We start from the raw sequence: 70,234 nt of genomic DNA on the forward strand, positions 1-70,234 counted from the left end.
CAGACAAGAAACCACACCAAACATTTCACATCAGGAAAGAAGCGAAAATGAAAATGAATCCAAACCACATAGGTTTACTAAACATCCTGTGTGGTAATTCATACTAAATCATAATTTTAACATTTTTCTTTACATCGCCACCTACGTATCTTTTCAAGGAATATAAATATTCCTTATATAAAGATGCTCACTGACACACCAGTTGTGGCATGAACTGTAACGTTAATTGTTTATGTATTTCTAAAACTGCTAGAATAGTTTAACCAGTATAAAACCACGATGCCCAGATCGTTCAGTTCTTACATTTATCGTTAACTAGGACACCAGCATGCTTCGGTCACGAATGCGTCTTTAAACGCTTTACTTAAAAAAAAAAGTTTAAACTTTAAACACGTTACTTCCTTAAAAAGGAAGCTGCCGCACATATTCTCAACACTATCACCATCGGTCTGTGATGCTGACGTACAAAAACATGCATGGCTATAACTGGACGCCGTAAAAGGCTTGTTATTCCAACGTCCGCCAAGTCAGACAGTCGGCCTCGCAGCCGTGATAACTGAGAAATAAGGAAGTGTTGAGTCTTTAACGGGAAATAGAGCAGCGTGCAATCTGTTTCCCTCTCTCTAAACGCGTGCGTGACGTTTATAGGGCTTTTCTGTCGCTGCTGACCATTCTTGAGTCTTAACCAGAAACTGATATTGAAACGGGGAAAGTTACTTGGAAAAAAGCGACAAAAAACAGCAATGAAAAAAAAAACTGTGGGAGTTTTTGTTTTTTTTAAAAAGCAGTTCGTTGGAAGGAGAGACCAAAGTGTGACAGGGTTGTCTGTATAAATACTGTGTGAATATCATTTACTAATATGTTGTTTGACTGTATGTTTCATATTTTGAAATGAATTAACAGTGAGAAAAAATTACAATATCATTTCTCAGTTATTTACATTACTGTGGCCAAATCCACATACAGTGAAATGTTTTAGATAAGTGATATTTGCAAATGATCCTGTCTTTTCGTGCAGGTGCACAGAGTCATAAAACACCCTGTCATCCCTGTTTTGTGGTAAAGTATGAAACCTGAGTGGCTTTAAAACAGCCCTGCAGGTATCGCTTCATCATTGGGCTGATGGGAATTTACATACAGCTTTCACAAAAGCCTGGCACGAAGCTGGCTGAGCAACACTCACTCCGTTTCTTTCTGTTTCTCTCTCTCTCTCTCTCTCTCTTTCTTTCTTTCTCTCTCTCTCTCTCTCTCTCCGTCAACAGGGGCCTGTGTAAGCAAACCACTGAGTCTTAAAGGGGAGCATGTGCACATGTGAACATTACGATGAGGAAGTGCAGCAACGACCTGACATACACTCTACCGCTTGCCAGAATGTGACCTCTCTCACGACAGGATAGTCTTATCATCCACTTTGTGAGTAGCGTTTTAGAGAATGGAAACTACACGCCCCGTTCTTTTGAAGAAATAGTAGTCCTTCCTTGAAATGCATTGTTTGTCACTTACTCAGTCAGTCACGTTTTTTTTGTTTTGTTTTGTTTTGTTTTTCATCAGCATAACTTTTACATTCTTGTGGAGCAGCATTGCATCTCCCAGACTGGGCAGCGTCAAACAGAGCATATCAACCCAGGCCAGACTGGAGCAAGGTAGGGAAAGAAGAAGAGAAGAGAAGAGAAGAGAAGAGAAGAGAAGAGAAGAGAAGAGAATTCCACCTTGATGTAAAATACACTAGAAATCATATAAACCATTCAGGTCATAGACCCTGGTTTACTTGTGATAGCATCAAATCAAACAGTTCCAATATCTTAGCTATTAATCTCATTTAAAAGGTTTTAATTGGAAGCATCACCTTCTCGGCAATCGTTATTACCCGATCAAACCTGTCCATACCATTACTTCAACTTATCAGCAAGCTACAGAGATCAGGACACGAGATCCAATGGCGAGAGGACAATCAGGATAGAGCTGAATTGATCCACTCTCACAGTGAGCTTTAAAGTCCTTGGTCAGTCTGTATGACAAAGACGGGATGGACATTGATGAATGACTAAAAGGATCAGAGTTACAGGGGCCAAAGAATCATGGAGAGTGGGGGGGGGTGGGGGATGGGGGGGGGTGGGGGGGGGGGCGTTCAAAGAGGCAGGCAACGTTTCAGCCGGGCGGACATATTAATCCTCTTGTCACTCATCATTAACCTCTACAGCTTTACATTCATGACCCCCCCCACCCCCCCCCCCCCCCCCCCCCACCACCACCCGCCTGCCCCTCCTCATACCACTCACTTTCTGAATGTCTGAGAACTGGTGTGTTATGTTACTGTCAGGTAAGGGTTAAAGGAATAAGAATCTGAAAACAGATCTGGGGTCAGTGCCTCTGTGGCCGTATTCAGTGTTTGATCAATGATAACATTGTGTTTACATAAGCAACACTAACCCGGAATAAATCACATCTAAGGCCCCATTCTTCTGATTCAATCCGGAAAATATCATCCATTTATCACCAAAGTTTTTTTTTTTTTCCTTCAATTGCAAAGTTATCTTCTTAAGCTGTAATTTGACCAGACAGTAGAATTATGTCAGACAAGTTTTATAACAAACAAGGCGCAAACTGGGAAAAAAAACAAAAAGTCTCTTGGAGAAAGATACAGTAGATTCTTCAATCCAATACTCAAACGGTATTGCCATGTTGCCAAGCAAACATAACAAGTGAAGTCTTTTCTTTTTCTTTCTTCTCCCAACCACTGCTGAAGACAGACAGTGTGCATAGAAAAACACACACACACACACACAGACATAGGCACCGCGGGCCGGCTACACATAATGAGTATTTGTTGGGAGCAGAAAAGCTGGAAATGACGAGTGTTTGGTCACAGCACAATTGAAAACCACAACATTTTCGACTCAAGAACTGTTATCACCAATGAAACAGTCTTGTGCTGGGGTCACAACTTAGTTTACGACAATTAAACTCTTTTCTTTATAAACAATAAAAATACAGTAAATACATGACCAAATGAATCAAGTAACCAGATGGATCACCTTTACGAAATGTGTTATGACTGTTATGAATGCTGAAGATTCTCCGAACGATTAGTATGTTGTGAGTTCAATTTGAAAATGAATTCACCAAGCCGTGGAGCTGCAAAGTTCAAATGATGAAAACAAACAGGTCTTTGTCTTTGAGCCCCCCTAACAGAGTTCTGGGAACAGAGGGGGAAAAAAAGCTTCACGTTTCTCTAGCTCTTCTTCAAAGGGAAAAAAAAAAAAAAGGAGAAGTAGCCTTTCCTTTAAAGGGCAACTGATGATGTCATATCACTGGATAGATTCTTCTGTCTCCAAGTGAAGCAGTTGCTCTGCGCTCTGATTGGTTGGCAGGTGGCAATAGGGGGAGTGTACTTTTCTCCCTTTGCCTTTAAATTAACCCTAATGCACTTGTGAGCCTGAGTCTGTATAAGCTAAATTTACTCCTCCCCTGTAAATAGCCCAGTTTAAAAAGAGAAAAGGGTGCCGTTGAAAACAGACATAACCTGTGGTTTATTTCATCATGTTTTGGTTTGGTTTTTTTGCATGTTTTTGTTTGTTTGATTGTTTGTTTGTTTGTTTTTGTTTTTGTTTTTCTGAATAACAGTGTTGTCTGAAGGTCTTGCCAACAGTTTTGAAAGATTCTATTCGCCCACGTGGTTGAGTTTTGTTTACCTGTCATCACACGTGAGAAGATTCATTTTAGGCAATAACACATTCAAGGTAAATGGGCACACACCCTTGTAAAATCTCATTCAACTTTTCATTGTAAATGATCAAATTACCCTGTTTATTTCCTTGTCAGGTCTCCTCTCTGTAATAACATTTTATGTTCCTATCAGTGTTTACTGTTTGTGCTGATTAGCAGTGTTTAGTTTTGAGGCTGGCAGTGTGTGTCTATGTGTGTGTGTGTGACCTCCCACTGAATGGCTCTCCAGTGTGTGTGTTATCAGACTGGGCTCTGCTACAGGTGACCAGCTGTCTGGCTTTGTTTCTCTCTCCTCAGAGACAGCTGGAGCCATCAATCTGTTCCCAGAATGCTGCACTTCACCCTGACTCCTGTGCCCATTCCTCCTTCTCTACTTTCACACACGCACACACAGACACAGACACACACACACGCGCGCGTGCACGCACACACACACACACAGACACACACACGCACACGCGCACACACGCACAGACACAGACACACGCACACACGCACAGACACAGACAAACACACACACACGCGCACACACATACACACACACACAGGCACATGCACACACACAAAAAGCACAAGAACTTCTGTTTGGACTCTGTTTGCATGCAAGAGTTCTATGGTATGATCTTGACAAAGCCTCTTTTTTTTTTTTTTAAATTTTAATTTCACAGTCTGATTCTCAGTGACAGACTTCAAGTCATCCTGCAGAGTCCAAAACATTAAATCTTCGCTCTTAAACATTAATTATTCACAGAGCACACTCAACTACCTTTAACCTTCCTTTAAACTTTAAATTGTAATCCTGTTCGTTGGCAGCAGCTGAGAGTGCACTGTTAAGACTTGTTAAGTCCTTCTCCTGTGCCATGGTCCTGCTTGTGAGAATAACGAGATATTTGAATAAACATATTTTTGGGTGGTCGACGCTGGGTCACTAAACGTGCACGATATTCACAAAGTTACAAAAATTTAAAAAGTCTACGTTCTTTAGCCTGAGCCTCGAGAAATGAAAAAAAAACAAAAACAAAACAAAAGGTGAGTGTTATTGTAAATATGTGAAGCACCAGTCATTTTGTTATTAAAAAAGTGGATAAACTGGTGTATTGAGGAGGTGTTGTTGTCAGCACGTGCAGTGGTGGCTGCCCTCCCTCTGCAGATGGAAAGTATTGAGGTTTATTATTGTGTTCATGGTGGGGCGTCCTCCACAGCAGTACCTCTGGCACACTTTTAAAGAGAGAGACAGAGAGAGAGGGGCTAATATATGCAAGGGGCTGTTGCAGTGGATTTGGCAATGGGGGTAGCCTAACCCCAACCCCTTCCCACACTGGTGAGGGAGAGGAGAGGGGGCAGGGACGGACGGGCGGGCGGGGGGGGGGGGGGGGGTGGTGTTGTCTTTTCAGGGAAGAGAGAGGACAAACATTTGTGAGTATGAATGTTTTCTTGGAACTTTTCCTGCTTTATTAAAAGAACAACTTTTGGTCTCAGAGATTTCAAAGACTCTGAATTGATTCGACGCACCACCCCCCCCCCCCCCCCCCCCCCCCCGTTCTTTTAACACCACATTTGACAACCACAACAAAAAAACATTCGTTTACGTAACAGCAAGAACTATCTTAGAACTTCTGCTTATGACAACTGGAACGACACAATACATGTATCAGACAACCGCACACTGAATCCAGCACAAGCACTCTGGGAAGACAGCAGAGATCTCTCTCCCTCCATCTGTGGTGACCAGTTTAGTGAATAAGAGTGCATTCCCCTGTCTTAGTGGGGGCCGCGTGACACGGAGCTGTGACAGGACTAGACCAGACGAGACATTATTCATGTGTGGATGCACCCAGGCGACAACACGGTTAATCACAGACAGTCCGTCTGCACTGTCAGACGTCCCGTCTCACGTTCTGTCTGTTTATCTACCACCCAAACACCACTGCACGAGTTCAGGAGTTCCACACCAAACATGTAAACATCATTAGCAAAACCCTGCAATTAAGTTTGACACGTCATCAAGACAAGATTTGTCTGTTTGTTAACTAATAGTCTTATTTGACAGTAACAACTGAGCTATCAACACTCTGTCTAAGAAATCTGTGACTCACTGGTTGTCGAAGTTGGGTGTGTTTGGGCCACTCCCTCAGGGCTACTGAATTCTCAATAGGACACTGTGGACCCAAAACCTCTGAGTCTGCTGGCTTCCACTGGCTATGCTCAATTACCATACTGTGTACACATAGTTTTCTGCAGTCCCCTCCCCCCGAAAAACATTCCTGCTGAATTCTACACCTGTGTTGACACTGGCAGGACACCCTACCAGTTTTAAATTCAGCTGAAAAAAAAAACAAAAAACAAGGTACTGACTCTCCAGAGCCAAGACGTCGGGGGGTTGTCTCACAGCGAACCGGCACATATCCTGAACGCTTAGGAATTTTAAGTTTCGTGCAGGTGTTTTTTTTTTTTTTTTTATGTGACAGCACTGGTTACCGAGCAACCGTAACAACAGCAGTTGATTGGTGGAAGCGAACTGCGTGTCGTTCGTGTTCCGCTGTGTTTCTTGTAAATCACATTGAAACTCTGGTGTACTGGTGGTTCTCCTTGTTTCAAGTTTGTTGATCGCTTTGGAAGTATTAGTGTATGAATGCTTAGAATTCCGTTTCTATAGTTTGACACGTGTTTTTCAGATTTAAGTTTCCCTCTCTCTCTCTGTATTGTGTCTTTTTATATCATTCTTGATTTATTGTAAGAGTGATGTAAGACTCTTACAATAAATTTGACTCATGGGTAGCTATTGCCGAAGCTGAGTCAGAACATTGAGAATCTTAACCCACGTAGTGGAGGCAGCCAACACCTCTCTCCGGATAAAAAAAATCATAAAAGTTGCTTAGTCAGAACTATTCCTTTGAAAGTAACGCCCGTTCCCCAATAAACTATTGACAATTTGAATCTGATTCTTAGGGACTTATTATTATAAAGCGTACAGTAAACATGAAATCTTTTATTGTTGTTATTAATATTATGTCTTCATCCGACGTCATCCTAAAATACTGATAGTTTTTCTATTAAGCCTGTTCCTGGCTGAGAGAACATACGCGCGGCTGGGTAAAATAAACAGGTATTAAAAGTGATATAACGTCAGGATGCGAGTGCGCCAGGAGTGTCGTTCACTCGGAAAGGAGGAAGCGGGGGCAGTCTCTTCCCTCCGTGTCACCGCCTGCGTCAGACGCCAGGAGGGAGTTTTCCACTGACGAAAAAGGCTGCGCTAGCGAGCAGTCTAGTTCAGACAAGGGAAACGCTTCAACTGGTACAGTGCACGTACAATAGCGAGACAAAAAAGCAAAAGCTCTGTGTACGGATATCGCACAACCGAATCGTCTGGATTATACGTTTTTCCAGTTGTTTATTGTGTTATCACCAATGGTGATCGGATACCTTAATTCTTGGTAAGTAACCGAGGTTCCTTGTTTGCCAGCCTTGGCTATTTAACGCCGCACTTGTAATTTATGTTCAATACCTTGGGGGTGGAGGCTAGCCAAATAGTTTGAATGTTCTTTTCCCTGTGTCACTGCCACAGAAAAAGAACAGTTGTGACCATTATTTTTGCCAAGCGAAGTTAAGACATTTTAAATTTACAGACTTTGGGACGTTTTGTTTAGGCTGCATTTTTAGCATTTAAGTTTTTATTAGTCATTTATAAACGTCATGGGAAACGTTGTACTTCTGCCCATTACGAGAGGAGAGTTTCTTTTTTTTCCATGAACCGTTAACATTTCCAGCTATTTTTAGTCGCTACTCTTTATTTTAATAGTAGCAAATGAACGTGTGTCACTCTTGTTGGTTTGTTGTCTGTAGTTGTCCACTGCTATGAGATATTTTCAGTCATTGTGGTTAGTTTGTATTTGATTCCAAAAATACAAGCTATTGCTTTCAAAGATAAGCGATAAGTCCAGTGAACGAGCTGATTAGTAGCCGATGTATTTTGGCAACATTCCATTGCGTCCCTACATGTAACTGATAAGAGATCATAGCTGCTTTTGTCAGCATGAGAGCAGTAAAATACATCGCTTGTTCACCTCAGTGATAGTGCGTCTCTCGTAGCTAGAGCGACTCCTGAAGGTACTACACCACACATCTTTTCAACCGGACTGTGTTTTAATTGTAATTAGTATGACACACGAGGGATGATCGGGTCAACATGAGAGGGGGCTGGCGCTGATTAAGCACCGACACGTTGTTCGCGGCGTGATTGAATAATTGGCAGGGAAATAGCGGCACTCAGTCGCTAACCGACCACTGCTTTGTCACTTATTTCAGTTTAGAATGTTGATTGGGTTATCGGTGTTGACTGAGCGCCGATTCTTAGGTTATTATAATCACTATTTTTCATAGTCGTAAGTGCATTGAAGGGCACGGTGTTTAGTTGTTTATTTCGGCTACCTGATTGGGAAAAGGAGAGAATCCTGGTAAAGCGAATGTTCACTGATTCAAACTTTATAGAGTAGTTAAATTCTGACGATCTCCAGTCAAATACTGTGTACAAAAAAGTTACACCGACAGCGGTATTTCTGTTTTCTTAAATTTCTCCCTTAAAAAGGGATTGTGTGGCTATGTTACGTTTCGAAGTCCATTATACTGGCGCAAATTCCAGCTGAACTGTTTAATGGTATGTTGGTGCCTCTCGCGCGACCTCACTCGGATTGTTTGTGGGAATCATGTTCTCAGAAATGATGTTCGGCTCACTGAGTCTTTGTTTAGGTAGACTGCACCAAGAGCTCGTGCATGCCTCCGTTTGCCGATCAGGCTGAGGGATTTTTTAACGTTGTATTTTCTCTCTCTCTCTCTCTCTCTCTCTGTCTCTCTGACACTTTTTTTTCTTTTGGTGAGATTGTTGAATATATTTCTCTGTCTTGGACTCTAACATTTTAATTGTTTGTAAGTTCTGTTTTGAATGCATGTGCTTTTATCTCTCCCATAGATACTAAGGCAAATAGATGAAAAACAATACATACTTTCTTTACTCATTGATAAGAGGTACTATTCACTGAGAGAAAGGCACTTACTGTGTGTACACAATGAAGTATTGCAATTAACTTCGCATAATTTGGCTGTCAGGTGTATTTATGTATTTAAAAACAAGCTTGTAGTATGTGTGAGGATGTGCTCACGTGCTTATGTTCATGTTCTGAAATACACAGACGTGTCAGATGTGGCAGACATCCTTAGTGGACACTTCCTGTACTTCACAGCTTGCATTTCACAAGAGCAGGAAACTGTTGTTTTACTTACGATCAAACATATCTGTCTCTCTCTCACTGCTCTGGTCAGATGGGCCATAGTTCACACAACTGAAGAGGAGGGGTTGAGTTTAGGGTATGGATGGGGGTGGGCAATGTTTAAGGAGGAGTAGAGGAGGGCTTCCATCTGTTTTATCATTCTGCTGCATTCCTCCCAGCTTATGAGGCACAGAGAGTGCCCCAGACAAGGCCTGACCCCAGAGAGAGAGAGAGAGAGGAGGACTCAAACCTGACCATCTCCCAGGGGAGTGTCTGTGCACTGATGAACAGAGAGAGGCATTGTCTGTTTTTCCATTAGTAAGCTAGTTAAGGTACAGCAGTGTGACATCCAGAGCTGATTGCAGAGCTGACATCTTAATGCTTTGTTTTAAAAAAAAAAAAAAAAGGGAGGGGGGGGGTGCTCAAGCTTTCTACATTGTTGCTTTTAATTTGATGTTCATTGTTCACTTTATCTGTTGCCAGTGGAGTTTTGAATTTTGGATATTGATGCAAATCCGCGCGCGCGTGTGTGTGTGTGTGATGGAAATATTGGCTTCAGGAAGGCCTGGACTGACACATCCGAACACTTGATATGATCTCTACGCCGCTTGCCACTGTAAACTGGTGTGGAGTGTGCTTTCTGAGCGCAGTCTGTCCTCTGAACTGTTGCTCCAGGCAGATGAATGAAAGGTGGTTTGGGTGGGTTTTTTTTTTTTTGGCTTGTGTTCTGTGAAGTGCTTATGTGAACTGAGGGGAGGATCCAGCTGTACATGGCTGCACTGAGTTTGTCTTGAGTTATTCTAGTGGTGATTACTCCACACGTCAGCACCAGGCTGTCATCATATCCTTATAAATGTCATCTAACTGGCCATAGGGGGTAAAATGAAGTTAGTAAACAGTTATATATTACTGGGTATGGTCAAGCTCTTTTTTTTAATTTATCTATCAAAGACACACACACACACACACACAGCAACAAATGTCCACTCAAGACCAGTGTAGTGTTGTCTCATCACCATAGTAAAGTTCACGAGGCTCATGTGATATGCACATCAGATGTTTTTTGTTTGTCTGCAAGTGTGTGTGGTGTGTGTGTGTGTCTTGTCTCACTGTTTTTCAGGGGACAGTGAGAGTACTGTTAGTGGGAAACACATCTGGGTTTGATAACAGATAACACAGCAGAGAGAGAGAGAATGCCAGAAAGAAATTCTTGAGGCTTGACGATAGTGTTATTTATTTGTTTAAAGTCCCCTCTACCCCTTCTTCATGCTTTCCTCTGCACACACACACACACACACAAACACACACTATCAGCTACTATTTGGGTTGGGGAAGAGTGTTATGTACTGTGTCCATGGGTTGAGGCACAAGAACAGAATGTCTCTGGCATAGTTGAGTGTCAGCTTGACTGAAAACACTTCCCGAAAGACTGCAGTTCCCGTTGAGGGGCCACTAGAGGGAGCTGTGTTGTGTTAACGCATACATTCCCTTTGTAGTTGTGGAATTTTAAAGCTGTCCATCCATGTTTTATCTGGAAAACCTCCCAGTAACAATCCCCTTGATTTTTCTTTTTTTTTTCTTAACACTTTCCCTTTCGCCAAGAAAGAGGAAAGGTAAAGGATATGGAACAGGACTACATGTCTCAATTTGTCCTTGAATGCAAGGCAGACACGCGTGCAGACACACACACACACACGTGCGCGCGCACACACAGAAGCAGATACAAGTTTATTGCTCACAAGCTCTTACTGAGTGCTTTTCTAATTGCTCCGTGCCAGTTCATGTCGGCTCAGTCAAACTGTGTACTATTCATTCTTATCAGCTGTGGACGTGCTGGGCTGCAAGCTGGAAGGGCAAAGTCAACTCTCCAGCACATTGTGTGCGTGCGTGCGTGTGTGTGTGTGCGCGCGCGCGTGCGCGTGTGTGTGTGTGTGTTTGTGACTCCTGAATGGTCTGAGCTGTTCCTTCTGTACAGTCCACAGAACTAGGACAGGAAAAGAAGTGGTGAGTCCCTTGAGCGTGTGTGTGTGTGTGTGTGTGTCTGTACATTTAATCTGCTGGTCAGCATTTAGTATATGGTCATAATCTTCATTTAGATCAGTTTTAGCCAGATGTCATTTCAGTAACACACATGTTGAGGGTCTCCCCCCTCTGGGATGTGTGGAAATTTTAATAATCAGTAGTCATTCAGTAAAGGTCATTTATGGTCAGGTATTTTTCTTTCTTTCTTTTTTTTTTTTTTTACCCCCTTTTCAAAGTTCGTTGCTCTTGCAAAATGTCTCGATGATTGAACGTCTTCATATTTTCCATCTGTTGGACCTCACACAGTAGAAACTCTGTACAAAGTTTCATCAGTGCCTCTTTTTTTCTTCTTTTTTTTTTTTTCTTTTTATTTTGCGCAAAGCACATTAGCCTGATCTTTATCTGCTCTCGCTGCTTGCTGACTGAGGCTTGTAGATACGTCTGCTTGTGGTGTGCTGAGCTGCTCCAGCAGCAGCCGCTTTGTCTTCCATCCTCGAGCCTCGAGAGATTTATATTTCTCCACCCCGACGACAGCGACATGAGGAATACCTCATCGCGCTCTCCTTTATCTGCCTGCCCCGTGCGGCTGATGGAATGACTGCGCTGCATAATTTATGGCGCGGAGAAAAGATTCGGCGGGCGCCCCTCATCTCGCTCCGGTTTGATCTCATCTCTCTCTCTCGCGCTCTGAGGAATCGCGGATGACAGCTCCGCCGTGCCTCCCGTTTCGGATGGGCCGCCTGTTGCGTTTGAGGGGCGGGAGAAAAAAAGAAACGGTCTGTTTTGGGGTTGGACTTTTTTTTTTTTTTTGCTCGTCTCGAGTGGCCTTTCCTGAGCCTTTTGCCCATCGTTCCATTGCTGTGGTGTCCTTGTGTGACTGAGTGCAGCAGGAAACGCTCCAGATTGACTCCAGCTTGTCCAAAGCACCTCCTCCTCTCCCTCCCTTTTTGCGAGAGTGGGGATTAGCTTGTCTCCATTGTTTCTGCCCGTTGAACAAGATTAACAAATCAATGTGTCAGGTGGGCGGCAGTCAAGAGACAATGACCCACTTCTGATACCCAGGTCCTGCTCTGATTCCCTCCCCCATTCCTTCCATCTCTCTCTTTTCCCTCTCTCTCTCTCTCTCTCTCTCTAGCCATAGCCTTTAATTAAAACTCCTCCACCCAGCAGGCTCTCTCTTTTTCTCTCCCCCCCCCCCCCCCCCCCCCCCCCCACCCCTCACCCTGGGGAATTCCTCACAGCTTTGTTTTCATTTTTGCATTTTTTTTTCCTCTACTTCTCCTTCTCTCTCTTGAGGCTAGTAAAAGACAAGGGGTGCCCAAAACAAACAGTGAGGTGAGGCTGTGCTCCCTAAGAGTAGAGTGAAACGCGAGTGATGGATGCTAGGGAGATGATGGAGCAAAGACATGCAACAGATGCCGCGACCAGGTGCGTTAACTGTGCCTCAGTGCAAAGGCTTCGCGTCTGGAAATGTCGGGCTGAGAAAACAATAAAGCGATATTCTAGTCAAATGAGGAGATGGACGGATGGATGAATCTGTGAGCAGCACGCGTCTTTCTTCTTCTCCTTCAGCGAGGCAAAATGGGGAAAACTTTGCGTTATGTAAGAGTCTAGCGCTGTCTTAAAGAGCCGTAAGGATTCCTGTGAACGCAGACATGTAGAGGCAGAGGAAACGATGCTTCCCCGTTTAGTTTAGTGCATGCTGAGGTTGCTTTAGGTCACTGCTGCAGTATCTCCCAGTTTGCATGCAAATGAACCGTCCTCCAGACGCAGAACATTCATCGCTAATATCCTTCGTAACTGTTTTGGTCTCCAAAAAATTAAATATCTGAAAGAAGAATGCCAACAAGAAATTTAACCGTGTGACACTTGTCAGGTCCTCTCTTGGTTCAGTGTGTCCTCGACTTCCAAGAGTTGTTGCGTAATAGCTGCGTTTTCATGTGAGAAGTGTGTGGATGACTGAATGTAATGAATAAGGCAGCGTTTTTAAATGTTTACAGTTCTGCTGCTTGCGTAATTGTGCCTGATAAGATGACGCAGGCGTGTGGTCTCCTTTGGAATGAAGTTCCTTGAAAGCCATTGGTGGTTTCAGAAGGTTGGCAGGGTACGCCTTGATCTTATTGGCACGAAGCGCTGGCCACGTTTGACATGCAGCCTGGCGATGTTGACACATTATAGCCTGTGTCTGCCACATTGATGATAGAAGGCTTGATAGATACCATACATGCGCACACACACACACACACTCTCTCTCTCTCTGCAAATCAGGGCAACCTCACAGTAAGGAGTCATACTTTGTTTTGTTCTCTTTGTTCATGTAAGGATAATTACGGTAATCAAGTTTTTACTGGCTGCTGCTGGGTTCTGTCAGGTGTTTTATGTTGTAGTTTTAAGTCTGCACTGGACTATCAAGGCATTTTGCTTACGCAAGCCTTGGAGTGCTGGAGGTTTTTTGTTTGTTTTTTTTGCGAGTTTGTAGCTCCTGATCATTTTTGCTGCTGCTGTGTTGACAGAGAATACTGCCCCAGAAAGACCTCGTGTTTTGAATATCCTGACTTGGATAAGGATTCTACAGAATGCTCGTGCTATAACCCTAATCCTGTGTAAGAAATGCATACGCATCAGAGAATATCCATCTCCCCAGAGGGTTTGGTGGGTACGGTTGACTGTGATGAGTCAGGTTCTCTTTCTGTCTCTTGTTTTTTTTTTTTTTCCCCTCATACTGCTCAGACAGCGTTGGTGACCCATATCATCTTTCAGTCTCAGCAGTCTGTCGCTCTCCAGAACCTGTGAAGACAGTGAGAACATGATGTGTTTACCTCTCGCCTCTCGCCTCTCTCTCTCTCTCTGCACCAAGTACTAGTGGCCTTCCAGGAACATCAAGCTCTTTTAAGAACTGCACATGTGCCTGATTCAGGAAAGGGCTTATGTTTTTGTTTAGTCTCATTTATTGCTTGTTGCTGGTTTAATTTATGCGATGATACTGAAGCAGCCTGCCCGTGGGAGATACTCACCACTCAAAAGAATTTCTGCCGTGTGTGTGTGTGTGTGTGTGTGTGTTTGCCTGTGGAAATTTAAACTAAGCTCTGCCGCATGTCGGTGCGTCATTTATCAGAGTTGGTTGGTTCACAAGACACGGGCCACGTTATTTTACCTGTGCAGTTAGCCACTGCTGACCTTTTAGAACCAGCATTTGTTTTGCCCTGCAAGCCTTACATAATGCCCCTCTCAGCTCTGACTCTCTGTATTTTATTTTGTGGTGTTTTTTGTTTTGTTTTGTTTTTTTTCCCCCTTATCATGGCATTGCCTATATTGTGAAAGCCAGCGTCAGCCATCACAGTGGTGACTCTGCTGTTTCTTCTGTGTGTGAATCCAGCCCTCTCCTCTCCTTTCCTCTCCTTTCTTCCCTTTCCGTCCTTCCTCCCTTCCTGTCCTTACTTGCTGCGTCAGCACGGATGTGCTCCTCCCCGGCAGAGAGAGAGAGAGAGAGGGGCATAGCTGGAGGTGAATTAGCTTACAGGGGTTGTCCTGGGGCAGATGAGGGGAGGGCGAGATTCCGGAACAGAAAAACAACAGCAGCTCTGACTCACTGGGAGGACAACAACATGACCGAATGCCTCTGTGGCTATGTATTAGGCAAGAGACTTTTAGCTGGAGGATAGGAGCCCCCTTCTTTCCTCTTAAAGGATTGTTTTTGTTTTTTGTTTTTTTTTTATTGCTAAATAAGCAGGGGGCACTCAGGGCTGCATAGTAAACATGTTTACTACATCATCAAACTCATTTGCTATGAAGGGTTGTAAAAATGTATTTAGTAGGCAAACAGAGGCTGAGTCTATGTTTATGTTGGAGAGCAAGAGAGCCTGTACTGCACGGACACACACACACACACACACGCGCGCACGCACACGCACGCACACATGCACGTGCAGTTCTAGGCAGATCAGCAGATTTGATCAGCTGGTTGTTTCTGTAAGTGGGCAATTGTTAACATGAAGGAGGAGATTGATTGACTGTTTCCTGTTGTTTGCAGATGGCAGCTGGTAGTGTGGAATCAGAGAAGGGGGGGGGGGTGGGGGAATCATTGTCCCTATTTGGAAAGTACAACTAGCCTTCCCATGTTGCTATTTCAAATTTTTAGAATTCCACCAATAGCATGAATGTGGACTTGTCCTGCCACAGCTAAAAGAGTGCATTGTATCATTCACTGGATTCTGTGTGTGTTGTCGTTTTCATGGATAAACATGCCAGACATAGCCAAAAGCAAAACTATTACACTGTGTTTTGGTGAATTCAAGCAGGGAGCAGCTCTTTACAATTAACCCAGAGGAAATGCAATTTTGTTCACGTTGATGATTAGCATATTTGTCATAGTAAGAAACATGCTAATTTGCGTACTCTGCTTGTTTTGTGTCTCTCTTCCACAGATCACAAACGCTAACGCCATGAGCGGGATTCTCAAGAGGAAGTTTGAGGAGGTCGATGAGGATCCATGCTACTCCTCATCCTCCCCGTCCTCCCTGTCCTCCTCTGCTTACTCCGGGTGGGACTCAGACGGAGAGAGCTGTTACTCTGACACTCTGGACTCCACCCCTAGCAACCCAAGCTCCCCGGCAACCCTTCCAAACAGTGAGTGAATTTACCTTTAAACCTCCATGCAGAAAATGTTTGTCCTCAGATGCCACGTAACGTCCCGTCCCGTCCCGCGTCACTTAAACGCTTACCAGAGCGTGGCTCGGGTCCACGGGCCTTATCTTTTGTATGGAGGCACGGAATGTCCCGGCTGATAAAAGTCCAAGTGTGATACGGGCTAAAGATCTGTGTGCTGTGGCAGGGTTCCGCAAGGAAAACACTGAACGATCAGGGTTTTAAGGAGATGTGCTTACGTATGCGCATATCCAACAGGCTGTGCACAGGTATTTTTTTTGGACGAAACACGGTGTTTCTGAATCTAACCATAACTTAGTCCTTATCTGATCCCTTGCTTTGAACTTAAGGCGAAAATGTATCCGTCCCTAAGGACTGATGGGCTCTCAAAAGCACCTCTTCTCTTCTGTAACATGTTTGAAGCAGTAGAGAGTTATGTGCAACTGTTGCATGCACTACTCTGAACTGTAGATTTACTCCTGAAACATGTAGAACATTGACCACTCCTGCTCGTCGAGCTTCTGTGTCATGCTTCCTTTGAAACTCTGATCCGGGTGTCATTGCCGCGTGAGGCCTAAACACATGATTCTGCGTCTCTTCCTGCTGCTATGACGACAGCAGGGTTGGCAGAGGCGCAAGGAGGGGTGCATTTGTGAGGTTCCCAGGATGGCATGGCAGGGTGCCAGCGAGCAATGGATGGCACCGCGCCAGCTACAGCAGGGCACACATTGAGCCTTGTCTCAACACTGGGCATGCACCCAGCACAGGTGTTGAGAGCGAGAGAGAGAACAAGAGAGGAAAGCATGCCAGGGGATAGAAGTGGTGAGAGAGACAGAGGGAAACTATACACTTGTCTGGCTGTGTTTATGAAACAGATATAATGAGAAAGCACAGATGATATTCAGTCAGTTCTAAAGCTTTTTAGAAGGTAAGGTTTATCACCTAAAAGATAAAATGCATGATTTTATGTGGACAGAGAGGCATTTGCTCAGACCTGTTTAGGAAGTATCAGGTTTACACTTGCTCAATCTAGCTCACAATTTATAATCAATACTGCCAGGTACAGATGTAAACTATGTATCTGTGTTCTCCTGAAGAGCTTGTATGTTCATTTTGAAGCAGTTCAGAGATGAAGGCATTTTGTTTTGTTTGGGGTTTTTTTGTCTACTTGCATGTGGGAATATTTTATTTAAAGTCTGCCAGAGAGAGAGAGAGGAGTAAAGCATATTTGCTCAAGAGAGTGATGGCGAGGGAATATCTCAACAGATCAGTTCCCACCAGATCGCCAACGTAATGTTAGCCATCTGTGGACTTTAGCCATCCCCTCTGCTCACAGGAGATAAGAATCAGTGAGCCGTAGGCTGAGAATTGGGGTGGGGTGGGGTGGGGTGGGGTGGGGTGGGGGTGGGGGGGGGGTCCTGTTTCTCAGACAGAGGTGAACAAGTCACCGCAAAATATTCCTGCTCCGGGTGCAGGGGAATGGCTGGTGTTAGGGAGACAAACTGTTCCGTTTGTGTGCCCACATGTGGCACCGCTTTGATCATCCATGACCGCTTTCTTGCACGAGTTCGTGCGTAAAGAAGCTACACCCACTGTCCAGACTCCTCTTGTTTAGTGTTGGTTACCACTCCTGCAAAAAAAAAAGTCAAACATCTATTTAACCAAATTATGTTTAACTCAAGTTATCTAGCGAACAAAAAAAATAATGCCTTGGAGAATACCCAATGGTCTGTCCGGAGAGCTGTTTGGTAGTGGATTTTTGCTTTTATCCTTGCTTCCCTCACAGCAGTGCCTCACCCCCTTATCCCAAATGCCTGAAATGTCCAAAACATTTGTTTGCTCACTCATGTCTCCATCAACTTTTCTTCCTATACTCCTCTTATGGCCACAGGGAAATTCCTAGGGCAGCTGTTTGTTAGGCAGGAGAGTGAATTGGAATATACCAAGATTTTTTTTGACTGCACACCACAGCTATGTGACTGAGATCTCGTGTCTGTCTAGATGGTTGTTAGGGTACTCTGCTTTGGGCTTCCTGCTCTGGTTGCCATTCCTATGAATACGAGCTTTAAATTTAGTACTCTTCAATAAGCTGTAGTTATCTTCATGAATCCCGCCCTCTAGTGGTATAATCGTGTACAACAGCTACTATGCCCATGTGACTCTATTGTTTACACATGAGACTCTAAATCTTCCCAGTAGGCTTGGCATGCTTCCCATTCAAATACTCTCCAGTGAGATACCAGGAAAAGAGCTCTGCTTCGCATACTCATTGCTGTACCATTCTTTTCCATTGGAAAAAAAAAAAAAAAGTTTCCACAGAGGCACACTCTGGCTTTGTCCTCATTTGACCTTCTGTCAGCCTCATCAGAAAAAACCATCTTTAATGTTCTCTTTGCCCACTCTTTTTTTTTTTTTTTTTTTTTTGTTGCAGCCACCTCCATACTCAGAAAAGCCAAGAGGCCGCGGAGAGGCAACGTGCAGTTTGACCAGGTTACGGTGTTCTTCTTCCCGCGATGCCAGGGTTTCACCAGCGTTCCCAGTCGGGGAGGTTGCACTCTGGGGATGGTGCAGCGGCATAGCGCCCAGAGACGCTACACGCTGGCTGAATTCGCTGTGGAGCAACGGATCCTCCGCCAAGAGAAACTGAAGAACAGGATAAGAGAGGAGAAACTGGAGGCCCTCAAACAGAAGGTGAGTGTAACCTTCAACAGTTTCTCACTTACCCTTGTTTAGATTGGTTACAAGGTGTCACAGCAGGGCAGAATAGCTAGCTTGCAGGATATGTTTAGTAAGTTCCAGTTGAACCAACCAACCAAACAAACATGTAATAGTACTTGGATCAAAACATCCCCAAATATCTACTTCTTATCTTTTAAAATGCATATCAGGGGCATCCAACTCAATCTGCTTCTTCGCCTTCTGTTCTCTCTTCAGCTGACAAAGAACGGTACCGTGGAGTCGGCAGAGGCAGACAGGCTAACCGTGGACGACATCCCAGAGGACGACATCGACATCAGCGGTGTTAACCTGGACGACGGCTCCTTCCTGCACCCATACCCCTCGAAGAAACGGCACGCCCTGCTGAAAGCGGCCGGCGTGAAGAAGATCGATAAGGAGGAGAAGCGGGAGTTGCATGCACTGCGTTTGTCCAGAGAGGACTGTGGTTGTACCTGCCAGGGCTTCTGTGATCCGGAGACTTGCAGCTGTAGCCTGGCTGGCATTAAGTGTCAGGTGAGGACTGCGGTCCAGAAAAAAAGATTACTGATTGTCTTAGGAGAAAACAGAAATTGGTAGAAGAGTAAATACGATTTCTAGACTTGTATTTTTAAGTATTGCTATGGTTGGTTGTTGTCAGAGAATTCCTTTGGGTTAGTGGAAATAGTTATGGTTCAACTGAACCTGTTTTGCTCCATGAGATTCAAAATAGCAGCATCTGGATCAAAGACCAGTCTAATGACTTAGTTAAAATGAAGGTAATACTTGCTCCAGCATAGATTTGCGTGTGATAAATGCTGTAATTTTGGCTTCTTTCTTTTTTAACATCGTTGTTGTTAACTTTTGTCACAGATGGACCACTCATCCTTCCCCTGTGGCTGCACTAAAGATGGCTGTGGGAACAGGGAGGGCCGCATCGAATTTAACTCTAGTCGCGTTCAGACACACTACATCCACACCATCATGAAGCTGGAGCTCGAGAAACGGTTGGAGGAGCACGCTACGGAACAGGAGTCAACACCAGACCAGCAGGCTGAGAACAGTCAGCCTGACCTCCACCCACCAGAGGGCAGCGTTATGTCAGGCAGTCACACTTTTCATTTTAACCCAGAGCTAGCAGCAGCAGGGGAAAATAGCTGTAGTAGTGATATGACGGACTCCTCTAGTTCCTCGGGTCAGAGTGAGGATTCTGAGGCGGGAGAAGACAACCAAGGGGAGCAATCTCCACTTGATGTGGACGAGAACGGACTGACGCGAATCCTAAGCTTTAGCGACACAGACAATGAGGACTGCTCCGTGAGCAAGAAAGGTGCTAATGTTGGCGATGACAACTGCAACCACAGCCAGAACAAGACCCAGCCATCGTCAACGGGCTTCGGCATCTTCAGTTCAGCAGAAACCTCGGACAATAATGATGTCAGTAAGACACAAACGCACGCTAACACAGACAACAGACCTACGTCAATTTCAGAACTCTTAGACGAGAACGCGAACCAAGGCAATGCGCTTTTCCACTGTGGAACCATTCCCAACACACCCTCTCCTTCTATCGATCATTCGTCCAGTTACATGGACCTAAGCCTCTCCTCAGAATCAGATCTTGAGTTCTTTGACGGCTTTCCTTGCCTTGGGCCCAGTTCCCTGTACAACTCCCTCAAGGAGTATGAACACGTGGACAACTTCTTTCAGTTCCAGTTGCCTAATTACCCCAGCCTGCCACAAGCCAATGATCCAGGTACCTGCCTCTTGGAATCTCTCATTGGCCTGTCGGAATCTGTCCCAGAACCCCCTGCCACTTTTACAGACAATCAACTGCTGGAAGAAGCCATTAAGTTGTCAGCGATGGAGTCTGTAAAAGTCTAATAGGCGAAACTCTTTAACAGACATTAATATATATATAAAAAAAAGAACATGGGGATTGTACATGCACATTGGGGTTTTGGTGTGAACAGTTTTGATGTTTAAAAAAAAAAAAAGAAAAAAGGGGGGGGGAGGTGTAATTTTTGTTTTTCCTCCACTCTAAGGCTATGGAGATTTCATACTTGCCTTGTTAGCAGAGCTGTAAATTCTTATTACTATTATTGCCATCAAAATGGCAGCTAACATTTTGCTTAAAAAAATCTGGAATTTTTTTTTTTTTGTTTTTGAATATTTATACCTACAGACAGATTTGGAGTTTGTCACCCATGTTGTCTATATAAATATTATTTGTAAGACCTTAAATGGGGAGGGGGGGCGAGGAAGGGGTGAAAGGGTGTGTTAAACAACAACAACAACAACAAAAAAAAAAAAAAAACGCTGGGTATTTTCCTCAGGGATATTTTTTTTCTAGTCTCTCCAAGCGATGTATCGCAGTCGTCTTTGTGATGGCAAACACGCGGCTTTTTCAAAAAAAAAAGGAAAAAAAAAAAGAAAAATTGAATAATTACCCTCCACCAAAAGCGTAGACAGCGTTTTTTGTTTTTTTTTGGAAAGGCCACCTTATAAGTAAGTCTCTCACTGAGCTGAGGCTGTGAGGTTCCACTCTATTTCCTCATTGCAAAGATTGGGGGAAAAGACAACCCCGTTTCCTCTTCCTCCTCCCCAAAATGGCTCCTTGGGATTGAACTATGGTACACAGACCACCCCCCCCCCCCCCCCCCCCAGAGGCTATTGGTCAAGCACTTTATCTGTGAAGAAAAAAACCCCCAGAAATAAGGCAAATTTAGGGCAGGTTACTCAATACTGTCTTGCCCCTTTCTCTCTGAAGTAAAAATGATTTCCTTCTCCTAAGTATCAGGTCAACAGAAAAAGAATTTGAAAGTACTGAGATTTTGTTTTATTTATTTCAACACACCAGTACTATTACAGCTGAAATAAAAAGAATAAACCTTAAGTTAAAGTGGTAAAGGAAAATGTAACTGTGATATGAAATACCATTATTATCAAGGATTATTATTTATTCCTTAAGTAACTATGATTTTTATTTATTTATCTATTTCCAAACGCAAAGTCAATATCTTGGCAGCACAGTGTTCTATCTTACAACCAGAAAATGCTGCTTCATTTTGTTTTTGTTTTTTTGTTTTTTTTGTCATCTTGGGTCTTGTTTTGTCCATGTTCCCATTTCAAATGCATTAACCTGTGAGAAATCAAGTCCCACTGTAGGTGAATGTGGAATATGGATTAACAAAGTATTTAATGATCTATACTTTTTTTTTTTTTGCGCTTCATATAAATAATATTTGGCTAAATTATTCTGCATTTATCATTTCAGTAATAATTTAATTTATTCATATTTTTTGAGGGGCAATAAAAAGAGGGGAGTGTTTTAAGATAAAAACAAAAACAACAAAAAAAAAAAGTTTACTGAACATGCCTGTTTCTCTAAGGAGCCATGTTTGCTAGTCTCATGTACAAAGTGGTTCTTTTTTTTTTTTTAACAGATGGACTGAGAATTTTACAACCTACCTATTTCCTAAATCACAATCTATGGGTCTGGTGCATTATTGCTAATGATGATGCCTACAATGTAGAGAATTACACTAAAATAAAAATGAGAAGAAAAGAAAAAAACATTTGTAACTAATTTATGTAGACTTGAGAGAATTCTAATCTGTAATTATTGACGAATTATTTTATTAAAAAAGAAACAAAAATCCACAATTTTCTCCAAATACTGAAACATTTGTAATATATTAATATAGTTTAATGTATACATAAATTTGAAGGTATGAGTGAAGAATAAGACAAATGTTTTTGGATCGATGCACCACTTGCATTAATTGTACGATTCCTTCCTTTTTGTAAGGCCTCTCTGACCTGAATGAGTCCGTAAGTGAAATTTGCTAAGCTAAATTTTGATTGTACTCAGAATGTTTTGAGGCTAACCACTTTAATTGTGGCTATAAAATTTCATTTAGTTAAGATTTGTGGATTAAAAGCCTGCATATATTATGCAATGTGTACCATATTATGCAAAAAAAAAAAAGAAAAGAAAAGAAAAACATTTCTGTTGCCCTTTCTTTACGCAAGAATCTTGCCTCTTTTTTTTTTTCTGTTTTTGTTTTTCTGAACTGAAGGGCAGATGTGGGGTGGGTGGGGGAGTGGGCGGGGTCAGTAAATTAAAAAAAAAAAAAATTAATGTACATATCCCATCCCAGTGTCAACTGTCTCCACAGCCTGTCTGATTCTTAACTAGGGTCATTGCATGCAAGACCCATTTGAAACAACATGTCTCTGTGTAATGTTATTATCTGGAAGCAAAATGCACAATCAGAACTGTGTTGTATTGTGTTTTCCCTGGCCTTTTGTACTCACTCTCTTTTAATTCCTCTGTTTGGTTTTTCCATGCTGAAGAGGGCACTGCTATTGTCCTTCAAATAAAGCTTATTTCCTTCAAAAGTTGTACGACTTCTTCGGAGGAAATGAAAGCAATGTTTATTTATTAGTCATAATTGTTGTATGTTTTGATCTACAAAGCTTGTTTTTTTGTTTTTGTTTTTTTGTTTTTTTTTGGAAAGGTTTCTTACTTTTTTGCTTCGTGTTGTACATATTTTCTGCTTAAATGGTACTACAAAACAAAGCTGCTTTTTTTACATTTCCTGCTTAACTGTTGAAAGGCTGTTCATTTCATTCAAGTTATTTGACAGTAGTTTGTCCCTTCCAATAAAAGTTGAGTTTTTTTCTTAAAAATCCATCTGCGTGGGGTTTTTTGTTTGTTTTTTGATTGTTCGATTCTTTTGATATGTTCGATTGTCACATTTGTCTTGAAGCATGATGTACGGTTCAAAATATCTTCAGAAGCGCAATACAAAATTTTGGCACGTCAGTTTAATAAAGCCTAATCTTTTTTTTCTATTTTACACATTAAATCAGACTTTTACGATCGAACAAGCAGTTTCTAATAAATTTAAACATTTTATCCGGAACCTGTTTTTGTTCACATGCAGAGAGGTAGTCAATGAAAAGTATGGGTGTGCACACACAAGTTGTCTTGATAAGAAGTCCTTTTATAATTTGCTTTGAACCAAGCCATCTGCTTCAGGAGTATTCTACTGACCACAAGACAGACACTGAGTTTACCCAAACAGTAACTGAGGTCATCGGGGGGCGTCACACGGTTCATCGTATGGTCATGGTTGTGCTTTAGGTTCACTAGAAATAAAATTACTTTTAATGTACTTACTTCGTCATGACAGACATTCAGTTAATTTGACGATCAAGCAGTAGAGGCCCATACTTGTACCTAAATGGATATGAATATAGATATAGAAACAGTACTGGAAATTCAGTCCTCCCAGCATCAGAAAAGAATACAGGACTGGTCTTGACACACAGATTCACAAATTCCTCCGTTAAGGTATTTCAATCCTATTTTAAGGTCACTAAAGTTAAAAGGTTAAAAAATAATGTAACAGGCCACTACAGGCATGAGAGATTCAAAATTCAGAGTCTTTTCTGGCATTTACAGCAAGTAGCTTGTGAAGCAAAGCAGAGAAAGAGTTGATTGGTCCAGCCCACATTAAGTGCATTAGGGTAATTCTTCAACTATGGTCCGTTTTTGTCAGGAAAATTAGCATTTAGCACCTAACATTTTTTTTTTAATAAGAATGCATTGCTATGGTTTATGTCTCCACTCTGTAGAAACACATCCTGATGATTTTGTGAAATAATACATATTTCACTCTAATATTAAGAGGAAATCATCATTCCTTGTTGTGGAAATGACATTCTGTCATATTTCTTTTAAAATCTCATGTTATGTTAGCCTCATAATGTCAGTTTTAGAGTTAGCATTAAATATACACAACATACACAACATTAAATGAGGTTGGTCCAGTTGTTTTTATATTCATATGAAATATGAGCTGTTTGGAAATGACACCCAGTGAACATACTCTAAATTTAACTCATATTTACCTTGATTTGTCCTCTTTTTATTACCCTTTATGGAGGTCACTCTTTTCTCCAGCCATGTGTTCCCCTGTTGAGTGGCTGTTGCTATGGTTACCAAGTATACAAACCCTAAAATATGATCCCAGAATTCTATTTTTTACAGTGTGGCAGAAATGACAGTGAACACGAGGGACGGGGGTTCTTTTTATGAAAAATACAAGAAAATGTGGAGAAATATTACAATACATAATATATGTCATTAAAATAGACATTAATGTCTGATTTCTATTTGAATTCAACATTATTTTAATATTAAATTAAAAAAAAAGCAGGTTCGAAGGTCCAATGTCCAGCTTAGGGGACAAAGGCAATATAGTAAAAGCCGTACATAAAAGGCCTCTTATTATATTGTACAATTAATTACTGAGCTATTATTTACTTTTTATCAGTTCCTCTTGGTGTGAAGTAAGTGTGACAGAAATAAAAATGTAGAAATGTTCTTTTGTTTTTCTTACTTCGTCCAGGGACACAAAAATGACCATAGTTGAAGAATCACCCACTCATTAAATAACCCATTTTTTAAACATTAAGGTGTGTCAGTTACGTGAAAGCGTGTTAGTGGCACACCTTTGCACTTGTTCACCTTTCAGTAATAGACATGATACACGTTCACATTCATTTGCATCCTAACCTCATGTAAGAACACACATCCCACTATCAACACTAGTTTTCTGTTGTGCTGCTGGACTTCACTCTGACAATTTAGCATAAAAAAAGGAACATTTATCGGCCACCAGAGGGTGTTCTCGCACGGTATATGCTCCTAATCCCATGGACGGTACACGCCAGGTGTCTATCAAAGCAAAATCTAACCGGTATTTAATTTGACCATGAAGTGGGTTTGTCAGAATGGGACTTCGACAACCAAGACCCCAAAAAGGGATATGAAATACAAAATGCCATACCTCTAATCTTCGAGAAATGGCAAAAACGACTCTAATAACAGTGAAATGAGGAGGCAGTGTTGGCATCCACAGCACTGTGTGCAAAGTGTACAAAATTCCCGGGAATAAAGTTAAGCGTCCTTATAAACAGTGATAAGATTGCAGTTGGCTTCTTATGATTTCGTTTATTGGCACACGGTGAACTTTTTCGTGGCGTGGAAGATTAACCAGGGGCCTGTACTACGAAGCGAGGTAAGTGGCTTTTCCGGTTAACTTCTGGTTAAATGAACTCAAACTAAGTAGTAAACCGCCTAATAGAAGAGCCCTATGCCTTTGTTTTGCTTAGAGAATGAGCCATAAGCGTCTTCTATTAGGAGGTTTACTACTTCCTCTGAGCTAACTAACTCCACGTTCTCGCTAAACCCGCTTTCTGGAATACCCCCCAGCCCCAGCTCTACTCTTGTTAAAAGTGCTTAATCCACATTTTGCCGAATAAAGTTTATTTCTGGTGACCACAGCAAAGTGCATTTTGGCACACCGTTATAAGCCAAACATCTCAACAAAGAGGCAGGCAAGCTAAAACAGCCGATTGGTTCAGAACAAAACGTTATTGACCAGGGGCGTATTCCAGAAAACGGGTTTAGCGAAAACTCTGTTAGTTAGCTGAGGGCAAGTAGTAAACCCTATGGCTTACAAGACAATAGAATTCCTAATAGAAGAGCCCTACGGATCTGTTTTGCTAGGAGAATGAAGAGCCACAGGGATCTTCTATTAGGAGGTTTACTACTTTGAGTTAACCAATTCCTGAGTTTCCACTAAACCTGCTCTCTGGAATATCCCCTGGCGCTGTTTCATTTTAGGGCTAATATGCCAAGGTCCCAGAGTCACTTCAATACACTCGTGCATTTGTCATCAACACTTCACTAATTCACTAACACTTTAAAAGAACTGATTAAGTTCCCTCGCCTGACTCTCTACTGCTCAGGTAAAAACCGAGTGAAGATTAACTCATCAAATTCTCCAGGAAATCAGAGTATTCATTGTTAGAGAGGTCTAATTTACATATCAGTGTAAAACTAATTTTTCATATATTATGTGTTTAAGAAATATCAAAAGTTGTACATTTCATTCAAATATTTCCAAACAGTTTGTAAAGTTCCCTTTAAAACATCCATACAGAGCATGCTGATTTAAGCTAGGCTTACTTATGATTTGCAGAAAACACACACACACACACACACAAACACCTATCATTTTTACACAATGTCTTTTATTTTTTATTTTTTTTTTCTAATTACAGACTCATGGGTTAAAAATAAAAATTAAAAAAAGCAAAAACATCTTCTCTCTTTTTTTTTCAAACCCCAATCCCCCTTCTCCAAAAGAAAGAAAGAAGGAAAGAAAAAAAAACGAAAAAAAAAAAAACTATACCACACAAACCCACCCGCCAACCTCCCCTGCCCCCCGAAATAAAACCTCCACAGTCCCCTCCGTTAAATAATCATTGCTTGTCGCCCACACGTTAGTCCTCGAATCGTGCCGTATCTGCACTGCGCACTGAGAAAAGACAGGTTCATGACCCCCTTTCAATACTCCTCTCTGGTCCTGCCTCTCTCACTCACAATGAAACCAGCCCCTGCTATCGTGGCTTAGCTCTCTCTATATAAATATGTTTGAATGTGTGGTGTGTTGCGGTGTGTCTGTGTAGGCCTGGTGTGTGTGTCTGTGTGTGTGTTTATGTGAGCGTTTTTTTTTTTTTTAAATGTGTGTGTGTGTGTGTGAGCGCAGGCGGGCGAGCTCAACGTTTGTTGTTGTAGTAAATGCCGCCGGCAGTGGGCCGGTGGTCACCCTGTCCCCCTCCCCCGCCCCCCCCACACAGACAGGATGGGGTGAGTGTGCATAGTGGGAGCAGAGAGAGAGAGAGACGCTGCCGAGACAGTGGGGGGCGCCGCAGCCACAGGAGGAGGAGTAGTCAGCCTCCACTGGTCCTGAAACCTGAAACGACAAGAAGTGGTCTAATACACAGAGAGAGAGAGATAGAGAGAGAGAGAGAGAGAGAGAGAGAGAGAGAGAGAGAGAAGGGTGAAACAGAAAGGGGGGAGGGGGGGAGAGAAAGAAAGCGAGAGAGGGGGGAGAAACAGATTTGGGGGAAAAAGCGAGGGAGGGGGGGAAGAAAGAGAGATCAAGAGAAAGAAACGGATGCATGGATGGATGAATGGATGGATGGATTGATGAAGCTGCACAGAAAGTTAGAGGGGCGCAAGAAATGAAAAAAAAAAAAAAAAAAAGGGTCCTCTAAAAAGGAACATTGAGGAGGGGGAAAAAAAATAAAATAAAATAATAACAATAAAACAAAATTAAGAGCACAGGCCATGCCTTCTCAGGATGAATACTGTAGGCAAAAGACAGGGAAGAGAACAGCTAAGAGGAACAAAAAAAAAAAAAAGAAAGAAAAAAGAAAGGGGGGGGGGGGGGGGGAGAAGCGTGACCCACTGAGCGCTGAACTAGAAGCAGCTATGAGAGTGAGGGAGAAGTGGAGGAGGCTGAAGGAGATGAGTGAGGGATGAGAGAGAGAGAGAGAGAAGTAACGAACGTGGTCAGAGCGAAAAGAGAGAGAGAGAGAGACGGGGCAGGGGGAATGAGCGGTAACTGTTTCAGAGAGCACAGAGCAAAAAAAAAAAAGAGAATATGATAATCCAATACCACAAACTGAGAAAAAAAAAAACAACACTTTTTTTTTTTTGCTATTGGAAGTTTCACATATTCACCGTACAATCAGGGCAAAAAGAAAAAAAAAATCTTGACTTTTGTTTCATTTTTTTTTTAAGTTGTTTTTGTTGTTTACATGAGGGGCTGTGTTTGGTGTGAGGGAGAGGGGAGAAAAAAAAGTCACAGCCAGACAAAAGAGAAACATCTGCAGCCTGATAACATCACCCTCTGAATAAAGGATCATGAAAATGCCACCAAAAACCTCCCCACAACGGCCATTTGATACCTTACCAGGATGACCGAACCACGTCCGCACACGCACGCGCACACACAATCGCACACTGCTGCCAGTCAGTCAGTCTGTCTGTCCAGGTGCTGCTGTTTTGTTTTTGTTTTTTTTTGTTTTTTTTTTTCCTTTTTTGTCTTTTTTTCTCTCTCCATGTTTGTCTTCCTTTATTGAGGGGAGGGGAGACGATATTTTTCTTTTCTTTTTCTTTTTTTTTTTTTTAAATCTGGGATATGGGGGGTTGAAAGTTAAAGGGGTTGGGGAGGGGGTTGGGGTGGGGAGGGGTTTGGGGGTATTAGTAAGGGGAATACCACGATGTTGATCGCCCTCGGCCCCTGGAAAAGAGAGAGAAAAAGAGGGTGAGTTTTTTTTTTTCTTTTTTTGGTTGATTTAAGAAGACGGACACCAATTTTTATTTCTTTTCTTTTTTTTATTAATTTTTTTGGCGTTATGTTGATAGTGTGTGCATGTGTGTATGCAAATGTAGACATGTATTTAATGGGTATCAATGTTTAATGGGAGGGGTGGCTTTTTTATACAAAAGAGAAAACTGCCAAGGGTTTAGGTATACACAAATTACAGATATTATAAAGGTATACCTTTCTTCAAGACAATATTTTTCCATTTTAATCAACATTTTTAATTATGTATCTCATTTAATTCTTTGAGTCAAAGCCTCCGCCACAAATAGAAGTGTGTGTGCTTTGAGCAACAGGTTTTTTTCAGTGACTATATTGTCGAGTAAGGGGGGGTTCGCGGGGAGGGGCGGGGAAAAGTGAAGAAATTCTCTCTCTCCCTCTTTCTCTCTCTCTCTGTGTGAGGGACAGTCCTGAGGTCACTGTGGGGGAGAGATCATGTGGACAGACATTTCTGCCCCTTTCATTCATTCATTCATTCATTCATGCATTCATTTATTCATTCACACACTCATTCACTCAGTCGCTCACTTAAAAACACACAGGTCATCACCACACAGCAAAAACACCCTCAGTTATCCTTAAAAGTGACTTGGTCCCTCCCACATTACATATTATACACACACACACACACACACACACGCAGACTGTCTGGACATCCATTCATTCAATGAAGCTTAAACACTTGCTCTGCACTCACACAGAAACCCCCTCTACCAGCATGTAGTGCTCTCATAGTAAAACAAGGCACAGTTCAGGTCAGATCTGAACACAGGCATTTACATACTGAGGTCACAATCAGGCTGCAGGAATGAACTCTCCATTCTGGAAGTGAAGGTTGACTCTGATTGGCTAGCTATGTGTCCATCATGCACAATTGTTGGTTTTTTTATTGGCCTGTTTGGTGACTGACAACAAGACAACATACATTCTGATATGGTTTTCACATTGTTAAGCGGAGCTGGAGATTTTCAACTGATGTCTAAATTAGCTTTTCTGTTTACGCAACAGCAACTCAGACAATATTTAATCTAATGCCAAGACGATATAGACTTTTCTGCAGACCAAACATCAAAGTGCCAGCTTGTGAACTCTTTGCAAGTCTTGACTCTTGAGCGACATTAGAATAAAGCAGCATATGCAAGTTGTTAATATATATACGCAACAAGCATTTTCTTCAGCAAGCTATCAGGCGCTTTAACGTAAACATGCATAGCAAACAGATAATGACTGTAGATCAGATGTGTCATAGGGGTCAAATTTGCTTCTGTGTTTTAGGGAGGGGCAGGAAAAGAAACAAGCTCAGAATTTGATTGATTTATCTGGTTAAAAAAAAAAAAACGGTTTAAAACAGTCCTTCCAAGGCTTGGCTCCGCTCTCCACAATGTGAAAACACAATGAATGTATTGCTGTAGGTGTACATGAGATGGGGCTGGAACGTCAAATCAAAATCAAAATGATGAGGTGCATTCTGATTCATAAAATCCTCCCGATTCTTACAATTCTGTGCAAGGAGAGTATGAACTCCTGTACGTTACTTACAACTAATACTGACCTAAGACACTGCAAATCAGTGTAGTTATGGTCATGGGAAGATTTATACCTCTGCCCTGATAAGTTCACAATTTTACAGAGGTAAATTCCTAATTCCTAATTTACCATCAGACACAGAATTTCAGAACGAAAAGGGCAATTTTATGCTCAGAATCAGATGGAAATGACAAGGGGTGGGGGGTACATATACGAGTGTGTGTGTGTGTGTGTGTGTGTGTGTGTGTGTGTGTATGTGTGTGTGTATGTATGTATGTGAGCTATCTGCAGCATTTCACATTCTCTTAAAAAAAAGAAAGAAAGAAAGAAAGAAAGAAAAAAAAGACAAAAGAACAAAACGCGAGGGGGAGAGGAGTGTCAGACCCACAGTGAACTCCACAAATTCCTGGGGTGTACAGTAGGAGGGGGGGGGGACTCTCTCTCTCACCTCACAGAGAGGGTGACAGCAGGACACACACTGCAGGGAGCCAACCCAGACTCCCAGTGTACAGCACCCTGATCCACCCCAGCCACTACATACATAGGGGGCAGGCTTTTGTACAGATTGAAACAAATACAGAGCTTGAGGGAGGAGGGGGAGGAGAGACACTTTAAAGGTAACAGGCAACCAGGAAATAGGACCGGAGAGAGACAGTTTCCAGGGGGAGGGGTACAAATTAAAAATAACAGCCAAACTAAAGTAAACTCTTTAGAGAGTCTTGGACAACGTAGCGCAGGGTTTGGAAAGAAAGAAAGAAGAAAAAAAAAGACACTAAAACACTTCACATGCCAACTAAGCTGGTAACACGGCAACCCAAGTTGGAAGTGCAGTGGGAAACACACAAATATTTAGCTTAATCTAACGCACTCCCGTTTATTTCAAGACCTTGCTTGGTCTGTTCCTTCTGCCCGCATTGTCTAAGCCGAGGTTTGCTATGCCTAAGCCGCCTGGCATAGAAACACCTCACACTGACAAGCAAGTGAGGGCTAGGATACAAACACCAGTGTATTAAGATCAAGGCCCTCTGTCACAACATGCCCGGTGACTGTAGCTTTCTCCTTCAGTTACTAATCACCAATCTTTTATTAAACAGGTCTGAGTCAAGAGTTCACAGACTAACACGCCGACCAATTTAAATGGTAGTCTGCAGTGTTTATTCTGGCTGTCTAAATCCGTCATGTCAGACAGCTTTAATTAGTCAACTCAAAACTTACAAGTGGCTTTTCATCAAGACTGGCAAAGCAGAGCAAAAACCACTCACTCCTAGCGGCTGCCTGTCATTAGACACCTACATACCTTTGAAAATAGATGCCAAAAAGAAAAAAAAAAGAGAGAGAGAGAGAGAGAGAGAGAGAGAGAGAAGAAAGGGGACTACTGTATTGCCAATCACCTTTAAAGTCAGTTTGACTCATTTAAGATCGAACATGTTAAAGTCAAGGCAAAGAGCGTGTGAACGTGTGTGTATGACTCCAACTCGTACAAAGAGCCCGTCACTCGTGCATGTATAACCTGGTCAGATCTCACCTTCTGTACACTGAGAGTCTGGCAGCGTCCCCTGACACCACCTTACAGTGAGCATGCTCAGAGGACTCACCCACAGTTAGCCTAGCCTAGCCTAGCCTGACTTAGCCTAGCCTAGCCTGACTTAGCCTAGCCTAACCTGGATACACATACACCAGCCTACGAACAAGAACATACAGAGTCCCCTTACACCACCTCACAGCCAGCACACTCAAAGCACTAACCCACAGTTAGCCTGGCCTAACTTAGCCCGATGAAACATACACTAGCCTATGAATAAGAACATACACGCTGGTCTCTCCCCGGTTCTCTCTCTAAAACCTCTCCCTCTCCGCAGCTCAAAATCCATTCTCAATCGCTTTATGTGGTTACTGATTAAAACCCCGCGATTAAAGTGTTTAGTCCGCTGCGTTAATGATATCCCAAGGGGAGGAAATGTCCTGTAAGAGGTGATGCCGAACATGCCTCCACTGTCCTGCCATTTCAGAAGGACAGAGGTCAGCGACCACTGTGCGTTTGACCGTCCATTCTCACTGAGAAAGACAAATTCTTCTGACCAGGCCATTTCATTCTCTCCCTCTGGTCAATATTCACCCGTAAATGAAGGCCTTCCCCTTGCTGATCCACCATGCTATGAAACTTGTCTTTTCCACCACCTAGGAGACCCTTAACCATCTTACGGGTCCTCTCTTTTACGCGATAAACTACCAGACCTACAGCAACAGGTTGTTCTGGTTACAACTCACCTACTCTCTTAACATCAGCTCAGAGCTGGCAGAAAGCTTCTGCAAAATGCAGTCCTACAGATTCCAGATCCTCTCAGTTCCCCATTAATTGAAATCCATCACTACCCTGTTTACATCAGTCAAGGTTCTGTGTGTGTGTACAGCTGGAGCACAAAAGCCTGTCTCTCTCACAGCTCTAAAGAAAGAAAGTTTGCAAACCCCTTGCACTAAAGAAACATTCATAATAAGGCACCTACTCACTCTGTTACCTTTCAATTCTCTGTACCATACTCACCCTACCACTGTGTCACTCTCTCTCTCCTCTCTGCACCACACATCTGTCATTCACTGAAAAGAGGAGTGTGTGTGTTGTGTTTTTTGTGTGTGTGTGGGGGGAGGGGGGGGTGTCGTGTGCGTGCGCTGCCGTGGCGCTCACCTGAAGGCCCGCCCTCTGCCTCGGGGAGGTGTGTATCCACTGTAGTACCGTGCCCGAGACGAGGCAAAGCTCCCTCCTCGTGAGCGGAACCGGGCCCTGGGGAACCCGCGGTCTGTGGTGCTGATACCAGGCCGATTTGTTCTCTTTGCTCCGACCTGGCAGGGAAAGAACCGTCGTTAAGTGACTTAAAAACAAAACTACCATCAGTTATCACCATTCAAAAAACCATTATCTATTAAGAATTAAAAAGTAGGTATAGTTCTAATGGGTATAGTTACAAAGTAATATATGAAGGAAGTCAAACAGATCCAATAGAAACACAACATGATGGGGGGTTTTTTTGCAGCTACAGAATGAATAACATTATTTCAACAAGTTAACTGCCCACGTAATTCCTTGATGTGCAATCTCTAACATTACTTTTTGCACAACGACTTGGCAATGACCTAGTTTTGCAACACTTGAGTGTTGTGTGCAGTGTCGTTTTATTCATTTAAAAGAGGAGGAACGTCGCAGTGAGCAGATCGTGTTCTTAAAAATCACCAGATCGCAGCTCTGCTAAAGGCTGTTCTCTCCCTCACCTTTATCTGCCTTCCTCTGAAAAGAGATTCGTCCAAAGCCATAGCCGTTCTCACAGACTCCTTATCTGCAAACTCAATATAAGCAAACCTGCAAACCACACAGAGAATACAAAGCGAGTGACAACCAGTTTGAAACAGTGGAGGTCAATGGATGAGGAGCAAGCTGCATAGCTAAGAGGATAGTGGAATAGAACAAGAGTCTTGCTTAATTATTTTAGACTAAATAACTATACACAAAACAAAACAAAACAAAGGGGAGTGTCTCTTGTTTAAATGTGACTAGAGATTGAAAAAGGTCAGATACAAGTAAGAAAATCTGAACATAAGAATGCAAACCGCTGTACAACCAACCAGTCGTTTATTAGTAAGTTCCAAGAAGAAAAAACACGCTCATGCGCACACAAAATAAGGAAAAGGGAAAGTAGTTTGAGATGCATTTCAGTTAAGACCAAGGACACCAAAATCCGTCTAGTCTTGTGTAAAAGTCTGTGTCTGTCTGAATCAGAGGTCTGCCAGCACTGGTCTGTTTTGTGCATAAACAGGAGAAAGAGAGAACGACAGAGCGACAGTGAGCAGGCAATCAAGAGAGAGAGAGTGTGCATGAATGACAGAGAGAGAGGGAGAGACACAGAGAGAGAAAGTGAGAGTGTATGTAGAGTAATTACCCCTTGGGGTGCCCTGTGAACTTGTCACATAAGATGGTAACTCTGTTGACTGAGCCACAGCCGTGGAAGTGAGCCTCCAGCTCCTCTGCAGTGGCACCGTAATCCACCTGCCAAAACAGACGAAAGGTGAGATCTTCTCTCTCTCTCTCACACACACACTTCCTCACTAGTTAACCGTGTAAAATAGTGGCAGAGCTAAAGAGCTAGGGCCGCTCAGCTCCCACATGAAAAAGACGCCGGTTTATCAGCAGGGTGAGCTCCCGCAAGCTCAAGGGAGAACTGTCTCGAGCGAAAGCATCTGTCTCATCTTTAGAGTTGGACAAAGCTGTTGCAGAACTTCAGTTTCACCTCTATACAAAAAAAGCTGTTCACAAAACCTGTGCTGGAGTAGAAAAACTAAATCAGAGGTAAGAATCTACATCTGAGACTGCCAAGAATTTAATGGTAAAACTCAAATGAAGGAACCCTGATTCACACATCAGTTACTTCAAAGATGCACCTGATTTCGGCCATCAGTATGATGCCTGTCTAAACAATAAGGCAAAAATCCTGAGTGCCGATGTTTTAATTAAAACAAACTAAAGAGAAGGGAGAGGCAGAAAGCTGGTCATACATTTCCGACGTAAATTGACCTCCCGTCAGCTTCCATCTTCTCTTCGATGGACATTATGACAGGACCAGCTGGAGAGAAAAAGGTGAACATGTTTTATTTTAAAAACCAGATGGCATGGGAAAAAACTAAATGGCTGTAGGTAAATGCAGTTCTCCTTTAATGAAAACGATAATGACTGCTTACACGTGCACGAAACAATATATGACTAATTCCTGATTGCACTCAAACCTCTCACTCTGTCAGCCCTGTGTGTTGTTTGTATCATATTTCTCATTGTAACAGTAGTAATGTAGGTTCAGTTTCCAGCTCTCATCATGCAAACAAACAGCATTACATGGGTCAGAAGAAGCTGATCTTGGATCAGCACACTTGTTCTGCTATGTCTGAAATCATGTGGGCCTCCCCCCCACCCTATAATGCAGTCTTATTCATCAGCAAATTCATCTCCGGTGCTCTGTTTTCCAAATATTTTGTGTATTCTTTACTGATCAGCTTCCTAACAGAACACAGCCCCTCATTGCAACCTCCTGTCAACCCTCAGTTCTTTGCATCTTTCCCTCCTCTGTGCACTGTCTGTCACTCTCCTGCTGTTTGTGTGTCGCTCTTCCGTTTCTCCCCCTGTCAATCGTCTGCCTCCCCCTCCCCTCAATTAACTCACCAGGTGGAGGGCTGAGATTCATCTGTTTCTCCACCTCGTTCTGTAGCTCCTTCAGTTTTTCTGCTTCCTCCTCCATCTCTCTCACTCTGGCTTTAATCGCCTCCAGCTCCTGAAAAAAAAAAGGAAAGAGAGAAAAACTGCATCAACACATTAGATTTCAAAAAGACAGACAACACTGCATTTTTAGGCACCTACTACTGAAGCCCGAACCAATTTTTAAACATTTGCTTCGGGATCGTTTGTACAACTGTGTACAGACATTTAAATGTATGCATATCTGGCTTAAAAGGCGCCCAATCACATTAGAGACAGCATGCCGATTGAGAACAAAATAAAGAAGACGCTACAAATACAGCAGGAATTAAAGGGGCTGCGGTCTATCGTCAAAATTTAATAACAAAAGCAATCATTAACTGCAGGCGGAGAGCAGAAGTCGAGCCTGACCCTGTTTGAGCAGAGCCGACTGAGCAGAATGAGGGGGCACGGGCACGTGACGGACGAGCTGAGGTCTTTAATTTACTGCCACCGGCTTCACAATGTCCACTCAGCAAAGACGCCCTTGCACCGCAGTCGAGGACGTTTAAGTTCGAATAAAGGTACCAGATCTATGGTGTACGTATCCCCTCCCACAGCTATGTGTGCTCTCCCTCACACACACGCGACACACAAACATATACATACACATGCAGCGTTTGAGCCTGCTCTCACCGGCAGTACTGCATTGCAGGGCAGTGGGAGTCGCTCGAGCTACATCTCAGGATAAACCCGATACATGCGATTCTCCATCTACATCGCTATATAATCTAGTACAGGATTCGATAGCATCCCAAACGTTCGACCAACGTTATTAACCGTCATTTTAACTGGTACATTCGGCAGCCAAGGTACAAACGCGACAAGTCAAACACATGAAGAAAATCTTCAAGCTTCTGTTTTAGTACACTGAATATTTTGTTGTGCTGGTGTTTTGTGTGATTACGTGCGATATATTCCGCATCCTCACACACTAGCTGACTGTACACCCGCAAATCCGCAAATATCGAAAAACGCACCAGCCCTGCCCTGAAGTACCGCACCCCTTGTATTTAGAACACAGGACTACTTTAAAAGACCAACACGACCCCTCCTCCCACCAAACATCATGCCAAACGTTATAAAAAATAGGAATCAAATACGACTTTTCATCGATAAAAATATCTAGCCATAATAAGATCCTACGCAATTCTTGTACACACTATTGCGTCGAATGTCAAAGCAAAAAGATAAATGAACGCAAAATCAAAAGCAAAAATCCTGCCATTTCACCCCTGCGATTCTCTGACAAACGTTAGCTCGCCGGCCATCATCTCCGTAGCTAAGTCAACGTTACAACCCCTACGGTTAAACGAGGCCGACAAAGTCTTCATTTCTAGTCGTTGTGCAACAGAAGCTTTTAATTTCTTCTCCTAAAACATTTTTTTTCAACATTGCAAATGCCGCAATACGTTAACTTTAGCTTTCTATTCCTGGTTAATAAGCTAACAGACAATTACTAATCAATTTCAGTCGACCGACATATTGCACCAACACTTCCTTTCAAGCTACAAACTGAAAGGAGATGTTGTCAACGTCTAAAATTGCTGATAAAAAGGAGGCGTGTTTACCGTGAGCTGTTTCCTTTTCTGCGGACAGACTCACAATGCTGCGGCTAATGGCGGCCTGTCCTATCCTCGCCCCTGTCTCTTGCATCTCCGTCTCGCATTTTTGCGACGAAGATTTTTTTCCCCACTAGGTCGACAGCTCTGGCGCAGAGAAACTCAAACCAACGTTGCACCAACATGGCCGCCAAAACCACGCATGTCACCAAACAATTCTACTGCACTGCGTGAGCCACAATGGCGGACAAATCGACCGGGCTAAAACAGTTACAAAGCATGATACACTGGTTTATTAACACAAATATAGTAATCGTTAAGGACACGACAAGTCTCGACAGAGAACATTTTCACGTGTGGGCATGAGAATTGTCTCTGCTGTGAAACAAAGCATTTTAAACAACAAGTGCGTCCTTCACTCACCGGGTCTTCAATAGCGGCCTCTCCCTCTTCTAATCCCGGTTCTTCATCACCCACACCTGGGTCCTCAAGTTCTGGATGACCTGGATCTGAGTCAAGCAGGGACTCTTCTGCCAGTCCATTACCAAACTCCGCCATCGCCCAATTCTCGCTGTTCTAACAAGCCTCGTGGCTACACTACAGGCCCCTACTCACACAGGGGGCAGAGTGAGTGGGGCTAGGTAGAAAAAAAAAACGGCGGAAAACGCCGCTCAGGAAAGTTAAAATGGGGAATAAAAGGCCCGTCTCGTTACAAAAGCTTAAGCGAGACCACAAACCAGAAAAATATTAAGACTCGGACTGGTTGGATTCGTTTCGTTCCGCTAATAAGAATTAATCAATTTACCACAGTATTTACATGAGCATATATTTTATAAAAACCGAAGGTATTCTTCGCGAGCGACGTGTGTTCCAGAACAGAAATGGAAGCTATAGGCGGGAATTCCCCCTCACTGCAGGCACAAATTCAGAAGACTATTGGCCAATTGTGGTTTCCAGCCACACCCCCACCACAATTTGCCGATATTCATTGGATCCCCGGCAGGACATTTCTGTCGTCTCTTCAGTTCAGCTCTACAATTCGAGTTGTAATAGGATTACGTTCACGTCAGTCAAATGTTATACCCCACCTTCCGTTTACAACTGCAAGGTTAATTTCCCATTCACTCAACGTTTGGGCGAATTATTTAACATACGTCACTCCACGTAAAATGTACACGTTGGTACCTGAAAAAAACGGAGAAACTTATTTAACATTTCCTCAGTAAAGTGACATTGCTCTGCACAGCAAATAGAACGAGCGAAACAGCCAAAACAACCGATTTTCGGGAATGGTGACGAATGAATTAGAAGTATAGATAATTTTCAAAATTTAGTGTAACAGTCAATTTATTTGACTACACTTTTGTAAGCCTTTAATTTTGTAAAAACAAACAAATAAATAAATAAAAATAAAAAGTAAATAAAGGGAGCGTTTCAAAAACACCCAACACTACTAGGAATATAACGTGCTTTTAAATCATCTAAATGATGTCACAAGACAAAAGTTCAATTTGTTTTATTTCTTTTCTGTATAAGAAAAAAAATGGAGATCCAACACAAAATGAGGGTACAAGTGAGGGAGAGGGTAGGGGGGGAAAAAAAAGAAAAGAAAAGAAAAAAAAAAAAGCTTAATCAGTATTCTAATATTTCATAACAACACTGCCACCATTATTGTTCAATGTTCATACCAATACCATCTCGCTGAAGTTAGAGATGACATTAAAACCATTATGAATCAATAATAATCAAAACAGTGATAAGAGTAATGGTATCAATACAAGTAGTACAGTTATAATCAAGTGTCAATGAAAAGAAAAAAATGACTAGAATAAAAAGCAGAACCCAGAAATAAACTACCTATCTACTTTGAACAGTGCAACACTTTGTGATTTTCACTCGTGTAGAACCTGCACTGCAACCCAGTCCATGCCTTTAGAATCATGAGCTACAGTCGGATATTCATAGTGATACAAAATTTATTTGCAAATAACCCGGTGTACTAATGAAAGCGACTAAGTTCTTTTTTTTTTTTTTTTTTTTTTCTTTTTGAATACACGGTCAAGTGCTCTATGTGTTGGCTGAAATGCATCTGTGCCTGTAGCTCATGCGTTTAAAAAAAAAAAAAAAAAAAAAAGACAGACAGAAAGGAGGAAAAAAACAAAAAACAAAAAAAAAAAAGAAAAATAAAAAAGTGTGGACTAGCTCAAAGTGTCAAAGTTCGGGAGTGTCTTTACAGGTCTGCAATATGAGCACATCTTCCACTCTCTGTCAACCACAACATTGCTTTTTGGTTTGTTTGTTTGTTTGTTTTTTTTCCTGTGTCAATGACAGAAAGCAAGAGGAAGAATAACTTTGGAATATTATTTCTTTTTCTTTCTTAATACAATTCTTTTTTAAAAAAAGTTCACTTTTTTTAGTTTTGCATTTTTGTTAAACTATTAATAGCAACATCATTAATACAATAATATACAACAAAGTCAAAAGGTAAAATGTCTTTAGTATTTTATGTCCTTCAATTCAAACCACTTTTCTGTCCTGTTGAATTGAATTTTCATGACATGGTGATGTATACCAAAGTGTCCTCTAATCCTCAAAGGATCACTTCAAAGGTTTACATGGTTTCTCTGCTCTTGGTTATTTAACACACTAACAGCATGATTATTAGCCAGTAGAAGCATCCGCTCTCCAACTGAACCGTATATAAACACATCAAGACTAAACAGATGAAGAAAAAAATGGAGAAGATAAAAAAAAAAAAAAAGAAAAAAAATATTACAATGACACAATTTTCTCCCATCCTCTTCAGTTGGTTTGGTTTCGACCTTAAATACAAACTCATTATATCTATTTTATTTCTTGATAAGTGAAAACGTTGGGCTCAAGAGATAACCCCCAAAATGTACATATCTCCTTTAACAACAAAAAAAAAAAGTGTTGGGGACGGGGGGGACAATTTGACGCTCCATAAATTCATACTAAAAGGTGTCAAAATCTTGCAAAATCTGTGTTTAAAAGGCTAGATTTGACTTTGGCTTTTCACACAGCAGCTTGGTCTAATCACTGTCTGTCCTTGTTTAAACTGTGCAATGAAGGTCCTTTAAAAAACAGACCACTAAAAGGAGATAATGCTCCAGAACAATCCGACACACACACACACACACACAAACGGTATATATCCACCTCACGACAAATGTCAGGTTTGATTCTGCGAATCATGAAAACCTTTAAAAACATGATTTATAATCCTTTAAAACAAAAAAACAAACAAAGAAAAAAAAGGGGGGGGGACCAAAGTGCTGCAGGATAACCATCTTGACATCTAAATACTTGCTGAGGTCCATTCTAGCTGGGATTGTCATGTTGAATCCACTCAGGCAAAACGGTTCCGCTCTCGGTTTAAAAACTCATTTTTATAACACGTTCCTGATTAAACACGTAATTCCTCCTCCTCGTTACTCACGGGCTCCCATTCACTTTGGATCTCTTTAACCGTCAGTACATACTCACCACGTTCGTGCAACTGATACCATATTCCCTTAATTGAATTCCAGTGGTCAGGAAACCGCCTCCACATCTCTACCAATCAAATCCATCCACTAACAGGGAGACCATTGGTCAAGGTTAGAGATCCATGTAAAGTAGAAATAACTGTAAATGTTTTGAAGACAACCCTGTCTCAGACAAAAAAAAAAATAGTACCATGTCAAAAAAAAAAAGAAAGAAAGGAAAAAAAGAAAAAAAAATTTCAAGCCACCAGATTTTCAGGAACACTTTTTTTGAAGAGTCTGAGTATCTAATTTAGAAACTCTCCCAATCACGACTTGACCAAGTATTTTGCATATTAAGCAAGAGAGGATAATGAACAAGCAATACAGGTCTGACAGGTGTTTCAAACTGAACGAAGAGAGTGAGAGACAGGAGAACGGGACAACAACCACATAAGCATAAATGTGTCCGCATCACGGCATCTGGTTTTTTTTTTTGTTGTTTTTTTTTTTCTTTCCTTTTAGTGAAAAGCAGTATTGTGATAATGACCGTCATTTAAAAACAAGCCCTGTTTGGAACCAAAAGAAAAAAATAAACAAACAAACCACATAGTCATGTTCTGCTGATGTTTCAGGGGAAAGGACAACAGATGGCAAAAAGTGTTTTGAATGCTCTGTCCCGCGTCGGCTTGAAAGACCAGCGCCCATCTCACATCCAAGGAAAAGCTTTGCGGGGTTCCGCTGACAGAACCGCGTCAAGTCTATGTGCTAGTGCTGCTGGCTGGAGACAAAGTAGAAGACACGCCCGTGGCACCCGAGCCAGAACTGGACCCGGTGCCCGATCCGCTGTTGACCAGCGAGGCCGGCTGACCAAAGTTAGTGGTTCTGAGGGTGGCGAGGTGACGGGGGGAGAAGACATGAGCGCGCGCGGCGGCCCGGGACTCGAATGTCACGTCGCAGGCGTCGCATTTGCCTCTCAGCGTCTCTCGGCCCGCCGGCTGGCCCACGGTGGGCGGAGGAGATGGCTCCACTACCGTCAGTTGCACAGGCTTGGGCAGGATGGGACGGTTCGCTCGGAGAGCGTTGTACTGTAGGTAGCTGCCCGAGCTGACGTCAACTTTCTTGGAGGGATCGCTCGAATTGGGAGACTATACGGGAAAAGGGGGGGGGGGGGGGAAGAGTTAAACTTCAATTCAAAGACGATAATTTTCTTCCACAGAAAAAGACACAGTCGACGTGACACAGCTGTGAAATTGAGAAACGTGAGTCAATATTAAAACCTTGAATATTTTCCTTTGTTTTGATTTTTTTTTTTTTTTTTTTTTTAATAAAAGACTGCCTTTGTTTATGAAAATGTCATAAAACCTTTTATACTTAATCTCTATAATAGTTTGAAATCTGTTATTCCTCCAATGTCATAAAATAAAAATAGCAACACTGTTATCTGTACTGTATTTTGTACCATCTTTCTCCTGTAGACAAAACAACGAGCATTAAAGAATCATCGTTTGTCACTGGCAAAAGCTTATTATATGTGCGAGTGTGTTTGTGTGTGTCATAGGCTGACGTCATGAGGAATTCAACAATTTGCCATATGGAAATTCTTGATGTCATTACGAAATTGTAAGGTATTTTAATGGGTTATTTCGATCTACGTGCTGTCATTTAAGTAATAATATGGAAGAGTTTGTTTCAGAACAAAAACACACACACACACGCTTACAGTATAAACCTGTAATTACACAGCTATTCAAAAGGAGACAAGACTGCGTTCAACGTTATGACGACGTACTATAATGTTCTCTCTCTCTCTCTCTCTCTCACCTGCTTCTCCTGCTGTAGTCTCCATCTCTTCTCCTTGGCACGCGTGTTTTGGAACCAGATCTGCACCACCTTCAGAGGAAGCCCAAGCTCCGTTCCAACCGCCTCACACTCAAGGGCGTTGGGGTGAGCACAGGTTTCATAGCATGACTGCAAGATGGACAGCTGCAGACAAGTCAAGTGCGTCCGTGGTCTCCTGGGAGTGGAGTGCTGTGTGAAGTTGGTTTCCTTTGAGCCTTGGCTTGAAGTGGTTGTAACTAAGGCTGGAGAGTTTGAAATAATCGTTGGGGTAGTGGAGGGAGACCGCGGGGTACCCAGACCCAACTGCTCCCTCGACAAGGTGTTTATCTTGAAAGAACCTTTTTGGGACCAGTAGTTCTGGCCGTTGTGTTTCTGAGACATGGCAGCAGGAGATTTGGTGATGGGCGTGGTGGGTAGTTTTGGTACCATGCGGTTGGTGGCTCCCGGTCCGGGTTTGCCATGGCTTAGATCACCCTCGTCATCAGTTTGCCCTTCCTCCCCATGCTCCTCTTCGTGTTTGCGTTTCTGGGTCGAGAGAGACGGAGACGAACTGCTGCCGCCGCTCAGCTTTGGGACGACGGGGGGAAACGTCTTGGGGGCGATTTTTACCATTGTAACAGCGTTTGCGGATTCGGCTTTGGCCTTGGGACCTAGAGAAGAAGTGGATGAGACCAACACCGGAGCATTGACATTTGGCGCTTGAGGGTTGACCTTCACTGCCTCCCTCTCCTTCAACTGATCTGATTTCGGGGGCACTTGTGAAGGGTTTGGTCTTGCCGTTACCCCAGCGGATGAGTTGGCGTTGGATTTGGGCGTGCTTGAGAAGATGGGCTGCGTGAGCGGCCACGTGAACTTGATTAGAGGTTTTCCCACCGCCGCCAAAGTGCCGTCGCTGATGAAACGCACTTCCCCCTTTCGCTCTCTGGCTCGCATGTTCTGAAACCATATCTGAACCACCTTCTTCGGAAGGTGCACCCACTCCGATATTTGCTCGAATTCGTACTTCCCCGGGTTAGGGTCTTTAAAATAGCAGCCGTAAAGCACGTCCAGCTGGTCTGCCTGGATGATGGTCCTTGAACGCCTCATGTCCCTGAACCTTCGCGCTTTGGGCCTCTTCTGCTCCCGATCTCTCTCCCTCTCTCTTTCCCTCTCTTTTTCTTTTTCCTTCTCCATCATGGACGTGTTGACTCGCTCTGCAGCCCTCATGTACAGAGTGTTGGTCTTGACCAAGTTATTGCGGTTACCGAAGCTGCCGCCGCCGCCGCCGTTGTTGTTGTTGGAGGTTGGGATTGCGATGGCAGAGTCAGGTTTGACCTGGACAACGATGAGTCCCCCTTCCCCTGGAACCCCGACCGCGGTGGGTCTTAACCCTAATCCGTCGAGCAAGGTACCCTTCTGCGTAGATGATTTGTCTCCTGCCGAGACAGACGTGCATGTGGTCATAGAGCTGTGGTTCTTCCCCATACTGAGATCCAAAGCGGACTCGCAATCCCCGCCATTGGATAAGAAGCGAGTGGATTGCATGAGCGAGGCGACCGGTGGCGCGTTGAGGGGGTCAGCGAACGGGGCTTGGCATCGCGTGACGGTGGGGGGGTTTGGAAAACCTGGAACTTTGCCCCCATCTCCTTCCGCGACCCCGACGCCGACGACAGATGAGGGAATAGAGAGAACATAGGGGCTGATGAACTGGGTGGAGAACGGCGCTAGAGACAGGGAGAGAGGGAGAGAGTGCAGAATGCCACTGGGAAGACCCCGCTGGTCGACGGAAACGGAAACCGGCGCCGGGGGGTCGGCCTGCGCTTCCAGTTCAAGGTCGACATCCGGGTCTTGCCTTTCCCGCTTTGGATCCACTTCTTCCTTATCAGCCTCTATCTTTCTCTTTTTTCGTCTTGTTCTCTGTGCCCCGCCCTCCTCGTCATCCTCTTCCTCCTCGGCGTCAGACAGAAAAACCGTGGTGGAGCGAAGCACCTTCCCTCCCCCTGTTGACCTCTCCACCGTGACCTCACTCTGCGCTGCCTCTTTCACAGGACTGCTGGGCTGCTCCTCCCTCATAGAGCTACCCTGACTCTCCTCGTCCGTCACAATGACGGACGTATAAAACTCTTCGTTTTCAGAGTCAGATGTCAGACACAAGTTACCAAGGCTATCCTTCTCCCTGCGTCTCTCCGCGCTGCTGGACAGATCCATAGCATAACTGCTACTGGCTGCCGGACTCTGTCCGCCCTCCGTCTCGTCGATCATTAAAGCACTTTCTTCGTCCTCCATGCTCGTGTCTCTGTCGTTACCGGAATGTTCCGTTTCACCTGCTCTTTGCCTATCTTTGGCGTGACGGGCATCTCCTAGCCACCTGCGTACCTCCTCTTCCGCAAGGCCCACCTCTCTACCCAGAGCCTCACAGTCCTCGCGAGGAGGACTGGCAGCGTCTGCCTCGCTCCGTGACTCCAGAAAGGCCCAGAGAACCTGAGACTGGAACTCAGACAGCACCAGGGGCCCGGGGGGTAAGTGAGGTCGACCTTTTGAGAGGGTGTGGCCAGAGGGATTTAAGGCATGACTAGTGTTTGACAGGTTCCATTTCTTAGGGCTAGGGCTGGGCTCAGAGCTGTTTGCCGCTTGTTTGTGGTTGAGAGAGGGTGACCGGCTTGGTTCAGACGCACACGACGAAGGACTATTGCATTTAACGCTTTTAGCAGAGGTTGCTCCTCCAGCTTTTGTTACATGCGAGTTCGCGACTCTCTTTTTGTCTCCCTCAGCCCTTCCCGTCTCATCTGCGACGCTCTCTTTATCCATTGCGTCCTCCTCTTTTTCTTTGTCCTCACTTTCCATACTGTCTTCAACCTTACTTCTTTCAGTCTTTAAGTTTTCAGGCTCTTCAGCACATGATTCGTTCTCCTCTTTCTCTTTCTTGACAGAGCTACTTTCTGCTGTCCACTGCGACCCTTCACATGATTTTACCTCAAGATTCAGCGGAACTTGCCCCACTCTGGATTCTTCCTGCATCTCCTCCTTCACTTTTCCTCTCTCCGCCGCCTTCTCGGTCTCCTCCGTGTTGGTCTGCGTGGCAGTGGCGAGTCCGAATGCGGCCCACTGACTCTGTAGGCCGCTGAGTCTTTGGGCCAAGAGGGCTTGCTGGGCAGCACTGAGACCTAGAATAGGGACCGACTGGGACAGGAGAGGGCTTTGAGATTCCGGGTTAGGATTCTGGTTTTGGAGTCCGTTCAGGATGAGGGGCATTAGCATTTGAGGCTGGGGTAAAAGCTGAGGAGCGGCGGTCCCCGGGGTGGCGCCCGTTCCGGCTGCAAACAGGGAGGGGAGGATGGAGGGAGGGAGAGAGTTTGGACTGGAGGTCAAAAGGGTAAGAAAGGCAGACACCGCCTGCGCCGAGGCCACGGGAGAGGAAAGCAACGAGGGTGCTAGCTGCGGCTGAATCTGCTCTCTGTCTTTGGTTGTCACCGGCGCCGCGGCGAGGCCGGCCTGGCCGACGCAATTGCTGGTGGTGGCGTTTACGTTGCCTCCCGTCACGACCATGGTCGTGACCGCGCTGCCGTTGCCCACGCTCGCGGCCGCACTGTTGGCGACGTTTCCGGCGCTTCTGCTGCGCGTCTGGTGCAACACGGACTTCAGATGGCTCTCCAGAGTAATGGCATGATTGTAAGAGACACGACAAACGGCACACTGGTAGGGTTTGTTAGAAATGTAAGGGCGAGAGAGGTAAGGGGCTGAAGTGGAATTGCTCTCTCCACTCTGCTTGCCAGCACCTGTTCTCATCCTCTGTACGTGGGTGGCTGAGTTGTAGTGAACGCTCAACGCCGTTCTCGTGGGAAACGACTCCAGGCACGCGTTGCACCTGAACGGACGGTTGCCGTCTCCCTCTGCAGCGGTGCCGTTTTTACCGGCGGATTTGTCATCGGCGACGGAGGCCTCCGCTACTTTTCCAGATTGCATAACGTTCTCCTGATCCGATTCCAAGCCACCCACTTCACTCTCCTGGTCTCTGATTCCCTCTGCCTCCTCCTGCATCTCGTGTTCCGCAGTGGAACCGTCTTTGTCGACTGGTTCCTCCAGCGTGTGGGAATCATCGGCAATCTGCTGGGATTTTGCCATTTCTCCCTCATTCAGGGAGGCTTCCGAAGGTGACTTGGTGTTTAACGAAGACTCCTGCTCTGAAGATGTGGTATCTGAAGAGCAGAGAGAACGTGAAATGGAGAGGCTGTTAGCGTCTGTCGAAGGCAGACAGTAATGTCTCTGCTTATATGGTTTATTAACTGTTAATATTACTGACTCACCTGTATTGTTCTGGGCATTGGCATCAGCATCTTTACTGTTGACAGACTGCATGGGCACGGCCTTATCAAAAAGAAAGAGACCATGTGATTTGGAGTGGAGTTTCTTAAAAAAAAAACAAAAAAAAACACACAAGCCCTCTATCACTTGGTGACCTAAACATCAGCATTGTCAGTGTATAGAATTAAGATTCCTGAGTCAGTACTTCACAGCAGTGTTTGAAAATGAACACACCGTACTGCCACACACACACACACACACACTCCCATAAACCAAATAACAGACATGCAATAAACAGGCACCTGTTCATGTCAGATCCACTGAACGAACACTACTTACAATGTCCATTAACTTTTCCAAACACGCTGGAAGCACACTATGCTTGTCAGTGAGGTGAAGAGCGAGGGCCTCGCGATCCGTCTGACCTTGCTGGCAAAGCGGGCACAACCAAACTGCTGCCCCATCGCTGTCACTGCTCAGTGTCTCTCCCGGCTCCTCCTACCAAAAAACAAACAAACAAACAAACAAATCAATACATAAATGAGAGGTACAATTGACCAAAGTGAGGCAAAGAAAATTTGGGGGAGGGGGGGTTATGTGTAGGCCCTAAAACAGCTACATCTTCCTTTTGAGCAGATTAGACAATCATAACAATACTAACAGCATCGGGGGGGTATTCCAGAAAGTGAGTTTAGTGAAAACTCGGAGCTAGTTAACTCAGAGCATGTAGTAAACCTCCTAATAGAAGAGCCGCGTGGCTTCGTTCTCCTAGCAAAACAGAGCCACAGAGCTCTTCCATGAGGAGGTTTATTACTTGTTCGGCGTTAACTAACTCGGAGTTTTCACTAAACCCGTTTTCTGGAATACCCCCTCATACTAACAATAATAACAACAACAACAATAATAATAACAATAATAATAACCCATTGTCCAAGCGAACAGGCATATTACCATGGACGACACAAGTTAGTTTGATCTGAAAGCAGTTTTTGAGGGTGAAAAAAAAAACCAACAGGTTGTTTTTGCCCCCATGTGTTCAGTCACAGGTTTCAGAATACTGCCTGTATGATAGAAACTCTATAGATAGATAATCCTAACTTTAATTTTGCTCACAGGGCCTCACAGACTGTACCGCCTGTATATGAAACAACATAATAGACCCCTGGACGTGCTCTCTGAATATAAAGTGGTAGAGATGCCCAGTGAATATTAAAGGGACTGCAGAGGGAAACCTTAGTCATTGCTACACTTTCTCTGAGAGTGACAGCCAAGCCAAATATTATGATGTGAGCTATGGCATTAACTGTCAGGGCTGTGAGGCAACTAAAATGGCATTCAATGTATGTAGCCTAATAACTGAAAGGCAGAGGCACGATACATCTAATTACTCGTGTAAAATCTCCCTTGTTCATTCCATGAATCATGTAGAATAGTATAAAACGTTTTTCTGTATGTTTGTTTTGTTTTTTCCACCTTTTTCTAGGACAGAGGAAAATGCTTCAAGTGCAAAATTCTGATAACATCAACGAGTCTCTAGCAATATGTCCCATTGTTACTGCAGTTTTCTAAGAACTCCGAATTGATCAGTATAGACAGATAGTCGGTTTAAAGTTGGTTTTAAATGAAAAAACAAACAAACAAAAACGAGTAATTAAAAAAAAAAAAGAAAGTAATGAAAAATATTCAAAAGTGAGCAAGAGCGACTCTGAACTAAAAGTAATAAATACAAAAATAACAAGACGCTGTTTTGCGTAAAGAGTAATTAACTTAATTACAACACACAATTATCCCAGGAAATGTATAAGATAGTATCGGGGTCAAAGAATTACACGTGCACATACTCGCCTTAACATTAGTCTACATAGCATAATTTTCACTTTAGAGCGAAGCTTGACTTGATGCTCCTCCTCCCGAGTAATCAAACTGGAAAACTGTAACATTATAATCACTGCTACACGTCAGAAAGTGTGCATGGCCCGAATAGTGACCTTGAAGAGCCAAAAGTGTGCCAAATGCAGAGTCAAAAAATTGGGGATCACGTCTGCAGGTTGGTTTCAAGGTGTAAGCTGTACCAGGCGCATTTTCTGGGCTAATATACTACGGTTTCGCACTGCTAAGCTCCCACTGGAAAATGCCAATGCAGTGTCGTCGTACTGGCATCAATAACGATGAAAAATAAATAAATAACCCTTGCCTACTGCACTGATATTGAGTATTATATCAAACAACGCCAAATGTTGAATATTTAATTTTCAAAGACTGTATCTGTTACTCACCGTTACTTTGTATTTTTGAATCACAAAATCCACGACCCCTCACGACCATTTATTTTATGATGCAACTGTTTCTGAACGATAAATACCATTAAATACCAAGAGTCTTCACTTACTGTCTCTGCTAGCAAGCTACGTCGCCAGTCCAATTAGCTTGCCAGCTAGACGGAGAATACTGTAAATTATGTTTTACAGAAGTAAACTTGTCTTCGCAGTCGAACGAATCAAAAAGGAAATTCTATGACATTGTCCCCAGAATCACAGCGAGTAAGTGGTCATGCGGCCATCGTTACTCTTGATTATTTAGCTAATTAACCACAGCCTAATTAGCACGACACACTGGTGGTGAATCAATTAGCTGGGCACGTTAGCTAGCCAATCTTGAGCCTAGTTAACATTGTTAAAATAATTTCAAACTGATAAAAAATGCGAGTTAAGTCCACGATAATGTCGTCTCAACAAACTATAAAGCGACTGTAACTTTGATTAAAACATTGTAACCGAGTTGGCGATTCTTTAATTAACGTCTAATATCAAACAAAAGGAACCAAATTACTAGTCAACATCCGTGCCACACTACACCAAGCCAGCTAACAACACTAAACAAATTGGCTAACTAATTATGCATCGCTTGCAAAGCATTATTCAACTTATGTAGCCAGAAATCTGAGCTGCAGTAGACATATTAACTAGCAGCCAAACACATCGCTCATCATAATGTTCCAACACTAATCGAGTATGATGCATAAAAGCGGTTTTCTAAATAGGCTTCAGCCATCTCATTTAAAACCTCGGCCTTGAGTAGTTTCCTTATCCCAAAGATTGTGGCCTGTCGATCGGGGATCTAGATTTGCGCCGACCGCTGTCTACTGAGCAGCGGAAATTGCGGCCTACATCGTCCAAGCTATTTAATTAATGAATTTGGATTCGTTTAACAGATGTTTAAAAAACACATACACCCCTCCTCCGACGTTACTTAACAGAGCTCGTAAATGTCTTTTATCGTTCAACCTCATTATCATAACAATAACGCATGATTAATGTTAATCTTAACTCTGTTTTTCATTGCATTATACAATAATTAACGATGGTATTAAACGCTAGGCTACTTGAATCGCGCTACGTGCACACAACGGGCTGTGAAGGGGTGGAGGGGTGAAAAAGGGAGACGGAGGCAGAAAAGTTTGGAATTTAAGACTCGAATTCAAACTAAAATCTCACTCTAGACTTAATGCACCAAATGATCTATCGTCATCATGATACGACCAACTCTGCATCATCCATCAAAACTCAACTACTACATTAAATCAGCTACAATGTCGTTTAATTAACACCAGAGCAATTAGCTAATGCGTTTACCTGCATGGTCGCCACTCCAGCGCACGCTTCCTCTCGCTCTTTAAACTGAAAAGTTTTCTCTCCCTCGCTCGCCCTCTCCCTCCCTCCCTCGATCACTCTTGCCTCTTTTCCTCTCGTAAACACACGACAGCTCCCCCCTTAGCTGACTGCTGACATCCTATAGGAATGCTCCCAACGCCAGCCTAACTTAATCGACTTCAAAGCACTTGCCTGCTGCCAAAACACAGCTAAATAGTTATCAGATAAAATACCACATTGATTGTTATAACACAATAAAACGTATAATGTATGGTCGCCAAGATTTTCTACGTTTAGTCACAATTCTTTTTCACTCATATATGTATTTTCTTCTCAAGGCTCATTCTGAACAGTTTCTTTATCGTAGCCGCAGTTTCATTTCACTGCCTTGGGATTAGTGCGTGACTCTGTCCAGACTTGCAGCTTTTGATAAATGAATGAATCTGTTAAGATGTAGGTTGAATCCGTCTTTTGGTTGTACAAGGGAGAGTAAAATTTGAGGCAAACTGTGTTGACGTTTTAAATTGCAAAAGCCTATTTGGTACCCAGACATATTCAATGATCATACAGGACTTTATAGCGATGATTATAATAATTGTTAAATCATAATTGTCAAAATTCGCCACTGAGAAGCTTACGTTTGGCAAATAACTATTATAAATAGTAAAGGTAATATGGGTATCGGTGGAAAAGAACCAAAAGCAAAATACTGATTTTGTTTTACTTAGGTTTTGTCACTTGTTAGTACTCTGATATCAAGGGAAAACCGTTCAGCCGCGAGGGGAAACCGTAGTGAAAATGCGCTTCTGTTGCGCAGTATGATGTTCATAAATCAAGGTGTCCGTTATTGAGCCTGAGCGAAAAACAGTACAGCGACACGCTACTTGAAGTGAGTAAGTAAAGCTCTTACTAATTCCTAAATGAAAAGCACACTTTGATCTGCTGTGTAAATTTATTAGGTTAGATCTGATGTTTAATGCACTTGAATCAACTTTCATTTTATTTAGTAAACGATCTGTGGGACAATTTGACTGTGACACCAGTCAACTGCTGTCAGTAACACTGGTTCGATAACGTGGTTAGATCAATCATTTCATTTTACCTGCGCCATGGCTTTATTGACACAAGGTTATGACGCACAGTTTCCCCTGTTCTCTTCCTTTGATTGAAGTTGATTGAATTATATAAAGATGAATAATAACTCATTATGTCTTTATGCAGTTCAAAATGAGCGTGGAGATCGAGAGGAAATTTGTGTGTAATCCAGACATCCAGGAGTTATTGACAGCTATTGGAGGTATGTTTAACAGAATGCCTCGAGAAAAGCCTCTCTTCAAAATATCCAGTTGATGCTGTCTTTGTTCGATGAAAAAAGAGAGTAAGTGGTATGTATGGAAGTGTACTCTACATTTAAACTGCGAAATGGCACCCTTGTAACTACAAACGGTTATTTTATCTCAGCATACTGTTACAGCATGCTGCATCGTCACACACAGAGGACTCACTTTCCTCTGATTGAATACTGAGGAATGCTAACAAGGCGTTGGACTAACTGACATGGTATTAACATGGTACAAACAGAATGATTCACTCCACTCATGTCCCTTAATTGCTTATCGCAATCTCTCTCTATAGCTGTCTGCACTGGTGCGCGCAAATTTCGGGACCAGTATTTTGACACCCGGGACCTAGACCTTACACTGAAGGATTTCTGGCTGCGACGTCGAGAGGGAACCTGGGAACTAAAATGTCCCACAACGAGGGGTGCGTCGGGAACCGACGAGAAGATTGGAGCGCGGCCTCTGTGTACTCATTATAGAGAGATAACTAACTTATCACAGATCCAATATGAGATCAGAGAGATAATGAGTAAGAACAGGACAACAAAAAGAAATGCGTCTGAGTCCTGTTGTCAAGGAGAGCTCAAGATCGGTGAAACCGAAGGCTCCAGAGACGGCGCTTCAGGCGATGATGAGTGGCTAAAGAATCTGAGTTTACAATGCTTTGCTGACTTCACCACTGCACGGTGCTCGTACCTACTCGAGGTTGAGGGAGAGCAAGGTGGAGTGAGGATAGATCTTGACCAGGCTGATTTTGGCTACTGTGTGGGAGAGATAGAAGTTCTAGTCCCTGATGGAGGTGACACACAGTCTGCGCTACAAAGGATCAGTGCAACTGCTGAAAAACTGGGTGAGAATCTGCACAACGATGAGGAACAACCAGCCACGCCCTGTAGATATAGTGTCAGCTCAAAAAGCACACTGTTATAATTGCTTAATTGCTAAGTAATTATTTAAAGGCCCGTGTGTAATGAATATTACTTGAATATTTGTAGGTGTCGTGTTGCAATATCTCATATGTTTGTTTTTTTTTTTCTTTAATAGGCCTCCGTGATGAAAAACGAGTGGAAGGGAAAATGCATGTCTATCTGCAGAGATACCGTCCAGATCACTACAGACAACTCCTCAGTACGCACATATTATGACTGAAGATAATTAATGAAGCTGCTGTCTACACACATATTAATTATTTATTTGGAAATATTGATCCTTGGGTTTTAAAGACTGTACAGTTACCATATAAACCTATGATAACAATGTAATTGCAGTGTCATAATTATTGACATAATGATAAAAAACCATGGATTAATGTTTACTATCTTTTATTAAAAAAAAAAAAAAACGGGAACAGATGTATTTCACATTTTAGCATTATGTTGCAACATTTAATTTCACCGGTGGTCTCATGTACACAATGATGTGTAGTGTACATAATGTTAATGTAATGTCCTGAGTCTCTTGTTAATCAAATGTTAAGGAGGATCATTAAACAGTACTTTACGCACAAACAAAAGTATTTTACCGCGTTTAGTGCCTCTATTACAGACAAAGACAAGTTTCCTGTATCACACAAAACTTCCAGTGATAATCTGCTCTGGAGCGAACATTTAAAAAAAAAAACCACATAGATTACACATAGATTATTTTACAGAGATTATTTTAAACTGACCCATAAATAACAATATATGTTAGTGGACATAACATAAAAACTCCGATAGTATGGCAGTTCACATCTTGACAAGTCTCGTGAAGTCTCTTCAAAGGGACGGAAGTACCTTTTAAGTTACGTTGTACTCTACGAATGGTGGGGGATTTCTCAAGAGATGAAAAAATGCCTGGGCCTGACTGACCTGTGCCACTCTCGGGGAGAATTAACAAACGTAGCGTTTAGCGCTTAAACTCTTCATTTATTTGAACTACATTTGCAAAACCCCTCTCAGTCGGTTGTAGCAATTACTTGATAACAGAAGATCACAGCTGTAAATTGATGAAAGCTAGCTGAGCGATGTCACTCTTAGAGAGGACAAACAAATGAAGCAAAATGAGACTAAGAAGCACCAGGGAGATTGTGCATGGTGACACTGGTGAATCAACCCTTAAATGCAGGCAGTCTGTGGTTGGTTACAACATTTCATGATATCTGGTGTACACTGATAATTGTCACGTTGCTGTGCTACCAGCGATGTTTTAAAAAATGCGGAATACCCGGGCAAAGATACTGTGGTTTTGCAACGTGTACTTATTCAGGCCAATTAATTCATCAAGATCATGTGACAAGGGACCACTTTATCGGCCCGACTTTACGTTCCCGACGGACTCTCGCGAGACTGATTCATGTGACAGCAGAGGGCAGCTTCTTTGGTTAGTAAACAACATGGCGCGTCACGGATCCAGCTGAATCTAGGGTATCTTGCAAGCGAAGCCCTGAAAACTACGATCTCTACATTGATATCATCAGTATCGCTTAAATAGGCTACGCGTATATTACTGCGTGGTCGTTTACCTGCAAAGGCACGAAGAAGACGAGGCATCGGGAGAACTGTCAAGACTTCAAAACCACACAAAACGGTAATAAAGTGTAGTGTAGGTCGCTTGCACTTATCTAGCCCGATTGCTAGTGTACCGTGCTTATAACCGTCGACCGTTATTAATCACTGTTTTATTTGATGTTTTCTGCATGTCATCGAATTTTATTTCGTACCAGTCTTTGCCGTCGTGCTATTCTAACACTCTGATCTCACTCGTCGGTTCGATGTTTAACTCATGTTTCTCTGTTTCCTGAAAGATATGAGCCAGTTACATCATCATATTCTTTTGTCAGCGAACGGTTAACGTTTTAGCACTTTCTGAGCTCTATTTTCATGTAAATACGCCTTGAACGGTGTTTCCTTATTCTTCGATGCTACTCTGCTTTCTAAACTAAGCCTGACAGTTCTGTGTGTGCGTGGGTTTTTTTTTTTTGTTTGGGGTTTTTTTTTTTTTTTTTCGTTTTTATAGTAGTCGTGCATGCATAGATCGTGTCGGGACCCTTTGCTTGCGTAGCTTGGAGACGTCACTCATGTTGAAGCTCTTATGTTAATTCTTTTTTACTTCAGACATTTTTTCCCGGTTTAGACTGTCTTGTAACAGCGACCGACCCACTTGTAACAGCTATTCATTCGGTTTTCATGCAACTGTAGTGTATGTTGCTAGTATATGATACTTTCATAGGCTCAGTACATGTAGTACAGTTACAGTTTCATTAATATGACAACATGAAACACGATCTACTCTGGACTTTGAAGATTATCTAAGATCTTCGTCTGGTTTCGACCAAATGTTTAACCGTGATTTCGGATGTAACGCATTGTTGTGACTGGAATTAATTAAAGAGAAATGTGTTATCAGAACAGAGGATGAAAGTAAAATGTCTGATGAGTGGATGTATCCCATATGGAAGTGAAATATGTCAGTGAAACTGACCCAAGATCAGATCTCACAAGTAAAAGATGCAGTTGTTCACAGTAAAATGTATACTGAGCTCTAGAACGAGTCCTACTTCTTTCACTTACTGTTCCTGATTAACATCTGTCGAACTGGCCTCACTTTACAGGCTATCAGTCTATGGGCTCTCAGTCCAGTTCTGGGATGTCCGGTCGGGGTTCCAGTGGCAACCCAGACCAGTCTGAACCAGAATCCAACCAGAACTCCAACCAGCGTGGGCGCCGATCGGCAGAAAGACAGGCAGACAGACAGACAGCTGCAGAGGAGGACGTCGATTTAGCCCAAGTGCTGGCGTACTTACTGAGAAGGTTAGAGAGGACTGATACAGGCATGTTGGACATTGGCCAGGTCAATTAATTGATATGATAAAGAGGCACTTAACCCTCCCTGATCTGATTATTTTTCTTAGAAATTGACTGTGTGACAGTATGACACTGTGAAAAAAAATGGTTGTCATTACTATACTGTAATTCCTCAAAGCAATAAAAAGCAGTTGATTGAAAGCTGTGCATAAAAAAATGCATTTGAGATTCATGGCAAGTTGAGGGAAGCATAGCTTATATCGTTTTGAGTTTAAGCTTTGACAGCTCATCTAAAACAGTCCATGAAATAAATATTCTTCATTAAATATGTGAAATAGTGAAGAACCAAGGGCTTCTCTGCAGCTGGGAAACTAGCTCTGAACCTAGTTGTGCCCACAGTAGGGATGTGGGACACTGTTCAAAGGAATACAAGATGATAAACTTCATAGCATTGAATGAATTCATTTTTCATACGAAGAACAAAACGTGTGGTGAGCAACCACCAAGTGTTTCAGTACGAATTGTGTAGTTTCTGACACTCCAACTGCAAAGCAGAAAGATGCTGTCTTTTTAAACTCTCTACAGGCAATGACTCCCAACATCATTACTTTTTTTTGTATTTGGCATTCAGAATGCAGAAGGCATGCCTGTTCCATTGTAAAACATTTACTAAACATTTACCACGTAGTACGAAACAGAAAGAAACATTGGGAGATTTTCACATTTCTAGTTGAAGAGTATCAACGTTCATGGTTCAAATGTAGAACTGTTGTTATCCGCAGGGGCCAGGTTAGACTGGTCCATGGCAGCGGAGCCACCGGCCTGCAGCTCGTCCAGTCGTATTCAGACTCTGATGAGGACAGCGATGGGGCTTGGGACGGCCGTCTGGGACACCGCTACGACCCCCCTGGTAATCACGTCTCTGCCGTTTGATTTGAGTTCACGCAGAATGTCTGGCGTTGTTGTGAAATTGACATGAGGATGCAGAAGAAGTCAGGCGGTGCTGTTTTCAGATGTTTCGTAGATACGCTCGTCAGTTGTTTTTTTTTCTTTGCACGCGTATCCCTGTGTGCGTCGTGGTTTTCTGACGATGATCACGCGATTGGTTCTGTCTGAAACCTTCAGTGGACACCCAGCCGGACACGCAGGATGTGGACCGGAGCGAGATTCGAACCCAGATCCTGCTGGCCACAGCCTCGTCGGGCCTGAAGGGCAAACACAGCTTTACACATATGCTGGCTGAGGTGAGGGAGGGGGAGGGGGGGGGGGGGGTGTGCTGGGATTGTGTCCCAGAACTGCTCTTTATCAAGGGAGATGTCAAATTACAGTTACATTCGCACAACTCAGTGATTAAGTCAGATGTAATTTACAGTTTCCAGTGTTCACACTAAGACAAACTAAAGCTGTGTCTCTTTAGCGTTAGTTCGTTATCTGCATACACAAGAGTATGTGTGAGATGTCCTCCACGTGACAAAATCGTAATATAGTAATAATTTGTCAGACCAGCTCTAGCTGTATATTAGTCTTTATGTAGTTTCGTATATCGTATTATCTTTTTCAGTGAAAGGGCATCATTTAAACTGGACTGTTTTTCACACAAATGGGCTTGATGTGGGACGGCCGCGTTTGATACGCAGCCATCCTTCAGAAAGTGGAATAGCCCGAATCCTCTAATAATGAAATGCTGTGTCAGTGCATCTTTCATTCAGTGAGAAACGTGGGTGATTGTTAGTATGTTTGACCAGCTGTTTGCCTGTCGTTCTGTCACAGAGAGAACAAGGACGGTGCCGCGGTTCCAGTTTCTCTCACGGAGAGTGTAGCCGTATTCGCTCTCAGTGAGTACGCCCAGTACACTCACTGACTCACACACACGCACACACACACACACGCGCGCGCGCGCGCGCATACTCACTCACACACGCATACTCACTCACACACACACACACGCGCATACTCACTCACGCACACACACACGCACATACTCACTCACACACGCACACACACACGCACATACTCACTCACACACGCACACACATACTCACACACACACACACACACACACGCACACACATACTCACACACACACACACACACACACGCACGCACATACTCACACACACGCACATACTCACACACACGCGCATACTCACTCACACACGCGCATACTCACTCACACACGCACATACTCACTCACACACGCACACACACATACACACACACACGCACGCACATACTCACACACACGCGCATACTCACTCACACATGCACACACACACACACGCACATACTCACTCACACACGCATACTCACTCACTCACTCACACACACACACACACACACACGAACATACTCACACACACGCGCATACTCACTCACACACGCACACACACACACACGCACATACTCACACACACACGCACATACTCACACACACGCGCATACTCACTCACACACACACGCACACACACACACACATGCACACACACACACACACACACACACACACACACACGCACACACACACACACACACATGCACATACTCACTCACACGCACACACACACATATTCACTTACATGCACATACTCACTCACACACGCACTCAAAGCTCTCAGAGTGTAACCCTTGACTGCAGCCTTTGTCTGAGCTTTGATACGTGGTTAGGTTGTTGTGTTGCTCATAATAATGTTGTGGTCGTTATGTTTTAACCTGCCTTTTCAGCTTCCTGCCCAACCATGTGGCACATAAAGAGACATATCAACAGAAAGCGTTTTGTGGAGTCTACAGTGAAGATGGAAATATGTTTCTCTCTGCCTGTCAGGGTACGAACAGAGCACAGCTTAAATGTGTTCTCATCTCAATAAACGTTGTAAACAGTATTCTTTACAACTGTCAAATACGGTTAAAACGTGCGTGTTGACTTTCAGTGCCAAGTAGAGTATACGCTTCCAAAATGATCAGCTGTTGGGAGAGGACCAGAACATGTCTGTTAAAATATCTTTCATTGCAAGTATAGAGAACAAAAAGGTTCTTGTCCTCTAAGAATGTTTTCGGTCCTTGTATGTTCCACACTGACCTGTTATTCAAGTCTCTCTACTCAGGTATGCTAATACGGTAAAAACTGCTTTTAAAATAAACAGGGGTTTTGTTTGTTTTTTTTTCAATACGCTTGCTGTAGATCAGGTCATCCGTCTGTATGACACCAGTCGGGGTCGTTTTGCTCTGAAAAGGGCAGTGAAGGCTCGGGATGTAGGCTGGAGTGTGCTGGATGTATGCTTCACCCCGGACTCACGCTGCGTCCTCTACTCCAGCTGGTCTGACTACAGTAAGGCGAAGAGAGACAAAGCTGCCTCCCCCTTTGCACACACACACACACACACACATACACACACACTCCTCATACCTCTCATTTTCTCTGCACATACCTGAGAGAGAAAAGAGTTGGAACAGCACAGTGTCTTCCAGTTCAGTAACCTGCTCTATGTTATAAGACACATTATTTGATTGGCCAGAACGAAATGATTGACATTTACTTTGTGTCTACTTTTTGCTTATTTAACAAGCAGTTCCATTCGCAATGCAATCAAGAGATTTCAAATTTTGAATGAGCTAGTTGTAAAATGTTGACACACACATTATATGAGCAGAAGATGCAACATTTGAAGGTTATAAAAAACAAATTTATGGCTGAACATCAGTTGGATTGGATTCTGGGATATTTAAGAATTGTGTCAGCAACCCAATCAAGAGAGAGCTGACCACAGCTTTGCATGAAATAGACTGACATGAATCTGTTTGAATTTTCTCCCTTTTTTTTAGTCCATGTCTGCAGTATAGATGGAGACAGTGAAACGCACACCGCCCTGGACCTCAAGTTAGTGTTTCCCCTCATAGTACATTATAGCATTAGGACCCAGGTAATCATGTACTGTTTACCCCTTCTCCTGTGGCTGAGTGACAGTAGAACACGTCATCATAACCACCCATTATAACATCACTCATTACACTGTTTTGATGTTGCTTCGAGTGATGTCACTGGTGTCGTAGCAACCGTAGCTTGGGTGATGGTGGCCTTTTCATTTGTCAAATAAATATAAAATTCTAAAAGCATGCTATTATGCCAAAGTTAGGGATCAGAATTTTTGTTTTTTGGGTTTTTTTTTTTTTTTTTTGCTGTTTCAAGCACTTTTGTAGCTGACGAAAATGTGTTTTTAATGACCTTTAGAAAGAGGAACAAAAAATGCCCCAGTTTTACAATCCTTTTTGTTCTGGAAAAGTAGGGTGGAGTATGCTAATGTGGACTGAACAGAGATTTGTCTATTTTTTAATTGCATAGGTGTTTATTTAGTTGATAATGGAAATAGGACAAACTAGAGGTGCATCTTACAGTCTTAAAAGATTCCATGGTTACTTTTTTAAGTGTCAGATGTGACAGGTGCCTGAGGTTTTCCCCATTCAACCATTGGACATAGTAACAAATTCAGTTGTAAACCATCGTTGTTATTCCTAAACAGGTGTACATATTAAATCTCAAAAAAAGGAAGAGAAGGCAATTTTGTTCCCTCTGCTGCCTACTGAATATTTTTGGATGTTTTCAACGTCCCCCTTTTTATATCCAGAGTCTTGGCACTTAACAGCTCTCTTCAAAGTTATCAGTAACTTGCCTCTGACATCTGATGGAGCAGAATGGTCTGTTTTGTTTGATCTTAATCCTGCTTTTGCCCTGATCAGTCACTCTCTGTTACCTCTTACTGATTGTCTTAAAAATGGATTGGGAGGTATTAGTTCAGAACTTATTTGTCAGATGGGCACTTTTCAGTGGCTGTTGATGACATCATTTCCTCATCGGTCATTATCATCATCAGCCATCATCAGCTTATACGTGGCATCCCTCAAGGCACAGTTCTAGGCCCATTTTATTTTCAGTTTTTTTGCTCCCATCTGTCCAAATCATCCAGTGGCATGTAATACCTTTTCATTCTTTATGTAGACGAAACTCAGCCGTATCTACAGCATCTGACTCAAATATGGGGAGACTGGCAACTCTTTACTCCTGTCCTTAGGTCACCATAGTCTTGAAATTGGACTTAACTCTAAAGAGCTTTCTTCTCTTCCGTAGTCAGACTAAGATTTAAAGGGAATTATGCTTTTGCAGTCAGACCCCCTCTAGAACATACTTTTTAGAATCCTGGCATTTGTAAGTGACTAGTAAGTTTGACGTGCATCTTAAATTTGCAACGAGTGCTCATCGTACATTGCAAGCCTGTGTGTGTATATATGTATATTTATATATGTATGTATATTTGCGTCTTTATTTTTGTCTTCCTTACGTTAATATTCGCATTACTGTTTTTCAAAAGCGTTTTGCTGTAATTAGGTTAGGCTGATTAAGATGGAGCCTCATGCTGGAGTTCTTGTGTACCACTTACCATGTAGAATTAGAAATGTTTAATGATGATATCTTTGGCTAAAGCTTGTGTATTTTGGGAATGGGGTCAATTTCATCAATTTGTTTAAAATTTACAAGGCAGGCTTCATCAATATCCAACAGAAAGAATGAAAAATTAATCCATTAATGAAGTGGCTCTAACTGAAACTGACCTCAATTTTTGTTTTTTTTATTTTAATTTCTTTTTTTTCCATTGTTTCTTTTCTTAAAATTTCTTTTTTCTTTTTTTTTTTTTTAATAAATTACAGTCCAGATGAAAGAAGATTCTGTGTGTTCTCACTGGCGGCGTCCACAGACGGAAAGGAGATTCTGGGCGGGTAGGTATATTACAGTTTCCTGCTCTTCCTCTTCTTTCTCTGAGGGAACAAACTGTGCAGCCCCCCCCCCCCCAAACTCCCAAATTCAGTTCAGCCTGCATACCGACTAACCAATCTCTTTATTAGTCAAATCAGGCGCACTGGTAGAATGAAATTGGGTTTGCAGGTTCCATGGGATTTCGTTGGGGAGCGCCGATATAGTGCGCTTAGTCATCATGACTCTGTTTAAAAATCTAAGCCTTACACATTCTGACTGACTCCTTGCCTCTGTACTGACCTCACATAAAAAAAGCACCTGGTCCTATCAACTGATAAAACACTGAGATAAGCAGGTTAACCCGGGCTCTGACGTCTCATTACATCACTGGCACAAGATTTTTCTTTCTTTTTTTTTTTTTTTGTCTCTTTTTTTTTTTTTTTTTTTTTGGTTATTCATTTTCAAGTTTTGTTTGGGTTACATTGAAGCTGACACTATGCCCTTTTGCACACCTCTGTGCCTTCTCTCTTTCTCTCTCCCTCCCTCTCTCTCTCTGCCCCCCCCCCCTTTCTTTCACTTAGAGCAAACGATGGTTGCCTTTATGTATTCGACCGTGAACAGAACAAACGAACGCTAAAGGTCAGTATTTGAACGTGTGTGTGTGTGTGTGTGTGTGTGTGTGTGTGTGTGTGTGTGCGTGTGCGCGCGTGTGTGGGTGTGTGAGTGCGCGCACGTGTGCGCACATTATATGTTGCTTGAAGATAGTAGCCGAATAACTTAGACACACACACACACACACACACATCCACACACATTTATCATTGCTTTTGTATGCACAGTGTTGTCTTTACCTCCATCAAGCCTGCCTCCAGCGATTTTCCAAGAAATAGACTAAAGACTCAACTACACTTTTATTAAAGTTGTGAAATGACAAATGGGTGAAGTAGTTTCTTGATTAGTATACCAGAACCATTTTGCTAATTGATTAAGAAAAAGCATCAGTCCGTAAAAGGCCTCATTAGGTAATTGTCTGTGTCCAGGCAGAGCTGACATGATTCTTAAGAGAAAATGCTCAGAGGCAAGTCTGTAATTCGGTTTACACAAGCATCAGGGCCCTAAAGAAATACTATATGCAAACTCAAACTGATGGCACATTCTTCAGCCAGCAGACTCTTTAATTCCTAACTCTGTATTTCTCTCTCTCTGTCTCTCTCTCTCTCCATTTCTTTCTTTCTCTCTCTCTGTTTCTTTCTTTCTCTCTCTCTGTTTCTTTCTTTCTCTGTCGCTGTTTCTTTCTTTCTCTCTCTCTCTCCTCTCTTCCCCCACCGCTTTTCTCTATAACAGGTATTCTTTTCCATACCTGTCTGCTGTTATTCCATTGTCTCTCTGTTTCTCTGCCTCTTTTTGTCCCTGCTTGTCTTCCTCCATATGTCTGTCTGTTTGTCTGCTTCTCCCCCCCCTCTCTCTCTCTCTCTCTCTCTCCCTCTCTCTTTCTCTCTCTTTCTCTCTCTCAGATCGACGCTCATGAGGACGACGTGAACGCGGTGGCGTTCGCCGACAGTTCGTCTCAGTTGCTGTTTTCGGGCAGTGACGACGCCCTGTGTAAAGTGTGGGACAGACGGACGCTCAGAGAGGACAGGCCGCAGCCCGTGGGACAGCTCGCCGGACACAGAGACGGCATCACCTTCATAGACAGCAAGGCAAGACAACAGCCACTATACACTCTATATACAATCATACCAACTCTATACTCACATATATACATACAATATACCATCCCACTTATCTACTGTATATACCTCAAAACATGTGACTGTCTGAAGTATACATATATACATCAGAGTATGTGACATCACCATATACAGCAAGACGTGATGTTACACATACACACACGGCCCATAGACACATTGTAAAGCTCTGGACAGGGCGTCACCCTCACACAAAGCCAGGAAAAAATAGCATAGTAGTTGAGACAATATGTTTTATATACACTGCATGCAAACAGTCGTTTCAAACAAAGACAGGAAGTACTTAGCAGTGTAGTTTATGAAATATGTTAGAGATAAACTGCATAAACACATATAGAGTCGCGCTAAAGCCTGTTCTCTGTTACGGTAACTCAGCTGCGTTAGCTTCGCAAGCTAATGTTGTTCGGAAGGAAACAAACTATTTTAGGCTTTTTCCTTCACGTTGCATTTATTCATTACGTGGTTATTTGTAATTACATTAAATGACATGACATGACATGACATTATTTGTGTACATTCTTTAAACAGTCACAGTGACACACACATACTGACTTGTGTGGTGTGTGTGTGTGTGTGTGTGTGTGTGTTTGTATGGGTTTGTATCTGTAGGGTGACGCTCGGTATCTGATCAGTAACTCTAAGGACCAGTGCATTAAGCTTTGGGACATAAGGAAATTCTCCCCCAAGGAGGGTCTGGCTGCCTCCCGCCTGGCTGTCACTCAACAGAACTGGGACTACCGCTGGCAGCAGGTCCCTCAGAGAGGTCTGTCAGCCTGTGTGTGCGTGTGCGCGTGTGCGTGTGTGTTAGAGGTGTGAATCTTCACGGGTCTCAATCTTTTGGTTCGAGTTGATTCGATTACGATTCAAAGGGTAGCGATTCAATTACAAAAACGATTCTCCCTACATCGCGATGCATCTTGCCCTCCTCGTGTTCTTTAATTAATACAAGAAAACAAACCTTCAGATTTGAGCTGTTTTGACTTTTCAACTTTTTGTTTAACAGCTGTTTTCAAAGATCATATCAAGTCATATAACAGAATTTTTTTTTTTTTCAAATAAGATTACCACAAGATATACGTAAACAGAAACACAAAACATTTTTGTTTTCAGTGCATTGTGAATATATAGTTCTGGAGCAAAGTTGATACCATGGCTTGCTGCATGGTTGGCTGAGTAGCAGCTACATACTCGGGGTTTGCTGAGTGTAGCTCCAGGTGGAAGCAGGTGATGTGATTCCTCATATTCTGTTTTATTGCTGAAGTGTTTAATCTTGGCTCGGCAGGTCTTAAACACAGCATGTATTTTATCAAGTTTGTCTTTGCCTATATTTTCATAAAAACCGAAATGTGCCCAAACATCTGCTTTTAAGATACTGGGTACGTTTTTAATCTCTCGCTGCTGGATATGTTGCACTCTCTCCGCCATGTTTCCAGTCACACCAGCCACGTGTGATAAACGTAGTATTCGGGAAGGGGGGCGTGTACTTTTGTGGTTACTACTACTTTATTGACTTTACAAACAGTGCGCTGGCGAGTATGTTATTTAATTACAATTTTTAGCAATCAATTATTTTCTTTTTCTGCATCGATGCAGAATCCTTCGCATCGCGATGCATCGTAAAAACAATTATTTTCCCTAGCTCTAGCGCGCGCGCACGTGTGTGCGCGTGTGCAACAGAGCGAGAGAGAGCGTGTTCTCGTCATTGAGAAGATGAAATGCGGTCTATAACATGAAACGTTGTAGATCATATCAGCGGCAGTGTCCTGTCTGTAACGGAGACGCTCTGTGTTAAGAACAAAGCTTGGTCGTCAATATAAAGCACCTCCTTTTGACATGAAAAACACCGTCATCGCGCATTTACACCTGTCAAACTGGCCAAGGTGAAAGATGCAGTGATTGGTTTTCCTTGTGTCAGGGGATGCAGGCACTAGTCCTCATGCTCCCAGATTTGCCTGGAGGTACCGCCATGGCAAATACAGGGAATAGGCTATTCCAGATTATGAATAGAAAGGGTTAAAATTGAAACGAGGATTAGATCATTTTTGTTTTTAACTGCATATTCGTTTCTCTTTCATTAATGAGAAAATATACGTCTATTTTCATCTGCGTTTACCTTGTGTGTGGACCTGAGAATATTAGGTTATTTTTGAGATTAGAACATATCTATAAGTGCGAACGGTTGAAGGATAGGTGACGGTCTCAGTGAGTGAGGTATTGGGGTTCCAGACATTCTGTGTGATCTCGTTATCATTCCCTCTGCCCGGATACACTCCTCTTTTTCTGTGAAGTCATCACGTCCCACTCTCTCTCTTCTCCTCCTTCCCGTGGCAGCGCTGAAGAGGCATAAACTGGCAGGGGACACGTCGGTGATGACCTATCGGGGTCACGGCGTCCTGCACACCCTCATTCGCTGCCGCTTCTCCCCCGAGTTCAGCACCGGCCACCGATTCATCTACACCGGCTGCTCGACCGGCAGAATTATCAGTACGTGTCCGTCTGTGTGTCTGTCCGTGTCTGTGTGTCTGTGTGTTGTGGTGTCATCTAGACCAGACGTTTCCATGGTGACAGGAATATCTGACAGATCTGACCTAGTGGGGACATTTAGCTGATACCAAAATAAGATTAGTGTCAGATCATTAATCTTTACTTACTGAAGAGAAAAGCAATGGGAAGTCCTCACTAGGATATTAAATTGTGTGTCTGTGTATGTGTGTGTGTAGCTTTAGGTGTGTGTAGAGACTGTAGATAAACAGTTTCATCTCTCTCTCTTTCTCTCGCTCTCTCCCTCCCAGTCTACGACGTACTGACGGGGGGCATAGTGTCTCGTCTCTCTGACCATGATGCGTGTGTGAGGGATGTTAGCTGGCACCCATATGAGGACAGCATAGTCAGCAGCTCTGTAAGTCCTGCTTCACTCAGACAGCTCCATCATTATATATATATATATATATATACATACAGTATATGTGTATGTGTGTATGTATATATATATATGTGTGTGTGTGTGTGTGTGTGTGTGTATATATATGTATATATATCTATATCTATATCTATATCTATATATATATATATATATCTATATCTATATCTATATCTATATATATATATATATATATATATCTATCAGAGTTCGCTGATCTAGGATCACTTTTTATAAATACAGCTATATTACCAGACAGGAGCTGATCGTGGATCAGTGCTCTTACTCTGAGACATTTGACACATGGGCCATACTCTCCCCGTGCAAACTGACATTACTACACTAATACTAGCGTTAAATGTTTTATTTTGTCTGAGCCTCCTGTTGCCAGACTGGTGACATGGTGTTGCACAGATGTAGTAACAGGTGTGACGAGCAGTAACGTCAGTTTGTGTCATGTGACCGCATTCAGACAACTGTTTGACATGACACACTATGTACACGTTGGCATGAAGAGTTTAGGACACTCTCATATCAGATTTATGAGACCAATGTTCAGTTTTGTTACATAAAGTGTTCCCAAAGGAGACTAGCCCAGTCGTAATCTCTGAGAATAGGGTCAAATAAAACACATTTATCTGTGAGAAGAGTAATGCCGGACAGCTTCTGCCTTAAGATTTGTGGACTTTGCATATATGCACAAATACACTCACACACGGCAACACAACAGCATTTAACATGTTTCGCTAGTGCCTGTTCACTTCATGGTTGTCAACTGTGCTTGTGCTTGTGCTTGTGCTGTGCTTTGTGCTTGTTTTTAATTTCTGTCTGTCTCTCTCGTTCTCTCTTTCTGTCTCTCTCTCTCTCTCTTTCTCTGTTTCTTTCTCTCTCTGTCTATTCTCGCCATCCATTGCCCTCTCCAACCCGGTTCCTCAACTCTGTCCACTAGTGGGACGGATCGGTGCGTCTGTGGAAACACAGGCAAACTCACCCACTGGACGAGGAGAGGGAGTGTGGGAGTGTCACAGAGGAAAGGAAAAGAGAAAAAAAGTGACGTCACAAATGGGCAGACTCAAGAGAGAGAGAGAGAGAGAGAGAGAGAGAGAGAGAGAGAGAGAGCATAGAGCAAATCCACAGAGAAAGCCACGATTTCTCTGCGGATACCGTGTGACAGAGCTCCGGGTATTTCAAAGTGTGAATATAGAGCGCTAAGCGTATACTTCCTGATTTTTCTTTCTCTTTGCCCTATTACAAATTGGTATTTCAGATCCGTAATTGACGACAGAAACTGCAAAAAAAAAGAGAGAGAGAGAGAAAAATATAAAGCCCGTTATCAATGTTCGATGGATCAGAAAAGTTTTGATTCACTTGAAGTGAATGTTCTGTGTGTTTGGCTAATCTTAAATGAGTTTGTTAAAGTAGCCCGCTTTGGTCTCTGATTCTCAGACATGACCCAGTTGCTTTGCTGCCAGGTCACAGATTCTCAATATTGTTATTGTTTTTTTCTTTGAGGGGAAAGCATTATTCAGTCACTATGATTACCTTAAGTAATTATGGACAAAAAAACGTTCACAGAAGCACTTAATGAAAGCTATTCTGCAAAATGTAAGATATTTTATTGAAAACTTTCAGGGCAACAAAGAAAACAATAAAAAAAAACCAATAATATTATTTTGTAGTGAAATATGAACTACAACTTCCAATAAAAAAAAAAAAAAAGAGTGTGTGTGTGTGTGTGTGTGTGTGTGTGTGTGTTTATGTTAGGGGTAAGAAATAGAAAGCAGGTGATGGGGTTTATGTGTGTGTATGTCTGTGTGTGTGTGTATGTGTGTTCGTGTGAGAGAGGTTTCCGAGTGTCTTTGTATAGCACTGTTTCTGTTCCACTCTCGCTAAAGCGTTTTACAAAAACAATTAAATCTTTCAATCTTACTCGACAACGTGTGTCTTGTTTTATTCATGGACTGTTACCTCAAGTCAAATTTTAATACAGGTCAAAACTGAACGACCGAATAGTCAACCCAGGACAAAACAGACCTGTCCTGCACCATGACTTGGGCGCGTTCATCACACAAGGCAGAGTGGCACAGTCTGTCCCTTTCGCAAACCTCACATATTTCTCATATTCATCCAAATGAAACTCTACCACGCCTGATTAATATTAATATCGCCCACTGCTCACAAAGCCCTTATTAAAGCGTACAATCCCATATTCTGCCTCCTGGCAATGAAACAATCCGGAATGAGCTGCGGGCAGGAGAGGAGAGGTGTTAGACACGCTGATGCAGGAGGAGATATACGTGCAACGGTAGAGAATATGAGAAGCAAGTCGTTCAGTCCCTGCTGTAGATATAACAACAGAAACATCTCCGAGGCCATGCACTATATGGTCACCAGTGAGACGTGCCTCTGTGTCCCTGTCTTTCCAGTAAGCAAGAAAGAAACGCAGAGCGCCCCTCTTAAACAAAATCTAGCCCTAGTGTTGTGAAAATAGACATTTATTATTTTTCACGACGAACGTTTCGTTTTTTGTTCTTGTTTTTTAATTCGTGTGATACACGGACTGAGGAAAAGGAAGAGGCTCTGTTCAGGAACGCAGAAGAGAGCTTGGCGCTGAGTCAGTCCATGGAGGTGGATGGTTTTTGTCAGGATAAGAGGGGATCTTGGCGGTCTAAAATTAGCAGTGCATTCTACGGGCCAATTAAAATGAGAGATAAAAGCCCCTTTAACACATGTACACCCATATGCTGTGCGGATGATGGATGCACTGGAACGGACTGGATAGAGAGTTTGAGAGAGAGCATTCACAGAGGGTGTGCGCCTTTTGGGCAAGGAGCTGAGAAAAGCTAACGTGAACAAAATTCAAAAAATCGTATTCATTTAAACTTGATGTGGCCCGTACAGAACGAGTGTAGAGGTGTGAAAAATAAATAAATAAAAATAAAAAGCTATATTCAGTTGAACGGAACTAATTCCTATGAAAGGGGGAGTAAAGCTTAGTGTTTTTGGAAATGAACATTTCACCAGTCAGACAAGGACACTGACCTGCCATGTGGTACATTGAAATAAGCTCTTGATCAACAGTTCGGTCATGGAAAAATGTTACCCTGAGGTTATTGCTAAAAATAGCATTTATTGAAATAGCTATTTAGCAATTTTGTACTCGATACAAGTGCAGTGGGCTACTGACCCGTTCTTTAAATAGACCGTTATTGCACCACCGTGTTATTACTGAGCAGACATGGACTGTAAATAGATAGGTAATGTGTTACACAGCTGGCTGTGTTTTCTCATCTACTCTAAACCTGTTTGGTGCGTTCTTCCTCAAACAGGCGGGTCTATTCCTCACATGTCAGCGCTGGCCTCTGCACACCATTCTGTCTAAGTGAACACATCAGGCTGGAATTTCCAAGATACCTCTGTACCTGTGGTGCATGATTAATTGTCTTCACTAATTCGGATGCGTCTGGACCGAGGGGCATAGCTGCACTAATTACATTTTAAGACCAATGAGGGGAAGTGATCTTTACATTTACATTTTGGCTCCCAATTCACGCAAGGGCAGATTTTAAGGTCCTATTATTAACATATAAAATTTTACAAGAGCTTGCGCCTTCCTACCCGTCTGACTTAATTACACCCTATAACCCACCTCGCACCCTGAGCTCTCAAGATTCTGGATTATTAGTCATTCCAAGAGTTAGAAAGAAGTTTCCTACCGCTCTCCCTTCCTCTGGAATGGTTTACCTACAGAAGTTAGAGAGGCAAACTCTCTAAAGACTTATCTATTTTCTCTAATTTATGCTTAATATAATTTTGATTTGACTTTGTTATAGACATGTAAAGCCCTTTGAAACTATAAATAGTGATATTATTATAATTATTATCATTTGAAGAACAAACCCTTCGTTGATTCCAATAAGACTGGATATTCTAGAATGTCTTTTGGAACCCGTATAAGATTCCATAGCTTCCATTACGACATCACTTCTCTCTGACACACTGGCTCGATTGTACGGTTGATTACTTCACAAGTTAAAGTGCTTCTGATAAGGCGTGACACTTCTATCTGTTTTTGCATCTAGGCCTGAATTCAAACCACTAAACATCAGTCCCTTATTTATTTATTTTTTTTCCAGTAACCCATTTTACGTCGGAGATAGCGAGAAAAACAGAGCGTAACAGCACAAGGGTTCTTTCTCCATACAACATAAAAACACCTGAAGAATAGCACGCACACCCTCTAAAGGACCGAGCGTTCCGCTGAGATTAGAACTACATTCTGTTTTGGTTCTTTGCCAGCTTCAGGGGGCTGTAATGGGCTTGGTTTCAGGGTTGATAAAGAGAGATTGTGGGAGACTATTCAGAGACCACAAAGGGGGGGGGCAGGGACAGAGAAAAAGAGAAAGAGCGAAAGAGAGAAAGAGTGACTGAACACAAGTGCCTCTAAATCTCCTGTGAAGAGAGAGAGAAATG

At 42.8% G+C, this 70,234-nt stretch overlaps 4 protein-coding genes across 7 annotated transcripts; 3 read left to right on the top strand and 1 right to left on the bottom strand.

The window, feature by feature from the left end:
* Nucleotides 1–7,008: 7,008 nt before the first annotated feature.
* csrnp1b (cysteine-serine-rich nuclear protein 1b) lies at nt 7,009–20,334 on the top strand. Its single transcript, XM_030769508.1, has 5 exons — nt 7,009–7,160; nt 15,437–15,638; nt 18,088–18,347; nt 18,591–18,887; nt 19,224–20,334. Exons 2-5 carry the CDS (start codon nt 15,455–15,457, stop codon nt 20,232–20,234), a joined length of 1,752 nt encoding a protein of 583 aa, XP_030625368.1. The 5' UTR covers nt 7,009–7,160; nt 15,437–15,454; the 3' UTR covers nt 20,235–20,334.
* Nucleotides 20,335–26,611: 6,277 nt separating this feature from the next.
* On the bottom strand, nt 26,612–37,838 carry pabpn1 (poly(A) binding protein, nuclear 1). Of its 3 annotated transcripts, none has more exons than XM_030769519.1 (7): nt 37,391–37,838; nt 35,334–35,442; nt 34,676–34,743; nt 34,063–34,169; nt 33,398–33,485; nt 32,817–32,971; nt 26,612–27,187 (listed from the first exon to the last, which is right to left on the bottom strand). In XM_030769519.1, exons 1-7 carry the CDS (start codon nt 37,523–37,525, stop codon nt 27,037–27,039), a joined length of 813 nt encoding a protein of 270 aa, XP_030625379.1. In that variant the 5' UTR covers nt 37,526–37,838; the 3' UTR covers nt 26,612–27,036. The 3 variants fall into 3 exon arrangements, with proteins under 3 accessions (XP_030625379.1, XP_030625381.1, XP_030625380.1); XM_030769521.1 differs by lacking the exon at nt 37,391–37,838 and adding an exon at nt 36,977–37,054; XM_030769520.1 differs by lacking the exon at nt 26,612–27,187 and adding an exon at nt 28,415–28,522.
* Nucleotides 37,839–51,097: 13,259 nt separating this feature from the next.
* On the top strand, nt 51,098–53,048 carry thtpa (thiamine triphosphatase). Of its 2 annotated transcripts, XM_030769525.1 has the most exons (4): nt 51,098–51,118; nt 51,447–51,522; nt 51,861–52,415; nt 52,610–53,048. In XM_030769525.1, exons 2-4 carry the CDS (start codon nt 51,453–51,455, stop codon nt 52,708–52,710), a joined length of 726 nt encoding a protein of 241 aa, XP_030625385.1. In that variant the 5' UTR covers nt 51,098–51,118; nt 51,447–51,452; the 3' UTR covers nt 52,711–53,048. The 2 variants fall into 2 exon arrangements, with proteins under 2 accessions (XP_030625385.1, XP_030625384.1); XM_030769524.1 differs by lacking the exon at nt 51,098–51,118 and having other exon boundaries at nt 51,418–51,522.
* Nucleotides 53,049–53,939: 891 nt separating this feature from the next.
* Nucleotides 53,940–66,839, top strand: dcaf11 (ddb1 and cul4 associated factor 11). The gene is made up of 15 exons (XM_030769509.1): nt 53,940–54,133; nt 55,158–55,356; nt 56,133–56,260; nt 56,476–56,594; nt 57,121–57,185; nt 58,072–58,172; nt 58,529–58,675; nt 59,170–59,224; nt 61,048–61,116; nt 61,675–61,732; nt 62,608–62,793; nt 63,451–63,604; nt 65,173–65,325; nt 65,634–65,740; nt 66,711–66,839. Exons 2-15 carry the CDS (start codon nt 55,169–55,171, stop codon nt 66,813–66,815), a joined length of 1,635 nt encoding a protein of 544 aa, XP_030625369.1. The 5' UTR covers nt 53,940–54,133; nt 55,158–55,168; the 3' UTR covers nt 66,816–66,839.
* Nucleotides 66,840–70,234: the final 3,395 nt, after the last annotated feature.

This window comes from Chanos chanos, chromosome 3 (assembly GCF_902362185.1).
Source record: "Chanos chanos chromosome 3, fChaCha1.1, whole genome shotgun sequence".
Classification (NCBI taxonomy): Eukaryota; Metazoa; Chordata; class Actinopteri; order Gonorynchiformes; family Chanidae; genus Chanos; species Chanos chanos.

Excerpts from the sequence above, each read along its gene's own strand:
- pabpn1 (XM_030769519.1), bottom strand. The coding sequence starts at position 37,525 with ATGGCGGAGTTTGGTAATGGACTGGCAGAAGAGTCCCTGCTTGACTCA. Across the intron at positions 35,443-37,390 it reads AGGCCGCTATTGAAGACCCG|GAGCTGGAGGCGATTAAAGC; the intron begins GTGAGTGAAGGA and ends TTTTTTTTTCAG. Across the intron at positions 33,486-34,062 it reads TTCACAGGGCACCCCAAGGG|GTTTGCTTATATTGAGTTTG; the intron begins GTAATTACTCTA and ends TGTGGTTTGCAG.
- dcaf11 (XM_030769509.1), top strand. The coding sequence starts at position 55,169 with ATGGGCTCTCAGTCCAGTTCTGGGATGTCCGGTCGGGGTTCCAGTGGC. Across the intron at positions 57,186-58,071 it reads TGTAGCCGTATTCGCTCTCA|CTTCCTGCCCAACCATGTGG; the intron begins GTGAGTACGCCC and ends CTGCCTTTTCAG. Across the intron at positions 61,117-61,674 it reads GGAAAGGAGATTCTGGGCGG|AGCAAACGATGGTTGCCTTT; the intron begins GTAGGTATATTA and ends TCTTTCACTTAG.
- csrnp1b (XM_030769508.1), top strand. The coding sequence starts at position 15,455 with ATGAGCGGGATTCTCAAGAGGAAGTTTGAGGAGGTCGATGAGGATCCA. Across the intron at positions 15,639-18,087 it reads CCCGGCAACCCTTCCAAACA|CCACCTCCATACTCAGAAAA; the intron begins GTGAGTGAATTT and ends TTTTTGTTGCAG. Across the intron at positions 18,348-18,590 it reads TGGAGGCCCTCAAACAGAAG|CTGACAAAGAACGGTACCGT; the intron begins GTGAGTGTAACC and ends TTCTCTCTTCAG.
- thtpa (XM_030769524.1), top strand. The coding sequence starts at position 51,441 with ATGCAGTTCAAAATGAGCGTGGAGATCGAGAGGAAATTTGTGTGTAAT. Across the intron at positions 51,523-51,860 it reads GTTATTGACAGCTATTGGAG|CTGTCTGCACTGGTGCGCGC; the intron begins GTATGTTTAACA and ends CTCTCTCTATAG. Across the intron at positions 52,416-52,609 it reads TGCAACTGCTGAAAAACTGG|GCCTCCGTGATGAAAAACGA; the intron begins GTGAGAATCTGC and ends TTTCTTTAATAG.